The 71784-nt window shown below is 46.8% G+C and overlaps 1 protein-coding gene across 2 annotated transcripts; it reads right to left on the bottom strand.

Annotated features, from left to right (window-relative positions):
* Positions 1 to 1024: 1024 nt before the first annotated feature.
* Positions 1025 to 54505, bottom strand: RALY (RALY heterogeneous nuclear ribonucleoprotein). 2 transcript variants are annotated; one of them, XM_040981619.1, is made up of 10 exons: positions 52676 to 54498; positions 39949 to 39987; positions 8407 to 8671; positions 7448 to 7520; positions 7231 to 7278; positions 5221 to 5387; positions 4531 to 4644; positions 4143 to 4375; positions 2963 to 3011; positions 1025 to 1272 (listed from the first exon to the last, which is right to left on the bottom strand). In XM_040981619.1, exons 1-9 carry the CDS (start codon positions 52826 to 52828, stop codon positions 2967 to 2969), a joined length of 1137 nt encoding a protein of 378 aa, XP_040837553.1. In that variant the 5' UTR covers positions 52829 to 54498; the 3' UTR covers positions 1025 to 1272; positions 2963 to 2966. The 2 variants fall into 2 exon arrangements, with proteins under 2 accessions (XP_040837553.1, XP_040837554.1); XM_040981620.1 differs by lacking the exon at positions 7231 to 7278 and having other exon boundaries at positions 52676 to 54505.
* Between the last annotated feature and the right edge of the window lie 17279 nt (positions 54506 to 71784).

The following is a 71784-nucleotide window of genomic DNA, read 5'->3' on the forward strand; positions in this document are numbered from 1 at the left end:
CAGTCTCATTTGGACCAGGGTGGATACTTGACCAAAACTGTGGGAAATGAAGATCTGCTGTGGCTGTAGCAATTGATTCTCTTGGGAACTTAGGGAAAAATTCATTCGCTGTGGGGAGCCAAAGGGAGAGGGGAGAATACAATGTGCATTATGTATGTGAAGAACCAAAGTGTGAAGCATGCCGGGCAACTGGCAACCAGAGCAGTGTCCGCACGGGCAGGCCCAGCACCTGGCTGCCAGCCGCCTCATGCCTGAGGTCCCAGCAGTGGAACTCAATTCCTTCCTCCCCAAACTGCCTGGAGTGTGAAGGACTTTGGTGGATGTTCTGCAAGGCTGCGTTAGCCTGCGTGTGGAGGTGGTGTTGAGAGCCAAGAGAGCCCAGGGCAAGAAGGAACATGCACCCCTCGCCCAGGAGCTGGGTTCTGTCCCGACAAGGAAGAGGTGATCACACAGGCAGGGAAGGTTTCAGAAATAACCCCATGGTGGATGGCAGGAAAGAGAGGAGGGCAGAAGCCATAGATGAAGAGGCTAGCGAGAGGACAGCATCCAAGTCAAGGAAACATAGTGTGCTAATGCAGGTAGAGCAGGTGGAGGAAGTGGTAACTGTTAGCATTGCTTCAGAGTTGGGAAACATCACACTAAATGAGAGATAAGGCCTCGACCTACCACTGGGTGATCAGATGAGCCACAATCGCGTGGCACAGGAGCCAGCAGGGTGTGCTGGAAAACAGGAGCATATCCAATCCTCACCACAGCTCTCTGGGCCACACTGGCAAAGCCAACAGCCCATGGGTCAGTATCAGAGATCCTAGACCATGCTTCTGGTAAGAGGAACAAGGAAAAAACAGGACGGGGCAGCAGACCAGCTGTTTAAGGGGCTTGAGAGGAGAGGAGACCACCTTTAGAAAACACAAACCACCCCATGTCAGTAGGCTGGGATCCAATGTCTTTATTGTCAGGACCCCTCCCCTGGGGCTTCCCAGGAAAACCCCAGGAAAACCACATGGCTGGAATTGTCCTTGGGAGGGGAGACAGAGTGATGGAAAACTTCTGTGTTCTGCCCTCTGGCCTGAGCAATACAGACAAGGATGGGGCATGGGGAAGGCATGGGCCAGGAACTCCACCTGCAGAAGACGTAGCACTGGCTGGGATGTGTGTGGGGAGGAGGCGCCTGCTGCCTGCTCTCTTCTGGCACCCCTAGGGATGGGTGCCTGGCTTGAGGCCTGGAACAGCGATGCCCTTTTCCTGTTGGGAGCCATTGCTCCTGTCAGACTGAGAAAGAGAAAGACAAATAGACTAAGGTTGAGAGGAAAAGACTCTGCTACATTTTTATTCTCCCCCCTTAATGAACCTTATTTTTGAAAATTTCGGATTAATACATAATACACATATATTATTTTTAATGGGGCACATGGTAATACTTCAACAAATGCACACGGTACTCAAACAAACCCGCAGCCTTTTTGTTTCCTCCTTGTGTTTGGAGCCCTCCATCTCTGTCTGGGCCTTCATGCAGTACACGATGCAGAGTATGATTCGTCACTGTGAGCTCGAATCGCCCACTGTGCTGTGAATGCTAGGACTTGATCCTTTCGTGTTTGGTATCGGTTATCCAACATCCTTCCCCTGCACCCTGTATGAATCACTGTTCTAGGCTTAGATGAACTCTCTTTTAAGGTTTATCTTGTGAATGGGCAGACAGGATCTTCCATCTGCTGGCTCTTTCCCCTAAAAGCCATAACAGCCAGCCCTTGACCAGGCTAAAGCCAGTTGTCAGGAACTCTATCCTGGTCTCCCACATGGGTCTATCTTCAGCTACTTGACCAGGCACACTGGCAAGGAGCTGGATCGAAAGTGGAGCAGCTGCGACAGGAGCTGGCAGCTGGGCTGCTGCCATCACAGCAGCTTAATTTATGCAGTATCACCAGCTCCTGCAGATTTTTGGGCTCATAGCCTTTCTAGCGGGGGAAGAGGCTCCTTACTGTCATTTTGATGTGCATCTTCCTGACCCTGGTGTTCTTCTGACCACGGCAGGTAAGAAAGGGTTTAACAATGCCTGCCACGACATACCTGCACCATGGCCTCGGGCTTTTTGGGTCATGTAACCTCAGGTATGTGCTGCCCCCTCCCTGAGTGCCCACACACCTCACTTGTGAAGTAGCTCCACAGGGTTAAATTCAGCCTCACAAATAAACGGACCATTATGGTCTGAGATGCAAACCCACCTATGGAGAATTTTGCAAGATTCAGTATTCTGAAAGCCCTTGCTAGTGCAACAGCCATGCATGTGCCACAAGCTAGGATGCCCCTCTCTGCCTTGTGTTTGAGATTGTCCTCAGTCTAAGCAGGTCTTACTCTGCACGTGGTCCAGCAGTGGCCTGCCTTTTGGAAACTCTGAAGTGACCAGTGGTCACAGAGTGGGCTCCAAGGCCACTTACCACAGGATTCCAATCCAGGCTCCAACAATTACGACCCCTAGATCTAAATCCTGTACTGCACGTGGTTGTCTTCCTGCACCTCAGTACCTGGGTTCCCACAGCTGCTATAGCAACCCAGGCAGATGAAATCAGATAAAGCAGGCACAGCTCCAGCAAGCCAGGGCACTTCCCCAAATTGGACTGAGTCCTGGCACGTAGGACCCTTGTCTGTCCTACGCGAAGCTGGACCTACAGCCACAGGGGGCTGGCTGCTGACCTCCTGCACACCAGCGACTGTGGACTGTGGACTGCTAGGGCTCTCCCTCAGTAAACACTAATTCTCTTGCATCTGGGCGCAGATTCAGACATGTACCCTTCTCACCCCCTGGGTTTGCCGCCTCTGTCATCCAGCTTGCAACGGCTGCAAAGTTTTGTTTCTCTCTACTAGATTAGCAGCTCTTCAGGGTGGAGACAAGTGGTATGTAGCACTGAGATCTGTACTTCACTGCTTCCCCACCCACTGCCCATCAGGACCCACCCGGTACCTGCTTACTGCAAAGCCGCCTCTTCTGCATCTGTGTCCTGGCTGCGCTCCTAAGAAGAAAGAGACCACACATCACTCACGGGACACTCGGAGTCATGTCCTGGGCCACCTGTGTCCCAGAGCACACCTCCAAGATGCAGTCAGAGAAAAGAAGCGAAAACCAAGAGGAACGACTGTGGGATATTGAGGGGGTGGTCTGAGGGCCCCAATGCATAGAAACAGGATCACTCACGGGATTCTGAGGCTAGCTGGGGGCACATTTCTGTATATGGAAAGACTCTGAATTACAGCAGGCTAGAAAACAGTGTAGACTGACAAGTTCCCCATCTCTAGGACATCCATAACTTTCGTTAGGGCCTATTATGCCTCCACAATTAGGATGGAGTGGCAAGCTAGGTTGAGGAATGGAGAGACACGCTAGGCAGGAGGACTCTGGGCAGTCACAAGAGCCCATCATGCTCATGCTGGGGCTGGCAGGGGTGAGGAGAAGCTCTGGCACTAGAGAAGGAAAGCTCAGCTCTATATTAGTTATGAGAGCCTGACTAAGCAAGCTGCTTGGTCCCTCTGAGCCACCACTTCCTTCTAAAGTGAAATATGCAACATAAATCCTTTCTACAGAACAGGGTTGCTGCAAGGATTAAATGAGGAAAACCAGGACTACAGAATCTGCGGCTCAGCAAGAGGTCATGAAGGACATGGCAGGCCCTGATGGACACCTCACATACCTGGGCTTGGCTCCCCTCCCACTCGGGGTCAGTCCCTGTCAAACGGCTTCCCAGCAGTAAAGGACACTGCGGAGGCAACCTGTTTCCTGCTTGGGCAGCATGGCTTTCAGTGGCATGAACCCCCACCTCCCCATGACGTCTCCAGGCAGCCCTAGACTGTTCCGCAGAACTCCGCAGACCATATGCTTTCTCTGGGCCCGACTCTCCCCTTCACCAACCCACATGGCGAACAGAGGCCAAAGCAGGCCCTGAGCTTGTGTGGTCTGTCTTGGTGCCCCACGGGACTTGTGAAATACACTCCCCCTGCCTCGCGCTTCCTTTCTCACAGGTCTGGCAGTCCTGAGGAGGGAGGAGGCCAACTGGTTCACCCCTTCCCTCTGCCAGCCCCCTGTAAAGCAGAGCCCAGCCCTGGCCTGTCCCAGCCTCCCTCAGCCATGCCCTTGTCCAGGCCCTTACCAGCTCTTCCTCACTATGCGTCAGCAGTCCCTCCTCATCACGGTCGTCCCGGGCCTGGGCTTCTCCCTGGGTTGTGTCTGTCGCAGAAGTCTGGTCTTCTTGGGGGGCAGGTGGCCGGCTGCTGCTGCTGCTGCCGCTGCCATTGCCACTGCCACTTGCACCACCATTGCCACCACCACTGCCGCTGCCACTGCCACCGCCACCACTGCTGCTGTCGCCCTTCTTCTTGCCATCTTGAGGAGCAAGGGTTAGATGTGGAGATACCAGACCTCACCAGCAGCAGCCCAGCGCAGCACTTCAGTCACAGGCGGGCTGGTCCGCAGGGCTCCCACCCCCACCCATGTCCAGTCCTGCCCTTGTTCTGATCCAGCTGCCCCTCGAGGCTGACCTGCGTTGGCCTTTTGCTCCTGTGCAATCTGCTCCAAGCGGCCCAGCAGGGCATCGATGGTGGACTTGATCTGTGTCAGCTCTGCCTTGATGGTCTGTAGCTCACTGCTCTTTACTGGGAGAAGGGAGGACAAGAGTGTCACGAGCACAGAAACCATTCAGAAAGGCAATGATCTCCCAACCCCAGCCTCCTTCTGACCCTTGTAGGAGACCTCCCCTTTGTATGGCCCACCCATACATCAGAACTTAGGACTCTCTTCCCCAGTCCTCTCAGCTTCAAAGAGACTCGAGGGGCAGCAGCTCAGCGGTGAGGGTGCTCCTCAGCACGTATGCACCAGAGTAACACATGTTGTCACTTATGCCAAACAGCAAAATCTGTCTTTCAGGCTGTGTCAACGTGCCTCTCCTGTGATCAGTTCCTGGGTACTGACTGTAAATGTGGGATAGGAGCCTGTGTAGCATCTCACGGTGCTCCATGTCACAGCCCTGGACTTGGTGCCCAGCCCAAGCCCCTTCTTCTCAATCACCAGCCTTTTCCACTTAGATGTACTTGGTTGTATGAAGGCTGCAGAACTGTGGGAAATCTGTTCTTTTATTTTCCAAAGTAAAAAAAAAAAAAAAAAGTGATTCCATTATTTTGCTAAGATAAAAATATAGATCCCATACAAAGAGAATACAGTCAGTCACTCACATTTGATCTTGGCTGAGCTGGTGGTGGCACCCGTGGAGCGGGCAAAGAGCTTCACAGGTATGGTGGTTTTGACGCGCCGGACCAAAGGGACTGTCACCCGGGGTCGCTTCACTGGGACTGCCCTGGGCACGGGCACTGGTGACAGGCGGCCCCGGTAGTCGAAGAGCCTGTGAGGATAAATGGGTCAGCAGCTGTGGTGTGGCCTGTAGCCACTGAGGGACACTGCAGACAGCTCTAGCCCTCCTTGGATATGGCTGGTGAGGGGCTAGGAGTGTTATATACTTCTGTCTGCTCCCAACAACCCAGACGGTGAAAAAGAAGGGCTTTATGGCCCCTGATGGTTGCGGGGGTTCTCACTTTAAACTCTTCTTTCTACCAACCAGGCCAGTTCAGGGTAAGAGAAGCAGCAGGTGGTAAGGGTTGCATCCCCCACAACAGAGGTCTGTCTGACAGGAAGGCCTACCCCATCGCTCAGTCAGCTGCCACTTTCTTTAGACCCTGACTCTGCTCGGAGTCTGCAAATGTCCTCAGCTGACACAACAGGGAGGTGTGGGAGCAACCCGAGCCTCCCTGAGCTGTCATTTCCCCACACCAACTCGCTGTCTACTCACATCCACTGTGGGCGTCCAGCATGAGAGGGTACCTGGCGCCCATGACCTCAGACAGAGGAGGATGGGCCTGGAGACATTTCCTTATTTTTGGCCTTCTTAATCCCTTCCCAGTCCCTCCCCTGCTCTACTACAGAGCTGGAGAACAGGGGGCCCAGTAGTGTTTCAAAGCTGGCCACCTTAGTCACACCACATGCTTGCTGCCCCCAAAGGCCATCACCCACCCCTCTCCAAGAGGGGTTCTTTTCATGTTAAACGGTAGGAAGTCAGCAGGCTGAACCTGGTGTGGTGGCAACAGAGCGGGGAGGGGTCTCCCCTACCTGCTGCCACTACCTTACTGCAGGGAGCTACAGCTTCATGGGGGTGCCCTGGGACCACGTTCCCCATGACAGCCAGGAAACCTGCTATCTGCTAAGTATCTGGATACCCAGTTCCTGGGCACTCCCTTCTTCAGGGGGCCCTGCCCTGGGGGTGTGATGGCTGGAGATGGACAGTCTCTAGGAACAGATCCAACCCCAGATCCTGCATTTCTGCTCCCAAGGGGAGGGGGCGGCTCTGGCCTTGGTCAGAATCACTGAACCACAGAATCTCAGAGCTGGAGGAACCCTAAGAGACTGCTTGGTGCAAGCCCATTTTACACTAGCAAGGGGATTTGCCCAAAGTCACATAATCCATGCAGTGGAAGAGTTGGGAATAATAGTCAAGTCTCCTGCCACCCAGCCTAGGCCTCTTTCCACTAGACCACACTGTCTCCCAAGACTATGCGCAGGTGAGAAAAAGCAGGCTGAGGGGGTCTGTTCTTCCTGGGCTGCCTGAGGTGGAAAGGGGAGGAGTGCTGCTGATGCCAATGGGGTGGGAACCCATGGCCTCAAGACAGGCTCAGGGAAGGAGGTGGGGAACACAGGCCTCCAGGGACTAATGCAGACCTCCCAAAGTCTGCCTGGTCTCTTGGCTATAAGTGTAAGGCCAGAAGCTCAGAATGAGCTCTGGGGTTCTGCCAGTGAGTCAGGCATTTCACACGGATGACAAGAACAAAGAGCAGAAGTATGAGGGCTCCAGTTCCCAGCAACCAGTGCTAAGTGGTTTTATATTCCAATTGGCTAAGGTTGTTTGTTCCGTGGCTATACAGTTTCCTCTGTCTCAGGTCTAGGAGGAGGAAGTGTGGTCAGAGTGCGAGACAGTGTGCTATGGCAGTGGGGACTCTGGGCGATGCACCTACAGAACCAGAACCAAGGCCCAGCCCCGCCACTGGCTTGTGGAGCAACCTTGGGCAAATGCCTGCCCACACCACTGGGCTTTGCTTGCCATTTGGAGGAATGAGTGGGCTGTGTGGCACCAGCAATCTCTCAGGACCCTTCCAGCTTTGCTGTTCCATGCCTGGGCGCGCCCCTCCCCTGCTCACCTGTCGTAGAAGTCGTCCCGGTAGTAATCATAGTCAAAGCTGTAGCCACTGGGAAAACAAAGGGGAGAGGGCCAGCGCTTAGGGACGGCCACTCCGCCCACTCTCCGCAGGCCCTTATCTCCATTCGCATCCCCAAGTTCTAGATGTAGCACACTGTCACCAGCAGCAGAAAAAGGGGCCCATCCACTCAGACACACAGCCACACGAGGCGCCCCACCTGTAGATGGCAGATGCTGCTCTCTTTAGCCCCTTGGGTCTGTTGGGCTTGGGCTCTCCAGCCATGTTGATGTCTGTGCGGAGGGAGGAGGCAGAGTCGGAATGCCGGCCTGACAGCGGTGTGCCCACACACATCACCCGTGTGCACACAGGCAACTCACACACTCACAACAATGTACATACACGTAGGACTGATGCGACCCATTAAAGTCTTCATACATTTAATCTTGCAAACATTAGACTCAAACCCACATACTATCTTCACATATGTTCACATCAAGAAAATCACAGACACACAGATACCATGTACTGTCCAAGTACACTTGACTTGGTTCTAACATACGTGATTGCCTGAATGCAAATAAGCCAAAGTACATTTGCGTGGGCATTCTACAAACTTGGTTCTTGAGGGGATCTCAGTAAATACCCAGTGAAGCAATCTATAATTACCTATTTACATACACTCAAGTGCATTCTAACACACACACATACTTATCACGCCTACATTTAATAAGGGCACATGTTCACATGTTCAGTCACATCACATACTTCATGGTCAGTAACACATATATGGATGTCCCTTCTCAAACATACACTAACACTGCATGGTCATGTCACACATCTGGAACACCAAAGCCAAGGGTATCTGCTTTGTCCCTGTGTTTCCAGCCTATGCTCCTGGGTCTCAGAAAGAGTTCTAACCTAAGTCACCCACTGCCCAGTGTTTCTCTGGAGAATCTACATTTCAAATGGAACCATTTTACTCAGAAACAATGAAGGGACTGGAATGAAACGAAAGGCTTTTCCAAGGGCTACTAAAATTCCTCCTGTGCAGCACCAATTTTGTAATACATATCAGATATATAAAAGCTCAAAGCAGTGGTAGAGATTGAAGGACTAAACCAAAGAGCTGATAGGGAGCTGAAGAGGAAGGGTAGTAAAGAAAAGCGCTTCACTTACCCAGGGTCTGCCCAGCCAGCACCCGCCCATTCTCTCCCAGCACAGCTGCCCGGGCATGACGTTCGTTGGAATACTGGACAAAGGCATAGCCCTTGTGCACGGAGCAGCCGGCCACACGGCCATACTTGGCGAAGATGGTCTCCACATCCGACTTCGTCACCACAGTTGTGTTGAGGTTTCCAATGAAGACCCGAGAGTTGATGGACTTGGGATCATTCTTGTTGGTAACATTGCTTGTCTGGATCTTCAATGACATGGTGGCCACCTGGAGAGAGAGAAAGCCTCTAGGATGCTGGTTCCTGGGCTGGGCGCAGGCTACATCCTGGCTTACTCCTTGGACTGGGTGCCCATAGCCTGCATCCTGGCTTACTCCTTGGACTGGGTGCCCATAGCCTGCATCCTGGCTTACTCCTTGATCTTGCACAACTCATATCCCGGTAGCCATGTGACCTCCAAGTTTCTGTACCTTGTCTTCTTGCTGTATTACCTAGAGCTGCGACTTTGGAGCCGCTGACTTCACTGCCAGGACCTCACACCAGACACTGGTTTCCTCATCTGGAATTTATATGTGTGGGCAGAGCCACAGCATTTTAATGGGAAGAATCCCACATTCCCACAGGTCACAATGCTAGTCACTGACAGGGCTGGATCTGAATGCTGCTCAGCTTCACTCCAACCTTCACACACACACACCCCTTCTCTAATGCTATCTCCGATGCTATCCCATTCAGGATCTAAACTGGAAGATCTTCCACAGCTTTTCTTCTGTTGCTTCCAGGAAGAAACACAGCAAGTTCACAGGGTGACTGCATGTGATGTTTGCTCTGGAACCACACTATCGTACTAGCCATTTTTGAGCAAGTTGTGCTTCTAGAAGGCTCACTGAGGGCTCAGGATGGCATCTAACAGCAAATAACCCCAAAATCCTGTTTTACTGAAAATGGAGATGGGCAATTTCATTAACTTAGCAATAACGAGTATTTAACTTGGGATCAGTCATCTCAATCACCCTGCTTCCCAGAGTTAAAGCCAATTTAAATACCACAGTAAGCCAACATATTTATCTAAGAATTATTTTATTAAAAATTATATGGATCACTTACTTTAGCATTAAAATTTTGTTGTTCAGCCTTGAGATGAGACTGCACCCACTCTTCATTCTATACTCAGAAACATCTCTGGCCCAAGCAGCAGTGCATGTCTCTCCTGCCCCTGCCTCTTAGGATAGGTTACGCCTGGTCACAGGCCCCGGGGAAGGGAAGCGGGGCTGGCTCAGTTTCTACTCACTGGCATGGGAAGGCAAACTCCCTTTTAGAACAATGCTATTTCAATATTCATCCCAAAGATGCTAAAGGCAACAAGTAGCATATACAAAAATGCTCACATTTCGAGTAGAGGTCATTTATTTTTGGTGACTTTGAGAATATAGCTGGGAAAACTTGTTATCTGTGATTCCAGTTGATTTGTAGCTAAAATCTCCCAGCTTGGAAGTTGAAGGAGTCTCACCAGCAGGTGGCACTGTCCACTAGGAAACCATAGGTGGGCCCTAGGAATGGGACCGGAGGAGGAATTGCTCCTGGGTTTCCCCAGTAAACTCCATGGAAACACTGGGATTGAATGCACACACTAAGATAAAAAGAGAAGAGGGCGCCACCTGTCAAGGCAGAGCTGTCCAAGAGGCAGGAGGCAGGCCTCACCTCACATGGAATTTGCCAAGGCCTTGATTTTGGCCTTTGCCTCTAGAATGGTAAGAGATGCATGTCTTCTGTTAACGAGCCATTCAGTTTTAGCGCAATCTGTTACAGCAGTCTGAGCAGACTAAGATAACAGCCTTAATTCTGATATTGTTGGTATCATCTTACGGATTGAGAGAAAAAGCTGAAGATGAAGAAAGAGAAATGATGTCCACGAGGCTGGTAAGGAGTGTAGTCAGGGCTGGTCCAGGTTCCTTGTTGAACCTTCTACAAGCCACTGTCTCAGCAGCATCCCGTGCTTCTGTCCGCGCCCAATCCTATCGGACCCACCCTGGTCCTCAGTTCACCTCTCAGACCCTCTCAGTCACTCTCCTAACCTAAAAACTTTCCATAGACCTAGACCCCTTCCTCTTCACATGGCTTTTTCAAAGAAGAAGCTCTCTGGGTCTTGATAACACCAGTACCGCTTACAGCCTTGGTCTTAGCCAGACCTACTGAGCACCTCTGGCCTTCCTCTCCTGGGTGGGGATGGGGGTCTCAGCAGCTTGTGGCCAATCCTCTCCCACTAGAACAGCTGTCAGGGAGATCTGTTTCTGGAAAGTCAAAACAATTATACTGATCAGTGTCCAGCACTTCTCCCTGGTCCAGGGGCTCCAAGCTACTAGACTGCCAGGGACAACACCACATTTGTTCATCTCATTAAACCCATCAGGTTCCAGCTCATCAGCATTGCCTAAATGATCATTATTGGTCTGATAGGAATAATTTCCCCAAGAGTACTCTTTAGTTCCTGATCATTCTGAATCTCTTGAGAAACCCCAGCTCTCAGCATGCCACCCACTGGGCTCCCACACAGGCAGACTCACACCACAGGTCCAGAAGGCTTGGACGAGGCACTACATGATCTGCAACAAGGCATGGAATTACCCTGGGCTTTACCATCATCCTTGTCCCCTGAACCAGGACTCATCTACTGCACCTGAAACCACTATTTCTAACTACCCAATCCCTTTCCCTCTTTCTCACACAACACACTTCTCCTGGGTATAATCCTCTGCCCTGGCACCCTGGGACTAGCTGGAAAGCACAGACCTATTTGTTTCTCAGAAAGCCCTCTCTCCAGGAACCTGGTCACTTTTTCCTAATAACAAAAGGAAAATGCAGACAAAGTAGTAAAATCAACAAGTCTCTACAGTCAGACAGGACTTTGTTCCGGTGAGCCCTATCATTCAGGAACTATTAACGCATGAGCTTTAAGCTTGCTGGGCCTCAGGTTCCTCAACTACAAAACAGGAATTACAATGGACCGTTTTTGAAGGACTATACTGTTGTGAAAATGCAGGGTAAATTAGGGAGGGAAAGGAGTATTAGGGAGGGAGGGGAGAGGGAAAATCCCTGAATCTACAGAAATGCATCACTAAATAAATAAATGTTTTTAAAAAAAAAAAAAACTTTCGCCTTTTACTAAAAAAACAAACAAAAAACAGGAATTTTACCAGCATTAGGGAAAGGATTAAGGAGCATATGCATACAGTGCCCACTACAGTGGCACAAGGAGCTATTAAATGGAGAGTGAGTAACCCAAATTGCTCTGATAGCAGATGACTCCAGTGTGGCACTCTGGGTCTTTCCCATTCCAGCCCTACTGACTCTCACCCATGCCACGTCCCAGTGCTCTGCACCTTCCTAACGAAAAGGTAGCCAGGGCAGGAAGTCTATACATACTTTCTCCCTTCTCCCAGCATCTAGAATCAAACCAAGAAACTTTACTAAGGTGACTCCTCCCCACACCTGTCAACTACTATTGCACCAGCTGGGAGAAGGAATACTGACCTGGAAAGGCTCCAGCCTTGTGGGTCACTCTACCTCCAACTTCACCATGAGGTCTCTAGTCCTATATTTTAATACTGGTACCAGTATCCAGTAAGTCCTAAACAAATACCCAAAATGGAAAGAGGCAAGCAGGGTTGCACTCCTGTCGTTTCTCCCTACAGTGCGCTCTGGATGTATCCCTTACCTTCCCTGTAGTTCACTAAACTCTATGGTATGGCTTCAGGCTGAGGTGTGGCACCTGTGACAAGTGCTCCCTCACAGGAAATCTAACAGGGGGTGTGTAGGTGACAATTTTGGTCTATGATCTTCAAGGCTCAATTACAATTAGGAACTTACAAATGACTGTAAACTTCTTCGATCTTTTGCCAAGAAGTCACTGAGCCAACTACAAGTGCAGGTACTAACTGACAAATGACACAAGTCCTAGAATGGGGTCTAGTCTCAGAAACAACACAAAGACATCATCTGGGCGGTCAGAGAAGGAGCAGCTGAATTCCACTAGCTTCCTGGCAAGGGGTAGTACAGGAACAAGTGAAAAGTGTGTTCTTTCTCCTCTTTGGGCCAGCCTCATCTACCCTTTCACCTTCAAGTTGGGCTGGAAACACAAGTTTGAAATTGGAGAATGTCTGTACTGCTGCTTCCAGTTCCCTTGACAGATGAATAATCATTCTTGTACTGAGTAAGAACACAAGTTAATATCCAGCAACTTTATATTTAGTACTTTGTATTAGCTCAGAAGCTGAACAGACATGAATTCCCATAATTCTGATCATAACCTAATGAGGAAAGCAATATCATCTTTACAGGTGAACACACTGATGCGCAGGACCTTAAGTAACTGTTTCACAGTCAGGCCCAGCGCGATAGCTCAGTGGCTAAAGTGCTCATCTTGAATGCACCAGGATCCCATGTGGGCGCCAGTTCTAATCCCAGCGGCTCTGCTTCCCATCCAGCTCCCTGCTTGTGGCCTGGGAAAGCAGTCGAGGACGGCCCAAAGCCTTGGCACCGTGCACATGGGAGACCTGGAAGAAGCTCCTGGCTTTGAATCGGCTCAGCTCCAGTCATTGCAGCCACTTGGGGAGTGAATCAGCAGATGGAAGATCTTCCTCTCTGTCTCTCCTCCTCTGTATATCTGATTTTGTATTAAAAATATATCTTTTAAATAAATTGTTCCACAGTCACATAAAATGGCACGGTTATGAGCAAAAGACTACAAGCTTCTAAAGTCTGTGTTTTTCCCACCCCACTAACCTCGTTCTCACTGACCTTTGACTCACAGAGAAATGGCTCTCTCTGGGTCTGGTTTCTGCAACAGAAAGTACCAGCGCAACAGCCTAGTGTCTAAATGCCCACCTTGCATCTACTGAGATCCCATATGTGCACCAGTTCGTATCCCAGCTGCTCCACTTCCCATCTGGCTCTCTGGTTGTGGCCTGGGAAAGCAGTCGAGGATGACCCAAAACCTTGGGACCCTATACCTGCATGGGAGACCCAGAAGAAGCTCCTGACTCCTAGCTTTGGATCAGCTCAGCTCCAGCTGCTGCAACCACTTGGGGAGTGAAACAGGAGACAGAAGATCTTTCTGTCTCTCCTCTCTGTGTATCTGCCTTTCCAATAAAATAAGCTGCACAGAAAAAGACCTCCAAGGCTAACTGTGTGACCATGATCATCATCACCAACACGCATCAAGTACTCACCACACACCAAGAACTGAAATAGGTCTTCTGTGATGACAGGTTCTGTGACCAAGTCACCGATGAGGACACCAAAGCTTGGTGCTTGGTCCTACTCAAGGCAGGAAAATCGCAGAGCTGAGGTCAATCTGTGAGACCTGGTCCCTTACCCTTGGCCCACAAGGGCTTCGGTGCTGGACATGCCCTCTACGTACCTAGAGGTCAGCTTCTGCCTGGACCTCCTAAGACTATCTGATCTTTCAGACACAAACTTCAGGGGCCTTGCTAAGGGCATCTCTCAAGTCGATGAGCCAATCAGCACTTGCTGTGAGCCTGGGGGATGGTGTACTCCCCCTTCTCACACTTTAAGGAGCTGGCACCACACCGTGATAATACAGCAAGATTAGTCACTGCTTGCTGTTGGCTGATTATAGCTATTCTTTTCTGTAAATGAAGTTTAAAAGTCATCAGAGGGTTTGTCAGCTGTGACTTATGAGCCTCCTTCCCACAGGGAAGTCAGGCAGTGACAAATGCCCCTCTCGTTCTGCTATTCATTACAAGTTGGAAGGTGCCATGTTCCAATTACCAGAGACCCCGGTGGAGCTCATGGGAAACCCTGCTCCGGGCTGTGGCCATTACTCAGGCCTGGCAGGGGTGCCGGCAGGGCTGCCCTAGACCTGAGTGCCACTGCATAGAAAAGGAGTAAGAGTATTTTTCTGACCAAGCCAGCCTGATCCATCCCTTAACTTGCATTACTCTTGGAGATTTGTCCTAAACACACTACACAGATGGGGAAAAACCTGAGTACCATGTGACTGTGTCCAAGCACTCAGCATCAACTGTCCACACAATGGAAAAATAAGGTCCTGCAGACTAGGTGGGGAACACAATACTCAGGAGGAGAGCAGAGGATGAAGTACACAGGGTGCTCAAAGCAGACTGTCAGGACCTTTGGAGATACACTAACGCAGTTAATAGCTTCAACACTGAATACCCGTATTATGCTGAATCCTAGCTGGATGCTGCAGAAACACAGATGAAACAGCCCCCTGTCACTGAGGGTAGATGGAAAAATTAAACTCCAGAAAATGATTTGCTCAAGGTCACAAAGTTAGTCAGTGATTAAAAAAGAGCATGGTGGCTAAGTCCTTGCTTTGCATGACCCAGGATCCCATATGGGCACAGGTTCTAATCCCAGCAGCCCCGCTTCCCATCCAGCTCCCTGCTTGTGGCCTGGGAAAGCAGTCTAGGACGGCCCTAAGCCTGGGGACCCTGCACCCACATGGGAGACCAAGAAGAAGCTGCTGGCTCCTGGCTATGGATTAGGTGAGCTGCAGCCATCAGGGCCAGTTGGGGAGTGAATCAGTGGATAGAAGATCTTTCTTTCCTTCTCTCCATCAATCTGCTTTTCCAATAAAAAAATAAATCTAAAAAACAAAACAAAAAAAGACAGATCTCAGGGCAGTTATTTGGTGCAGTGATTAAGACACTGCTTGCGACTGCTCCCATTTCATATCAGAGAACCTAGATTTAAGTCCCAGGTACTTGGCTCCCTATCCAACTTGCTGAAAATGGGCATTCTGGGAGGTAGCACATGATGGCTAAATTACAGTCCTGACTACCCACACAGGAGATCTGGATTCAGTTCTACCGTAATACTAACCTAGACCTGAAGTGTGATCAATGAAAGAACAGAGACTATCTCTGAGGACACAAGTCTTTTCGTGTGCCACAAAAAATCTGGTATTTGGAAATGTATCTCCAATATAAAAGGAATCACAAGAGTGGGCAGTCATTAAATGTTGAATAAATAAATAATAAATAATCTGCTATAAGAATCTACACAGTCTTAAACATGAAGGTAACAATATGGAAAACATACTAGTATTATCTACTTTCCAGTAGCCCTTGAACCTTCTTACCCTAATTAACTATGTAAAGAATGTCAAAATAAATTTTATTAAAAAAAAAAAAAGAATCTACACAGTGCACCAAGAATACAACACGAGAAGGTGGGCAGAGATGAGGACCTAATGCCTCCTTGTACTGAAAGGCCCTGAAAGCAGACTGGGCTACCCTTCTGGGCAACGGGGTCCATGGGCTGATTTATCAAGAAAGCACCTGCTTGCTGTTCTGGGTCTCTAACAGAACTGCCATATTCTGTGGCCATTCTGTTCTGAGCAAGGCGGCAGAAGACCGGCCAAGCTAGTGCATATGTCTCTATTTCCAGCATATATTAGAGGGAAATAAAGGAATCTCTGAAGAAACACAAAGAATAGGACTTAATCCAACATTTCATTACCCCCACTTCACCATACACACTTAGGTGTATCCCTAAAGGAACATATTAGCCTTGGATATTCTTCTTGCCTGTGAAGTCCTGGGCCTTGAATCCTACCTCCACTAGCTACATGATTCTGGGAAGGCATTTCACTTCTCAGAAGTTCCAGTTTCCACATCTGTGAACTGAAAATAAAAAGCCCTGCCCTGTCCATCTGCAGCACAGGTTGTTGTAAAGGTCAAGTGAGATAACCTGTTCCCATTTCCTGAGATGTACTGCATAAATACTTCAGATGGACAGCAACAGCAGGTCTTGCTAAACAGAGGTCCCAGACAGGAAGCCAACCTGCTTGCTATACAATGTGGCACTGTGGCCAGGTGCTATACCCCTGTGATAGTGTTAACATCTTTTCATGTGGAAACAGTATTTCCTCATTGCAATCATCCATCCCCTTCAACACACTGCATGGTAACCTGCTGCTGCTCCAAGTTCCACTAAGACCTGATTCTGCAGACAGTATCCGTACTGTCCCATATTTATGGTTAATTCCTAAATCCAGACAGGAGAAGGAAGGAAAGCTGACCTCCTTCCAGGGTGGAACTCAAACATGCGCAAGTCTCCAATATCATCCCACAGTGCCGGCCCTGAGGGGACCACTGAGGGTGACACCATAGTCTTTGTCATTCTGCCTTTGTCTCTCTGGTAACAACATTTAACTCCACTAAAATCACTAAGCACCTCTCACTTGCATGACACAGCAAGTATGACCCTGTGACTTCCTGTCTGACCCCTGCAGAGACTTCCTTCCCACAACTAAGAATCCTGTCCAAACCCCTTCCTGAGTTTAAGGCCACTAAATTCATGCACAACAATCCTCTCTCATAGTTCTAAGTCACACTTTACAAATAAGTAAACCCTAGCACAGAAAGGCCCAAGGTGGCAGAATGAGCAAGTCCACATGCCATGGGTTCTTTCTGAAGGAGTGGGTTATTGTATTTCAAAGTATAGACTCAAGACCAAAATCACCACTTCTTACACTATGTGACAAGCGATGGGGCGCTGAATGGCTCCAGGGAGCTCTTAAGGGGGCTCAGCCACTGACCCCCAGCAGAGCCTGCCAACCCACACCTCACTCCTCACAACTGCAGCCGCTCATCTGCATTATTCAAACATCTAAGTTCAAGAGCTCTGCTGCTGCTAAACAAAAGTCAACTAATGAACATCAGCAAAAACAGAAAGCCCTCACGGAAACACATAACACAGTAACACACCCAATTCCCAACAGACTTCCAGCTGAATAATTCAACTGACATGACCAAAGCACATGATGCGCTATGCTTGGTCTTCTTCCTCTGCCTTTTTCTTAGAATGAACTCAATAAAATAAAATTTCCCCCAAATGCCTAACAGATATCTTCCCTTGTGAGAGAAGGAGCATGGGCTTTGACACAAAGATTTAAATCATGACATAGAATGTGTCACTAAACTCCTATAGCCAAAGTCCTCTGTGAGGTACATACTTGTCCCCTACATACTGAGTCATTCATCAAGCCCTGCTGATTTGACTTCCTGAATACTTTTAGGACGTAGTCCTCTTTCTCCATGCTAAATACCAGCCTTTAAATGAATCCTCCACAGTCACTATGGTAAACCTATCACTCCTGAATTTAAGGAGCTGGGGCAATGTCTCAACTGGCTAATCCTCCACCTGGAAGCGCCAACATCCCACAGTGCACGTCACAATTCATGTCCCGGCTATTCTACTTTCTATTTAGTTCTCAGCTTATGCCTTGGGAAAGCAGCAGACGATGGCCCAGGTCCTTGGGACCCTGCGTTCATGTGGGAAATCTAGAAGCAGCTCCTGGTTCCTGGCTTCAGACGGCTCAGCTGAGGTTGTTGCAGCCATTTGGGGAGTGAGCCAATCGATACAAGATCTTTCTCTCGGGCATGGCTCAGTAACCAAGTGCCTGAAGTCCTCACCTTGCACACGCCAGGATCCCATATGAGCACTGGTTCTAATCCCAGCAGTCCCACTTCCCATCCAGCTCCCTGCCTGTGGCCTGAGAAAGCAGTCGAGAACGGCCCAAAGCCTTGTGACCATGCATCTACATGGAAGACCCAGAAGAAGCTCCTGGCTCCTGGCTCAGGATCAGCTCAACTCCGCTGTTGCAGACATTTGGGGAGTGAATCAATGGATGGAAGATCTTCCTCTTTGTCTCTCCTTCTGTGTACTTTCCAATAAAAATAAATCTTTAACACACATACACACAAATCAATAGGACTTTTATAGACAAAAACAATGTTGAGAAAAAAAAAACAGAGGTTTGCTTTATTTTAAAATAATAAAAAACTGGTGCTGGTGTTACCTAGTAAGTAATGCTATTGCCTACAGAGCCGTCATCCCACGAGTGCCAAACTGAGTCCAGACTGCTCTGCTTCTGATCCACCTCTGTTAATGTGCCTGGGAAAGCAGCAGAAGATGGGCCAAATCCTTGCGCCCCTGTGCCCACATGGCAGACCCTCAAAGATCCTGGCTCCTGGCTTTAGACTGGCCGGATCTGGCTGCTATGGCCATTTGATGAGTGCACAGTGCATGGAAGACTATGCACTCTCTCTGTAAACTCTGCCTTCCAAAGAAACAAAATTTTTTTCCCTTCCCTGGGTAGGAAAGTAGCAGTGATCCTGCCTGTTGGTTTCTTCTTCTTCTTTTTTTTTTTTTAAATTTTTACTGGAAATGCAGATATACAGAGAGGAGGAGAGACAGAAAGATCTTCCATCTGGTGATTCTCTCCCCAAGTGACCGCAACAGCCAATGCAACGTCAATTCAAAGCCAGGAGCCAGGAACTTCCTCCAAGTCTCCCACACGGGTACAGGGTCCCAAGGCTTTGGGCCGTCCTCAACTGCTTCCTTAGGCCACAGGCAGGGAGCTGGATGGGAAGCAGGCTGGGATTAGAACAGGAGCCCATATGGGATCCTGGTGCGCTCAAGGCAAGCGAGGCTGCTGGGATTAGAACTGGTGCCCCATATGGGATCCCAGCGCATTCAAGGCAAGGATTTTAGCCACTGGGCCACCACAGTGGTCCCACAGTATCATTTTTATAGCTATCACTTAAATATCTCACAATATTCTCCAAATGGATTTATAAGTTTAGACTGGTGAATGTTTAGGTTTTCATTAAATTTTCAATATTATAAATAATAGCATCTAAGGGAAAGTTTATTCTATATATCATATTATTTCCCTAAGACAAATTCCCAGAAGTGGAATTAGTGGTCAGGAAGTATGAACCTTTTTATGGTTTTTGTGATATACTGCTGAACTGCCTTCCAAAGGTGGTATGAGTTTTCACAGCTATCTGCAGTGAATGCCCTGGAGATCAAGGCAACTTCACCAACATCATGTATTATCAGAGAGAGAGATTGTGTGTGTGTGTGTGTGTGTGTGTGTGTGTGTGTGTGTGTGTGTGTGTGTGTGTGTGTGTGTGTGTGTGTGTTGGACAGTACAGGAGATGATACCAGAGAGCCCGGAAGAGGTCAAATGAGAAAGTGCCTTAGGTCCCAAGGGCCTGAACTTGACGGCAGGCAGCAGCCAAGCCCATGTTCTCCGCAGCACACCACTCAGGGAGGAGCCCCTCATCATTCCCTCTGGCTGAACCAACTCCATTCCAGGGCACAGCATCCAGTCACATGCTGTCTGATGTATGTTTTCTCTCACCCATGAAGCAGCACAGGGTTTTTAAGGCATTTTCCATATCATCCAGCTGATTGCTAGGCACATAGCAGGAGCTCCAATACCGCTCACAGATCTGTTAACTGGAGCCACCTCATGCAGCGACACTTCCTTTTGTGAAACCCTGGCTGCCCTGGCACAGTCCTTACCAACCTGAGTCGCTAACCATGGCATCTCCTAGCAGATGTCTTGCCTTCGAAAGTTATCAGCCACTCTGCTGGCTAAAAATAGACTGAGGACAAGCTATGAGCACGTGACAAGTAAAGCAGCATGTCAGGTGGCCAGCAGACAGGCTACAGTGATGAAAGCCTTGCCCCACAGTGCACTGTCTGAGCCTCACCAGGAATCTCGGGCCTCCACCACCTCCCTTCTTCCCATCACACGTGAGCAGGCCACATGTTTCTTCTGAGGAACTGCTGACTTTCTCTGTGGTATTACTACATTAATAAGAGCTACTTTAACGCTGACAAGGGTAGTAACAGGATAATCATGGTGACAAGTAATGTAAGAGCAAGGCATTTTTGGCCTCACTACTTGGCTAGTTGTGGTCTAAGCCATGAGTAGCGGGAGGGCCTGATGAAGGAGACTGTGTTAAAACGCTCCAGTGCAATCTAAAGGTCCCTGTTTCAACCCTGGGTTTCAGTGCCATCTCTCCCAGCCCGAATGAATTCCTGGAGAGCAGCGATCACAGTCTGTTTCATCTTGGCATCCCCACTGCCTTTCACAATGGTCCCCAGCACTGAGTGAGAGCTCAGCCAAGGGTCAGCTGAACTGGACTCAAATGAGTCACTGACACGAGTCTCACCCCAGTCCTGACTTAAAAAAAAAAAAAAGATTTTATTTATTTATTGGGAAGTCAGATATACAGAGAGGAGGAGATAAAAAGAGGAAGATCTTCTGTCTGATGAGTCACTCCCCAAATGACTGCAATGGCTGGAGCTGCACCGATCCCAAGCCAGGAGCCTGGGGCTTCATCTATGTCTCCCACGTGGGTGCAGGGACCCAAGGCGTTGGGCCGTCCCCGACTGCTTTACCAGCAACAAGCAGGGAGCTGGATGGGAAGTGGAGCTGCCGGAATTAGAACCAGCACCCATTTGGGATCCCAGCATGTTTAAGGTGGGGCCTTTAGCTGCTAGGCCACTGCGTCGGACCCTCAACCCAGATTTCCCCCCCCCCCCCAGGCCAGATTTTTAAGGAACAACAACAAAAAGATTCAGATTGCAAAGATGCTAAAGTTAGGAGGGGGCTGAGGAGAGATGGGAAGGAAATGAGCCAATCCGCCCCAGAATTCAGGAAAGGCCACTTTGTACTATGACTGTTATAACATACTGATTGTTTATTGCATGGTATAGACTTATTACTAAGCATTTCACTTTTCCATTCTTATAACTCTGAAGTAATAATTGCATTAAGGCCACAATGGTCCTATTTGAGTCCTTTTAGGAGAATGACTCTGGAATCAGATCACTGGGTTCAAATCTCAGCTCTGCCTGAAACCGGCTGCCTTGTCCTGGGTAAACAATTTAACCTCTGATTTAATTTTCTCATGAGTAAAAGGGGAATGATATTACAGAACCTTCTGCATAAAGTTGTTGTAAGAATCCAATGAGATAATGTACCAGCATGTTAAACACTGAGAAAATTTCCTCAATAACAATGTTCTCATTATCATAGCCCCCACTGAACAGATGAATTCAAATATTACTGTAAAGTTTATCTGTTTGACAAACAAAGTGAGAGAGAAGTATCTTCCATCCACTGGCTCACTGCCCCAGGTGCCTAGAGGAGGCCAAATCCAAACTCTTCACTAGGTACCCCATTTGGGCTGATGTACGGGCCTGTTGCCTCCCAGGTAGACACTAGCAGGAAGCCAGATTGGAAACAGAGCTAGGACCCGAACCTAAGCACTTGGATATGGGTTGTGGGTTTCCCAAGTGGCAGCTTAGTCACCTGTACCATGTCTGCCACCGAACACCTGACTCTTAACACTGAATATGAGGAAGTGACCGCTTCACCAATAAAGCAGCAGGACTAGAACAGAATCCTGATTTGGTGATAGAGACTGCAGTTAAAAGCATGGCTCTGCTCACTTGATGCCCCTAGAGAAAATTCTTCCAAACAAATCCAAGTACACCCTCTGTGGACCTTGACATCCTCAGGCAACTCTGTCACAGTTTTATATTCACACATCTGTCACCCTCCATTACAATCTGACCTCTTCAAGGCTGAGAATGCTTTATTAATCTCTGCAATCCCAGCTGTCTAGCACTGCCCTGGCAACCAGCAGACATCCAGTGAATTTCTGCTAATAGGTGCAAAAAAAAAAAATCTCAGGCGGAATGGTTTCAATAACGGTTTCCAAGGGTTCCTGACCTGGCAATTCCTTAACAGTGAACTGTACAGCTGGTGTTCCCGAGCTGGGCACCAGCCCCTCACCCATAAATCAATACAGCAAAAGCCAAGGCAAGGCAGAGATGGAAGACAAGACAAAGGAGGGGCAAAACCAGAAGCTTGGGGTCACCCGTGTTTTTGTTCAATATACTGCAGGTGACAGACAATGCAGGTGTGTGCGGCCCTGAGACTGTTCAACCTGGGCTTTCTGTGCAAAGGTACACGAGGTCCTTACCAAGTAGACAGTGACAAGAAAATACCATCAACAAAGTGAGGGGACCCAGCCAGTCCTCTCTGCATTACCCAGTGACCCTGAAACGAGCCCAATCACTGGGGTCCACCAGTTACCCAACTGGAAAAAATACTGGGCAAAGAGTGGCGAGTTCACTCCTGACAATATGTTAACCTTTCAGCTAAGAAACACTTCTTGAGCACTGCCACATGCCAGGATATCTGTGATACAGCAAAGAACGGAGGTTCACCTGCTGTCAGTCACTTCCCCGAACCTTAGTATCCTCATCCTGCACGTGGAAAGAGAGTATCGGAAATCCTTCAGTCTAACTTCACAAACAGAAAGGTAGTATTTTGACTAGATCTGAACTAGTCGAGTCAGCAAAGCACAAGAGTCAGTCCCACCAGCTAAGAATCTAGAATAGAAGGCCAGCAGCACACACATATCCACTGAATTTCATGAAGATGATGATGGAAGAGCAGAAATCTGAAATGTTCTCTTCAAACAAAAACCACTTGCAGTCTTTTCCATAACTGTCAGAGAGGCCCGCCATCGCATTGTGAATGCAATCTAAACATCTTACACCAAGAACAGAGCTCACCTTTGTGAATCAAAGGCAACCTGAGCTAAAATTACCCAAAGACCCCTGGGTCCTCCAATTGTTTGGAAACTTTCAGTGACCATTAAACGTGTTGTTTTCTCATTTTTCCATTTACTGGAACAAACACATGAAAACAGAATACTTAGCCCTCTAACAATACTCTCTGATTAGTGGTTTGCAGAATACTATGTAATTTTAGGATTTTCTGGCAAGAACACAAAGAATGATGGATAACCATGATGTTACACCATGATGTCCAAAGGGGAACTTAGTACCCTATCTTGTCTATGCAACAGGCTGGCTCTGTAGAAGTGCTTACAATCTCATGTGCCTGACCTAGAACTGGACCAGACAGTGCTGTATGAGCTCTTCTACAGCAGACCAGTATTCCTCAGAGAAGGTGCTCCAAGGTCAAAAAATATGTGACACGAAATTCCCACCCACCTACTCCCAAGTAACAAGCAGTATAAGGCTTTAAATAATCAGAAAAGCAATATACTTATTATCATTCCTCAAGCTGATTTTTCCCCGATTAGTAACAATTCTCCATAGGGAGACAAACCAACACAGATTCTAGAAGCCCCATCATCTCTAACCTACTGTGATCTGTACCGGAAGTACGTAGCTAATGCTATATTTTTTTCCCTCTAATCCAGTTCTCCTGATCTAATGAAACACTAGAATAATAGTGTGGTTAACAGGCATTGATTGCATGGAGTTCATTTTACTGTAGCAAAAATAACAATTTTCAAACAATTGGAACATAATATACTTCAAGAATATTCAAGAGGAACTAGTAGTTACTGAGCTTTTACTAAATACTGTGTGCTAGCATTTTCCATACATTAAATCGTTTAATCCTTAGAACAACCATAGGAGGTAAAACCCAGAGCAGCTAAATAACGTGGTTCAAGGTTGCACAGCCAGAAAGTGGTGAGCACAGATGTCAAACCCAGGATCATCTTTCAAATCCTTCTGCTTTGGGTTCAGCCATCAGGATGGCAACTAACCCATCCCACACCCTTTTCAGGCCCCAGTCTCCTCAACTATCCAATGGAAACAGTCATTCTTTGTTTCTTTTTAAATAGATTATTAAAAATTTTTTTAAGATTTATTTATTTTTATTGCAAAGTCAGATATACAGAGGAGGAGAGACAGAAAGGAAAATCTTCTGTTCACTGATTCATTCCCCAAGTGACTGCAATGGCTGGAGCTGCGCCGATCCGAAGCCAGGAGCCTGGAGCTTCATCACATGGTTACTCTCTAGGCTGTTAGGAGGCATAGCCACACAGAAATTCTTTAAAAAGTCATGAAAAGGGCCCAGTGCAGTGGCCTAGTAGCTAAAGTCCTTGCCTTGAACATGCCAGGATCCCATCTGGGTGCCAGTTCTAAACCCGGCAGCTCCACTTCCCATCCAGCTTGTGACTTCCCACCCTGCTTGTGGCCTGAGAAAGCAGTCGAGGACGGCCCAAAGCCTTGGGCCCTGCACCCACATAGGAGACCTGGAAAAAGTTCCTGGCTTCAGCTTGGGATAGGCGCAGCTCCAGCCACCATGGTCACTTGGGGAGTGATCATCGGACTGAAGATCTTCCTCTCTGTCTCTCCTCCTCTCTGTATATATTTGACTTTGCAATAAAAATAAATAAATCTTTTAAAAAAAAAGTCATAAAAAAACCCCCACAACTGAGTAGGTGAAATAGCCAGAGTTATCTACATGGAGCAGATGACAGACTGGCTGAGACACAGACTCCTTAACCTCATCTTGAAACATCCCAGGGGAAACAGGCCAGAGGGATCATTTGAGACAATAAAACCCAAAGCCCTTTTCTTTAGGAGGCCTGTCCAGGAGGTCAGTAAGCACACGATATGGAGTGAGGAGGCGGGTGCAAGCAGCAATGGAACCAGGGTGGTCACCTTCACTTTGCTTTGGGATGGGAATACCTAGGCCCCGATTCAGGACGTGGGTACAGGGCTCTGCGCATGTGCTCCAGCTCTCCCGAGCTGACACTATCATCTTCCTCACTGCTTGTGGCCACCTGCCCCTTCCAGTTTGTGGCAAAGTAAGGCCGAAACAGCAGCAAAGCATTCTTGGATCCAGGCTTCAGTTGTGGACAAAGACATAAAGAACAAAAGGCACAGCCCCTAGGCTAGAGCTCTCTTGTATAGCAAAGTCTGGCATAGGAATAGTTTCAGCAACTTTTTGATCTAAAATTAATCAAAAGAATCGCCGGTCTATGGACTAAGGGCACCATCTCGGTGCAGGGAGCCATATATCCAGTCCTGGTTTGTGCATGAAAAATTCAGTGGTTCCGTGCTGCTACTGTGGACCTCAGCTTACCCCATCTGTAAAGCAGGCTCTGACTACACCTGCAGGTTGCTGAGAGAAGCCAGTAAAAAAACAGCAGAGAGAGTACAAGGGAAGCAAATGGGGCACTGAGCCTTCCACGTTCAGAGAACCACATGGCTGAGACCTGAAATAACCCATTCTCTCTCTAGTTAGCCTTGGATTCGCACACGGAATCCAGTGACTGAGAAAGGAGTGGCAGGCAATTGAAAGGTTGCCATTTTCCTACTTTTTCAGTTTATTTAGCTGTATTATAGGGCCAAATACAGCAGAGGATTTTGATTTATAATCCTTACACTTGTTCATTAAAATCTGTTAATTCAGTAGCTGCAACTTAGATTTCCCACAGCCTTATGACGATCCACCCAGTAGACATCTACCCCAAACTGCCAAGGTTTGTAAAAGAACACCAAACTGAACCTAAAACTGGACCAGCAGGGAGCAGTAGCGTGCTCCACAGCGCAGGGGCCATGACCTTCAGCCTGGAACCCTCTAAGAATGCTGAGCCTGTGTCATCCCATCATCCTGTCAGTGACTACACGTGACTGGCATCCTCTGCCTGAGTATCAGCCTTCTCTTGCCTCCTAACATCTGGTTCCTACGAGGTACGCAAGCTTGTGGATGTCAGGGTATAATTCTCATGCATGCAGTGAGCATGTCTCAAGTCTTATTTTAACTCACTAATGTGGAAACTAGAAAGAGAATAACTAAGAAACTAGAATTAGGCTGCTAGTGGAAAAGGATTGCTGAAATAAGATGTGCTAAAATAGACCTGGAATTGGTTAGCATACTAATGAATATGTAAGCTTTGGAGTTATCGTCTCTGCTTTAAAAAAGTGCACCTGTAGGTTTTTCATATATGGACCTCTAACTTTCCAGAACCATAAGATATTTGAGCCCTAATCATTCCTGAAGAATAAATCAAACAAATTCCATTCTCCAAAAATGTGAGATGATTCTAAGATGTGCAAGAAAAGATTGTAACATACTTTAACAATGGTTACTCAATCATCTTTTTGTTCTAATGTTTTACATAATTTTCCTTAGTATACATTCATTGAAAATGATCAGAACCTCTACATGACAACTGTCCAGAGCCAATCCAATACAGACTGACACCTCTCTGCTCAGGGCACAGACCCGGCACGGGCAAGGCGAGGATTTTAGCTGCTAGGGTACTGCATCAGGCTTTTTAAAAAATGTCTATTTATTGTCTATTTATTTTCACCTACTTGAAATGCAGAACAACAGGGGGAAAAAAATAAATAGTAATAATAAAATAATTCTTCTTGGGCCTGTGCAGTAGCCTAGTGGTTAAAGTCCTCACCTTGCATATACGTGGATCCCATATGGGCACGGGTTCGTGTCTCGGCTACTACACTTCACTCACAGCTCCCTGCCTGTGGCCTGGGAAAACAGAGGACAGCCCAAAGCCTTGGGACCCTGCACTTTCACGGAGACCTGGAAGAAGCCCCTGGGTCCTGGTTTCAGATTGGCTCAGCTCTGGGACAGCAGATCTTTCTGTCTCTCCTCCTCTCTAGGAGGAGTAAACCTGAGTTGTGACAAAAATAAATAAATCTTTTAAAATAGTAATAATTATTCATCCATCCATTGGTTATTTCCCATATGTCCACAACAGCCCAGGCTCGGCCAAACCAAATGCAGTAGACTCAAAGTCCATCCAGGTCTCCCACATGGTGTCGGGAACGCAAGCACCTGAGCCATCACTGTTGCCTTCAAGGCTGCAGCAGCAGAAAGCTGGAAAAGGTAGTTCAGTAGCTGACAGCAACTGCAAAAACATTTTCTCCTTTCTGTCAGCTTCTTTTACAAGCCTATCCTCAAGCTGCTACTCAAGCGGCTCCCATCAGGGGTTAGGTATATTAGGAAAACCAACTCCTGGACAGTGTGAAGGAAGAACTTCCTGATAAGTTTGGCCAGCAAGGGGTAGGAAGTAGGGTCATGTTAACATACAGTTTGGTGAGTGAGTGTGCCAGGCACAGGAGTAAGTCCTTAGGGACAAAAGGAGCTGCACACAAGGAACCCATAATCAACGGTGAAGGATGAGCAGGCACAGCATGTAGACTTCAGAGCTGATCACTATAAAGGAAGTATGAACAATGTTTTACGAGGTTAGAAAAGGGAATAACTAACTTGAGAGAGATCAAGGAAGGCTTGAAGAAGTGATAATTGAGTTGGACTTCCAAGATGAGGTATTTGGCAAAGAGATTAGAAAGAACAAAAACATAGTGCTTCCATACATGTTTCAGAGAAGGGAACACAGTGTGGTGTAGCCGGACTATGCGATGTCAGAAGGAAAGCAGAACAGGTTGGACAATTCTCCTGGCCGAGCTTTGCAGCACGTTTCTGGGCCTGTGAGTGAACTTTTGTCAACCAACAGACCTTGAAAAGATTTTCTCAACCCTGGAACTACAAAACCAGCAAATTCTTAGAACTACTAAACCACTCAAGTAACATCCTCAAAACTCTCTCTTCCCCACACTGGGGTCTCTACGTTGACATCAAATGATCGTTCCCATTCCCAGGTGCTGATGTAATTTCTCTCTCAACGATGTAAAGAATATTAAAAATAAAAATTTAAAAAGCAGTGAACAATCCTCCCAGGCTCTAACCCACCAGGCGACATGCTCTATCAAGTAGGACTGTTACACGCAGACGTAGCGAGATCGGGCAGGTAGCTGAGGCAGCAGATGAACAAAAGGCTTCTCTCTGTTCCCAATAAATTGGTCCTTGGGGATCCTAGCTTTGAATTCTAATTGACACAAGGAGGAAAAGATTCATTAGGCTGTGCACTCATTAAAATGCTCTGCTGCTCACCTCCAATTTATTCTTGGCACTTCATCAGGAGGAATTAAGTAAACCAACAGGCTGGGAGGTTGCTGACAACAGAGTGCAGCGTGCCTGATGCTGCTAGGGGTTCACAGGCAGTGGGCGTACTATATTACTACAGAACACACAGCTAGCTTCTGAAGGACCGTCCACGCTGGCAGGACCTCTGAGACACTCACAGAAGGAAGCTCACCAAAGCAGCCTGGAGAAGACCTTGGGGTTGCTCAGGACCACCACTCTAATGATAAAGCTAGAATTTTAGAATCACTCAGCCTTCCTGCTCTCTATAGCATATCAGGACTATTTACTCTGCATCACCTCTGGACTGGTAAAGACAAAGTGCTTCATTTCAATCATCCACAAACACTTTTTATACCATCTGTGTGCTAAGATTCTATGAAATATTTCAGTTAGTACTGAGAGATTAGAAAAGTCCTCAAGTCTGAAGGCTGAGTAGACATACGCTTGGCAAAGAGGTAGAGGGCTGTGAGGAACCAGCACACACGGAGCCCAGAAATGTTCCTCCACGAGTGGCAAGGTGGACCCACTAGCATGGGATGAGTGAGGAAAAGACGCGAGGTTAAAGTCATGTTGATTAGGCTTGGGGTCACTTTCTCCACGATAATAAAGAATGCTGGACCTGGAATCAGGAATCTTTGTTGTAGATGTGTTTGTACTACCAGTGTTAGTCATCATTCTGATAACATGTATTTAATATCTTTGGGGTACGGGTTACTGAATATGGGGATGCAAAAATGTGTGCAGAGTCTCCTCCTCAAATATCTGTCAGTTTAAAGAAGCAAACAAACTTTATAAACAACCCCTATAATCAATGGACATCTACCTGGAGCTGTCCCATGTCGCTCTTGAGTTGGTCAGAAGATGGAAAGACAACTTTGTAACAACTGGTTTGGCATTTTTTTTAGTTATAAACTACTTTTCACACCATTAATCCACTGAATTAGAAAAATTATCTCCAGTTTAAAAACAAGGAAACTAAGAATCAGAGCTTGTTCATGGTTTCACAGATTTTTTTAAAAAAGATTTTTTCATTTTACTTAAAAGCCAGAGTTGTAGAGAGAGAAGGAGATACAAATCTTCTACCCACTGTTTCACTCCCCAGGTGGCCACAATGGCCAGGGCTGAGTCAGGTGTCCCTTCTGAGTCCCCCATCTAGATGTCAGGGGCCCAAGCATTTGGGCCATTATCTGCTGCCCCTCCCAGGCCAACAGCAGCAAGGAGGATCAGAAGCAGGAAGCAGTGTAACACGCACAAAAGGTTCTGGTATTGCAGGCAATGGCTTCACCTACTATGCTACAATGCCAGCCCTGATCTTCACACATTTTTTAAAGATCTTATTTTTACTGGAAAGGCAGATTTATAAAGAGAAGAAAAGAGAAAGATCTTCTGTCCACTGGTTCACTCCCCATGTGACCACAATGGCCAGAGCTGAACCGATCCAAAAGCCAGGAGCTTCCTCTGGGTCTCCAATGGGGATGCAGGGTGTCCCAAGGCCTTGGGCCGTCCTCAATGCTTTCCTAGGCTCCGTTTTGCACATTTTATGTTTGCACAATGAGTATCAGTTAAAGTTTCTTCCCACTCCAATAACCTAAAATTCCGTGATTTTATGGCAAAGAATTCTATACAAAAATGTACACACACACACACACACACACACACACAAAAAGCCTCCTCTTATCCTATTGCTAAAACTACATCGCCAGAAGCTGTCTCATCAGAAGTCCCTAGTGTGAATGCGTGTGGTGAGGAGGGCAGAGAACAAGAAGTAACTGCCCCTTTATCAAGTGAAGACTGGGTGGGCTCCAACCAGAGCCTCTCAGGGAGGACTCAAACCTCACAGGAGTTACCAAGATGAAGGTTGTAGACTCCAGCCCCTGGCTCAGCCACAGAAAGGCAGATCTTCCTTCAGTTTTGCCTATAGAACGACCTCTGGAGGTAAAAATCATTTTCAAGTCAAGATTGAGTACAGACTATAGGACTTGCTCAGAGTTTTACTGCACAACTCCTACTTACGGGACATCTCCTCTCCAGCAAGGATCCTACAGAAGCCTCATCAAGCCTGTGACATACAGACCCCTTTCTCCCCTTCCCTGTCCTTCAGAGCTGCAAACACATGCAGAGGTATGCATTTGAAATACTTTATTAAACTTTAAAAATGATATGGGCTTTTCACTAAGGATTCTGCTCCACAATAAAGACAGAAGCATGGCCTCTCATTTGCTGTTTCAATTTCTGAACTCCACACCTGGGTTACAGAGAAGTTGGTCTGTGGAGGGCAGAGTGGCAACTTGGGAAAAGTAACAACCTAAAGACAAGAAGATAGTCCCCCCAGCAAACACAGGCTGCCAAAGGCCTATTCTTGAACCCTAATGAACATGTTACCCTCCTCAAAGGCCTTGGCAAGAGGCCAGGGAGGCAGGCATGGCACTCAGGAGGAAGCTCTTTACAGGGTAGGAAGAATGTGAGTTCAAACCCCAGTTCTTCCACAGCCTGGATGTGTGACCCCAGTGAATGCATGTACATTACTGGGTCTCAGCGTTCCCCACTGGAGCTATTAATAGCTCTATGAGTTACAAGGATTAAGGGAGACAGTCTATTTAAAGTACTGACTACAATATCTGGCACACAATACATGTTACTTCAACCTGAGACAGAAAAGCAAACTAGCAAATGAAGATTGAAATCACTTGGCAGGCAGGGAAAACCTGGAAACAAACCCCAGGGAACAGCTGACCATGGCAATGGGCTGATTTGGAGACTCTGTTGTGCCATTCTGAGAGTGTCTGGATCCTGTATGAGCCAAAGTAGATCAAACCTGAGTGCTTATAGAGCATCTGTGTCTAAATCAAGTACGGGCTGTGTTACTGACACCTGCCACACCTGACATCTTGCTGGCAGATGTTAAGAAAGCTGGCATGCTTTCAGCTTCTCTTTATCACTACCTGCACATGGGTACAACCGACCTTGACATAGAGACTAGATCCTGAGCAGCCTTGAACCCGAGCAGGTGGCTTCACCTCTTCAGCCTCAGTTTTTCACTCTGTCATACAAATCATTCTCAGTGTGGCCACTCTATTATTGCTCTCCCTTCTTTCAGATACCACAGTCCAGAAAAGTGAAGCTAGTACTGAAAGGTATCTGAATTCACAGTCTGCTGCCAAAGGCTTTCTACTTTGCTGCACACTCTCAATACTGAATGAGAAGACCTGATCAGACGGGCCAAGGCATTTCTGGAATCAAAAATTGGACTTTCAAGAACATCCTATATACTCTAGGCCTACACAAAGCCTGTTTTGTTGAACAGCCTTCTCTCATAAATGAAATCCTCAACACCAAGCAAAAGTTGGGATACAAACACAACTTGAGAGCCCAAACAGTGCAGAAAGTGAGTAGGCACAGCTGCTTCTTGCATTTATTTATTTATTTTAAAGATGTATGCATTTCTATTGGAAAGGTAGATTTACAGAGAAGGAGAAGCAGAGAGAAAGAACTGGTTGGTTTCCATCTATTGATTCACTCCCCAGATGGCTCCAACAACCAGAACTGAGCTGATCCCAAACCAGGAGCTTCTTCTGAGTCTCCCACTTGGGTACAGCGTCCCAAAGCTTTGGGTCACCCTCCGCTGCTTTCCTAGAAGTGGAGCAGCCAGGACACAAACTGGCACCCTTGTGGGGTGCCACCACTTATAGGTGGAAGATTAGCCAATTGAGCCATTGTGCCAGCTCTGGGACAGCTGCTTCTTACACAAGTTGCTCTGGCAGCTTTCCTTCAGATTCCCCACCCCACAAAATAATTGTCCAGAAATGATTATACAGGAAGACAAAGGGCCTCCTAATTTTCTAACCTGCCAATTTCTCTTTGGTCAGATGTTTATCCCCAAAACTTGAAGCGTAATGATAACTGTTAGTGCTCCTGGACCTTTTCAGACTCCCTCCCAAGTCCCTGTTGCTGGAATTACCAACATTAATAACTGTATTTTTATAGAGCCTAATACACTTTATATAGCACTTAATTAAGATATGCTTTTATCAAAGTAGAATGGGTAGAAATTATTATTCCCTATTTATACATGAAGATACCAGTGGCCACAAGTAAATGCCCAGCAAACGCAGGAATTATTCAGAACTGTTCCTAACTCAATGTTACATACGGATTTAAAGTCATTTCTTTAGTGGAATCACATCATCTACTTAAAAGTTGCTGTCGTAACAGGCAACAGAGAGGTTCAGCCAAGCTCCCAATAGCATCCTGAATTCTCTGAGTGGGCACCTGTATCGGGCAAAACGTTCCTCAGAAGTCTGCGGAGGTTTGGCTCACCTTGTGTCACCCGACTTCCCTCTACACCATGCAAATAAACTCCTATTTGAACATCATAAGCCTGACTATGCTCAGCCAGGGCAAGCAGGCTTGAGGCTGCCCAGTGCTCTGAGTCTAGCTGTAGTCCTCTCTGCTAAAACAAGCACACTGTAAACCATTTGCTTCCCCTACTATTTCTGAATTAGGCCTACTGAGGCTTTGGCTACTTCTCCAAAGATTACTACAACAGAAAGAGCAAGCTGACAGCCTAATGGTCTAGTTGAGCCTGAACATTTTGTTTTGTGCTGCGCGGTGACTCAATGTTCAATCCCCATAGCAGGTACCTGTCCTAACATCTCACAGCTGAGTGCCTAGGCACAAGTCCTGGCTTTGCTCCCAGTTCTAGCTTCCTGCTAACATGAGCCTTGGAGCCAGCGAGTGGTGAGTCTCTGCCATCCAAGGGAGAGACCTCTAAGCAGTCCAGTTCCTGGTTTCAGCCTGGCCCACCTTCAGCTGTTGTTAGCACTTGGGAAGTGAACTAGCAGGTGGGTCTCTTTGTAGCTCTCTTCCTGCCACTCGAATTATTTAAAAACTTAATAACCTCACTGTAAGGAACTAGAAAACATAAAGCTAAGTCCAAAGCAAGCAAAAGTTAGGAAATAGATTAATACAAGAATAAACAAAAAAGGAAAACAATGAAACCAAAAGTTGGTTCTTTGAAAAGAGCAACAAATTTTTAAATCTTTAGCAACACTAAGAAAATCAGACACAAATTAACCAAACTCAAGAATGAAAAGGAGATATCCGTACTGATACTAAAGGAAATGACAAGGATTATAAGTAAATACTATGACTTTCAGTTAACAAATGAGACAACTTGGACAACATGGCCAAATTCCTAGAAAGACGAATGAATGCAATAAAAAATGACTCAGAAATAGGAAACTTGAGTAGATTTATCATGTAACAAAAATAAATAAATAAAATAAAATAAAAAGCAAGTGAATACTACAAAAACTTTAAACAAAGCAAGCTTGGGCCCACATGCCTTCTCTGGTGAATTCTACCAAATATCTAAAGAAACAGCAGGACTTCTTCAGAGCTTTCCCAGAAAATGAAAGAACACTCATCTTTCGAGGCCACTATTACTCTAATACCAAAACCCAGACAAAAGGAAATCCCAAGACAACTACGGATCAATACACAGCAAATCAAATCCAATATACTGCAACTGAATGGGATTTAATTCTAGGAAGGTGAGGTTGGTTTAATACCGGAAAGTCAGTTAATGTAATGCCATGTTAGTAGAATAAAGGATAAAACTCATAGAATCAGCAAAATCGAACCCACACACAATAAAACCTCTCAAAACCAGGAAAAGAAGGGAACTTCCTCAGCCTGGTAAAAAAAAATCATCCACAAACAGAAAAATCCTACAGCTAATAACCATACTTAACTAACTCTAGGAATAAGGTAAGATTCCCACCTTTCAACAATTCTATTCAACATAAGAGGTCATAGCTGGTATAACTGGGCAGAGATTATTTTCCAAAAAGGTATACCAGCTTACATCATTTCTCCACTAAGAACTCCAATGGGTCCTATCTGACCCAGAATAAAGCCCCATGGGACCTGGTCCCTGTTTGCCCTTTAATTTCTCTATACTCTACTCCCACTCCTGGCTCATTTTACCTGTAGAAGCACAGAAAGCACACACCTGTTTCAGAGCCTACACATGTGCTCACCTCTAGGCCTGTAACTGTCTGCGCTCAGATCTACTTGCAGATCACCACCTCAGTCCCTGCACATTCCTCAACACATTTTTTTCCCCTCAGAGGCCTTCAGTGACAACCCAATTTCTCACTATCCCTTTATCCTGTGTTTTCTTCAGATTTACTCACTTATCTGCTTTCTTAACACTAGGACATAAACTACAGGAAGCAATTTTATTCACTATAATGTCTCAAACACTGGAAATTGTGGCTGGTATATGGCAGACACTCAATAACTATTCACTGAATGAATAATGAATGAATAGCTTCAAAAAGAAAAATTTATATAGGAGAGTAAATTAAAAAAGAAGACTACCAGCCTAAGAGGCTGAGAAGGATCAGTAGTTTTTCTGGGTCACGGGAAGAGTCAATGAGGGCCAACCGCTTAGTTCTCTGGAACCCCCCTGGCAAAAAAAATCCCACCCAGCTTCCCAACCTCAATCCAGTTCTCCAGGACCGACTCATGCTGGCCAGGTGTTCAAAGAAATTCTGTCTGGCTCAAGGGGACCTATAGCACAGTGAATTTCCCATGTGCTGGTTCTCCCCTCTGCCACCACCCCCCGGCTTTTTTTTTTTTAATCATCTATGGTCTTCTAAATTTCCCCATTCACACAGCCTTACTCCATCATCCCATCCTCACCACTCATGACCACATTTTTGCAGGATTAAGGTACAAGTTTCCTTCAAGCTAACCAATGAGTTTAAGTCACAGTAGAGATTAAAGTTGAGGGCTGTGAAATGTTTAAAAAGCTTTTGGGAGAACAGGCATAAACGTCAGGCCCCAAGAGACTCCCGATCAGACAGCAACTGGCATAAGCTAAGAAAAAGCCTACTTGGTGTTATTCACTGACCATGATGCTAGACCTCCTTGTAGCAGTTACCAAAAAAGCAATTTCAACCCTCTTTGCAGTCTTATAAGGTTCCCTGTGCTAATCTTTTAGACATGGATTACAATGACCTGTAATTTATCTGTATTAAGAGTCAAAATAATATCCAAACTAAATGTCCAGTCAAAGCTCGCCCAGTGTTTGTCTATTTGCCCCCACTCACCAGGGCTGAGTTTACTTCTTCCTTTGGGTTACCAGAATCTCCAACAGTTGCCTCTGGGAAATGGGCTCACCTATAACAGAGAGAAGCTGTCAGGGATCTTACTCAGAATTGGGCAGTATAGAAATAAACTTTGTCCTATTAACAGATAGGTTATTAAGTATACTGTTTTAAGTAATGCTTAAGTTTTGCAAAGAAAAATTAAGTACTACTGTCAACCTCTTGGTTCAGAACCACATTATCTCTTGCCCGTCCTATTGTAACATTCCTTCAAATCCATCAGCATCATTAAGGACAGATTGTTGTAGTGGTCCCTCCCCTGGTCTTACTTGCCTCTTGCACCTTCCGTGAAACACCCCTTGCTCGTAGCTTTGTTTGAACATGCCTACACCATGGGTGAGTAGCGCCACCATAGCAAAGGCCTCTTCGTGTGTTCTACAGAGTCCTTCCTATTGTCTTCAGATAACAAAAGCCTAGTACTAAACTGTTCTGATTCTGAGCCTCCGAGTGCTGCAAGATTCCTCCTGCCAATACACATATTTTGTGTAACTCAATATAATAATAAGTCAGGATGAGTGAGACAGGCGACTTTCAACTAGGTCTCTAACAGCTCTTCCTGTCAGCCCAAAAACAATCAATATATACAGGAGTCGTCCATCTACTCAGTCTAAAAATATACCCTAGGACAACCTTTTTTTTTCTTTTTTGTCTCCCCGCAAAAGCAGGAGCTGAACCAATCCAAGGTCAGGAGCCGAGAGCTTCTTCTGGGTCTCCCAAGCAAGTGTTGGGTCTCAAGGCTTTGGGCCACCCTCCACTGCTTTGCTAGGACAAAGAGGGGTGGGAGAGCAAAGATTCTCCTGTCTTGAACGAGAGACGATCTGGATTTTCTCCTGATTCCCGTTTCTTGATAATGCACTGTCGGAGCAGCTGACGGCTCACATAACTGGGTGACTCACAAGGAGACTCACACGGAATGCCCAGCTCCTAGCTTTGGCCTGGCCCAGCCCTTTGCAGAAATGCACTAGTAGATGGGAATACTCTCTGTCAGTCCCTCTTTCTCTTTGCCTCTCAATTAAAATACAAAAACAAAAATAAGTCCCTGATTCTGGCGTTGCTGCATGCAGAGCTCTGAGGGAGGCGCTGTGGAGGAACACAGGGATGGATTCAGAATATTCTTATTCTCAGCTTCCTTGAAGTTCGTGGTAGGACTATATCTACTTCCCGCAAAGGACAACTAAGACCACGAGACAGTATCTAACAAGGTCCTGTTAGAACTCTCGAGATCCTACAAACTCCACACTCTCTGGGTTTGATCTGTACACGATAGCATCTCTTACTAAGTAAGCAAAAGAACAATGGGTTCAGAGAAAACTGATGGGCCTGATGCAATAGCCTAGTAGTTAAAGCCTTGCCTTGCATGCACCAGGATCCCATGTGGGCACCAGCTTGTGCCAGCTGCTCAACTTTCCATCCACCTCCCAAAGACTTGGGACCCTGATCTCATGTGGGAGACCTGGAAGAAGCTCCTGGACTGGATCAGCTCAGCTCCAGCCGTTGTGGCCACTTAGGGAGTAAACCAGCGGATGGAAGATCTTTCTCTGTTTCTCCTTCTGTATATATATCTGCCTTTCCAATAAAAATAAATAAATTCTTTTTTAAAAAAAGTCAGAAAACCTAAAGACTAGTTCCAACTCTGACACTGATTCACTATATAACCCTGAATAAATCACTTCACCTTCCAGGATCTTTGTTTCTGAATCAAGCAAGACTGAGAAAAAAATGCTTAAATCCATGATTAGCTTAACAGGAAGCAGTAAAGAAGGCGAGAGGGAATGACCTCTAAAAAATGGCAGGGGCTGCCTTTCCAGTGGTGCCTTCTCTCTACAGAAAAGGACTCCTACAAAGGATTTCCTCCAGCAAAGAGAGACAGAGACGGAAGGTGGGGAAGAGAAGGAGAGGGAGTGAGAGCAAGGAGGGAGAGAGGGAAGAAAGGAGGGAGGAAGGAAACAAACGGTGGGCTGGGGAGAGCTGTGTGGCAGCGAGCCGAGCTGCTTGGGACTCCGGCTTCCCCCATGGAGTGCCTGGGATCAGGCTCAGTTCACTTCAGGTCCAGCTGGATCTGTCAGGCAGCACATGGTAGCCCAAAGTGCTTGGATTCCTGCCATGGTCCGATACTCCTAGCTACGGCCTGGTCCAGCCCGGAACCAGATATCGTGAACATTTGTAAAACTCCAGTGAATCCGCTGATGGGAGCTCTTCCTCCCTCCCGTTGTCATGTCGCCTTTCAAATAAATACATTTTTGTAAGTAGGCTGTACAACCTTTTCAGTGAAAGGAATCTGTCCTAAGTGAAAGAACAGGGAAGAGCTGTGGTAGACACATCATCACTGTGTGCCTCCATCAGGACTGTCGGGCACCAACTGAGGCTAGAAAGAGCTCCAAAATTACACGGGCACAAATCCCAACAGTGCCAAGCAGAGAGGAACTAGGAACTATTGTAAGTCACACACTGATCAGTGAAAATAGCAGAAAGGCAGAATTGACCAACTTAGCTCTGGCTCTAGAATCAGAAACACCAGTGTTTGAATCCCAGCTCTCACCACCAGCTCTCATTAGCTTCAGCAAGGTCCTTATCCTCTGTCTTGACTTCCTACATTTCCTTAAAAACTCCCTTCTGGGGCCCGGAGTGGTAGCCTAATGGCCTGAAGTCCTTGCCTTGAACATGCTGGGATCCCATATGGGCACCGGTTCTAATCCTGGCAGCCTTGCTTCCCATCCAGCTCCCTGCTCGTAGCCTGGGAAAGCAGCTGACGGCAGCCCAAAGCCTTGGGACCCTGCACCTGCAAGGGAGATCCAGAAGAGGCTCTGGGCTTCTGGCTTCAGATCGGTGCAGCTCTGGCCATTGTGACCACTTGGGGAGTGAATCAACAAATGAAAGATCTTCCTCTCTGTCTCTCCTTCTCTCTGTATATCTGACTTTCCAATAAATGTAAAATAAACCTTAAAAAGAGAAGAAAAAAAAAAAAAGAATTGGGACTACACTCTCCTGTTTTATACTTGGTTTTGTATGCCAGGAGCAAAGATGGGCAGAGCTGAGATCCAAGTCCACTGTATCAAGCACTGCCAGGATGCTATCACCCTGCTGTTAAATCAACAGCATAAACACCAAGAGGGGGGCTTCCATCAAAATGGCTGTCACACCCTGAAGGTTGAGAGGTTACTAAGCTAACAGACAAGAAGTCAGAAGAGGTGCCTGCACTGAATTGAAACACTTGATCAAAACACCTTACAGGAAATATAATTATGTGGACAATTTTTAATTATTATTATTTGATATAGTCAGAATTGCTCTATCCAATGGTGCACTCTTCAAATGCCCCAAAGCCAGAAGTGGGCCAGGCTGAAGTACTTCTACATGCGTGGCAGGAAGTACTGGAGCCACCACCTCCCAGGATGCAGGCTGTCAGCGAGCGGACATTGGAGCCCAGGCACTGTGGCACACCCCCTTTGCGAGACACAGTATGTACTGTGTCCTGTGTGCACATATTCTTTATTTCGAGAAGCACTTTTACTACAGCCCAGATGATCCAAGTTAGTCTAGAGATGTGATTCTCCCCTTGGGTTAAAAAATTTGGGGGCATTCCATCTGAAAAATAACAGATCAACGTTGTAGAAGAATATGGAAATCAGGAACCTATGACAAGAGAAACAAAGATTTCAGACAAAAGAAATCATTTCCTACATGCGTAAAACACATAAAAAGAAAAAGCGTCTCCCTATAGTCACTGCTCTTTAGCCTCAACAGTCTCCAGAGCCCGCAAGAAGGCTGCTTGAAAGGAGACACCTTGTGGGTGATAAATCTGGGTTCTGTAAGGTCTCTGGGGTGGCAACCAAAACAGGAGCCACAGGAGATAAAACAGCATAACAGCTCGGGGCTCTCCCAGGCAGGACTGACTCACCAGCGGGCTTCACTAGAACTCACTTCTGCTACAGTCAGCACTCAGCTCTCTAATGCCACATGCAGTAACACACAGCACACGCCTGCCAACAGATTTACTAGCTCAATCCGGCTGTCCCTGACCTCTCGGCCATGATCTTACAGTGAGGCCCTCCTTTTCCTGGCCCGCACCAAACACCTTGGTCTTGTAATCCCATCAGATTTTTCCCACTCACAAGGATAAGTGATCTTGTCTCTTATGACTACAGTAATAAACCAAGTGGATATTTTGCTGTAGGGGTTAAAAAGATGACCCCATAGCAATAAAAAGGCAATCAAGTCACAAAACGGCTTAGTAAAACTTTCTCCTGTTCCTTAAAAAAGACCAGCACATCTCAGAAGGTAGCCTTGGAGAGCAGCTGTTTACAAACAGGACAGAACAGGACAGGACGGGAGCCTAATCCATGTCCATGTATATGATAACACAATGTATGTCACGCCTGGAGGAGGGTCCACAGAATACCACACACACACAAGACAACAATTCTTGCATCTGCATTTTTTGGGCAGCTAACGGTATTCCTCCTTTCTCAGCTGAAGCCATCTCCAATCTTCCCCTCCTCTTTCCTTAGAACCCAGCAGGAATTATCAAGGGAGGCACAAGTAATTACTGTTTTCTTTTCTCCATGCTAATGAGACAGTTGCATGGTTCCCCTCCCCCATCCAAACTGCAAGTGAGAATCTAAGGCTTTAGAAAGGGTAAACAAAACGCTTAAGCCAAGCAGAGACTCTATGGAAGATGACTTTCCGACTCTAGTGAGACCAGAACTAGAAAGAGCCTTACCGTTTTACAGAAATGGAGCTCCAGAGCAGGCAGTAGAATCTACAAAATGAAGACACACATCAGTGGCAGGGCCAGAATCAGTTTCCTTACTCCCAGCTCAGCATTTCCAACATCATCCAGAGCTCCCACAGTACAGAATTGGAGGTATCCTCAATGCAGAGGCAGAAATTGCAACTTGTAAGTTCACAAACCAGTTCTTTGAACTCCCTCCCTCCCTCCCTCCTTTCTTTCTTTCTTTCTTTTAAAAGAACATGGTGGGGCTCCACTTCCCTTCCAGCTCCCTGCTTGTGGCCTGGGAAAGCAGCTGACAATGGCCCAAAGCTTTGGGACCCTGCACCCCTGTGGGAGACCTGGAAGAAGTTCCTGGATCCTGGCTTCGGATCAGCGCAGCTCCAGCCATTGTGACCACTTGGGGAGTGAATCATCGGACGGAAGATCTTCCTCTCCGTCTCTCCTCCTCTCTGTATATCTGACTTTGTAGTAAAAATAAATAAATCTTTAAAAACAAAACAGATACTGTCTATGTGGGTGCTGGTCTGAGCCCCCGCTGCTCCATTTGCAACTCAGCTCCCTGTTAATGCACCTGGTAAAGCAGCAGAGGATGACCCCCATCTTTGCGCGCCTCTGCCAGGTGGGAGACCAGGAAAAAGCTCCTGGCTCCCGGCTTTAAATATACATTTAAAAAATACTTATTTATTTCTATTGGAAAGGCAGATTTACAAAGGAGAAAGATCTTCCATGTGCTGGTTCCCTCCCCAAATGATTGCAAAGGCCAGAACTGAGCTGATCTGATCCAGAGCCAGAAGCTTCTTCCAGGTCTCCCATGCAAGTGTAGGTCCCAAAGCTTTGGGCCATCCTCTACTACCTTCCTAGGCCACAAGATGGAAATGGAGCAGTTGGGACATGAACTGACACTCATGTAGGATACTGGCACTTCTAAGAGGAGAATTAGCCAATTGAGCCATAGTGCCGGGCCCCTAGTTTTAAATTTTCATTTAGAGAGAAACAAAAAGAAAAACAGCTTTCTGTGGATGTAGACTCAGCTCAAGAACACAGTTCTTGGGCAAAAGAACCTGAAACACAATGCCAACTTTACCTCAATATCAACATCACATGTGATTTTAATTTGATTGGGTGAAAAGAACAACCCGTGGATTTTAGTTGAGATTCATCTAAAACACTAGATACAATGGTGAACTGTGGAGTCAACCTAAGACTGGCTCCTGTTAGTCTTCAAAGTCTAAGGTTTTGTCTAGCCTATTCTACATTTCGGGAAGGATCGAGAAATTCAAATGCAGCTCTCAAAACTAATTCTCACGCTAGGCAGGAATGATTTAAAACAGTCATAGCCCTAATCCCATCCTTTATTCATAAGGCCCAGCAACTCCCGTTCCTGTACCACACCGTGGGGCTTTCACGGCACCCTAGGATCTGGTCAGTACAGAGTAGGCCTCACCTTCTACAGAGCACAAATCCCAAAGCTCTCCTGTACAAATGGGGCCCAGGCCTATGTAACAGCATCTGGCTTTGTCATCTGCTTAAGACATCAAGGCCCTTCTAGAACGCTATCTGGGTTTAAGGAATATTTTGCAAACTCTATTAAACTAGATTGTCACCTCCTCTCCCCGCCCTGCCCTTCCCATCCTCCACCACCCCCAGCAATACCACACCTCCTTCAGCTTCCACAGTCATACTCTGGTATAAACACATCCACTGCCAATTCCTAGAACCCTATCAATAAAAATACCAAGTGAGATACCTACTCTGTTCCCAGTTAAAAAGCACTTTCACAGTCCCTATCTGGTCTAGCAATTAAGATGCTGGTTAGACATCCACATCCTCTACTGGGGTACCTGAATTTAACTCCTAGCTACGGCTCCTGATTCCAGCTTTCTGCTCCTGTAGATCCTGGGAGGCAGCAGGTTGGTGCCCCAAGCACTTGGATGGAACTCGGCCTCCAGACTTCAGTCCAGCCCAGCCCCAGCTGTCTCACGCACGTGGGGAGTGAGCCAGCAGTCCTCTCTCATTCACCTCACTGTTTTTCAAATAAAATAAATTAAGCAAAACAAAAACAAAACCATTGCTCACTCATCCTCCTCATCAAGCTGATCCAACTCTTCCACTAGAGGGCCCTCACACATACAAAGCGCAGGGAAAGAGCTGTGTCCCAGAATCACATGGCTTTGTCTTCTGTTTTACTCATCCTATTCACCTCAACTGGGAAGTTAACTGGCCCAAGGGCACACAGATAATAAAAGCAAATCAAGACTTGCCTACAAATCAAATAACTTTCAATGACCATGATGGTTTCCAATAAATTTGACCTTTACAAAGTTCTGAGAGATGGGTAAGACAGCTGTTCTTCACTAAATCACGTTGTCACTTCTGAAGTCTCACTTGACACCTCCAATCCATCTTAGAACCTTCTCGTTCAGAGGTCAGCTAACTTTTGTACAGGGTCAGTGAGTCGGTATTTTAGGTTTTGTGGGCCATGGTTATCTCTGCACTATTCAACTCTGCCACTCCAGTAGAGAAGCAATCACCAATAATAAAGTACGGCTGTGTTCCAGTCAAACTCCAGAGGGACAGTGGTTGGATTCAGAGCACAGGCCAGTCTGCTCATATCTATTCCAACAATCTACATGTCTAGTGACTGAGCGGACTTCTGGGGTGAGTAGGTGAAAATACTGGACCTTTGAGTCCAGCAGAAACCATGAGATAACGCCCACCATCAGATGCTTTCGTATGCTTCAAGGGCCTGCTCTCACCCAGCTACTCCAGCCGATCATGTATTTGGCTTTTTTTTTTTTTCCTTGCCATTCCTCCTTGCTTCTGACCTCCAATCATATCCTTAACATCAGGTCTAAACTGGCCTCACATCCAGATTTAGCCCTTGACCAGCAATGTTTTAATAACCACAAATGCTTGGTTCCCCAAAGCAGGGTTGTCAGTGACAGAAAACATCAGAGCCTGAACCCAACTGATGAGAAACTCAAAGGTATGTATTAAGAGTCATCAGGAATACCATGTTGAAATACAAAGGAACCTCTACAGAGATTGGAATCTTGGAAAAGCCTGCAGCCCCAAAGTACTGCTTACTTTCACTTGGAAAATCTGGAGGGCCAGAGACTATAAATGCCTATGAAGAAAACAAAACGAACACACAAAAGAATCTTTCCCCAAACCCAGAACGGAACTACATTCCATCTGGGTGAGCTTGTCACAGGCACAAGGTACTTTGCATATCTGCCATTCCAGAATTATGGCTGTCAAGTTTTAATTAGGGTAATTAGAGTTAAAAATGTAATTTCATTTCAGGGGTATTCTGAACAGATCCCATTAATTTCTTTAAAAAAAAAAAAAAAACAGGAAGGAGGGGCAGACTGCATGTAGCAAACAGGATTTTGCCACCAGGAAAGCCGAGCCACTTGACCCGCACCCAGAGGACAAAGGCTAAAAGCCCTTCAGCTTTCCTCCCTTCTCCCCTGGGGCTCCGGAAGTAAGTTTCAGTCAGCACCTGCTGCTCCCCAGGACCACCATCCAAAAGCTGCTGCTTCAGCCCTTAAGCCAGCAAAGGGCTAGTGCTGCAGAGTCCATCCAAGTTGCTACATGGTACAGACTGCCAACACGGCTACTTTTTTTCAAGAGTTCCTGAAAGTAGCTTTATGTTTCTGTTTGTGCTAGGTCCCCGGCTCTGAGCAGCTAGCTTCCTTGCCTCTTTTTCTTCAAACCACAAAGTTACACCCCCAGGGAAGCCCAACTTTCATGTCTCTGTAATCCAGAGTCCTCTTATTACAGCACACATGTTATACTATTGTTCACATCCTTATCTATAACCTGGAAGTCAGCCAGGAATCCTTTCTTTGTACTAGCAAGAGTTGACACAGGGCAGAGACACTCACCAAACATTTGCTGAATGGCTGCTAAACATTTTAGGCCCTCAGGTACTCCGAGCACTACCCAATCATGAATCCCTTCCCCCTCTGCGCATAAAGCCAGTTCTGAAACCTGAGTCTGCACTCCATGCAGAAGAAAAGCCCTCCCACTGATCCCAAATGATGATTGATCTCTCCCATTAGAGCCTGTTCATTCCTTAAGGACTGTGGAAAAATGAGAAAGCAAAAGCAAATAGAGCATCTCTTCCCAGCTCCTAACCCCCATTCACCTCACTACCAGTCTTAAAGAAAATCTCCAGTTTCTGAAAGGCTCCAGGGAAAGGGCCTGAACCCCAGTTAAGTATGTTAAGAGGCAAAAAGGAAGACTGGTAGAACACAATTTGGCAGCTTGGAACTGGTGTTGTAAATGTTGTAGAGTGTAGTACAATAGAGAACACACAAAGTTACTTCCCTGGGACTTTTCTCAGCTTCAGTTTCCAACTATTTTAGAAGTCATTAGAATAAACAAACACACAAAGTGTTGGGACCCAGCATTTAACCCTTAGAATGTATTAGTGATTCCCCACCCCCCCCGCCGTGTGCCTAGCTAACATCATATCATGTGTGAGCTTATAAAGGTTGAAGAAACAAGTTAACCATCCCGCCATTTGCTCAGGGCAACCCTGCTCGATGGTCCCAGGGAGAAGGACTACACCAGAAGACCTGTTGACAAGCGTAACCAGATCCATTTCATGGTAATCAAATTCTCCCAAGCTAGCAGCAGTCCTCCAACACCTCCAAGGCTCCAGAGGTCCCACTGATCCACTTCTTTGTTGCTGCTGCAGCTGACAGAAGTGCAGGCGTAGGTTACATCTGTTGGGCTCTGGCCAAACGTCCCAGCAGACAGAAAAAGAACCCAAATTTCTCATAAAAAATACCACACAGGAGGGGGGCTGACACCATGAGTAGCAGACTAAGCCTCCCACATGAGCACCAGTGAAGTTCCTGCTGCCTTACTTTTGATCCAGCTCCCTACTAACGTGATTGGGAAAGCAGTGGAAAATAGCCCAAGTGTTGGGACCCAGAATCCAATGTGGATACCATGGGAGAATAGGAAGAAGCTTCAGACATTTGGTTTCAGATCAGCCCAACTCTTGTCACTGTGGCCATTTGGGAAGTGAACAGGCAGATGAAGATTTAGCTTTCCTTCTCTAGCTGTAAATTAAGTCTTAAACAAAAAGAAAAAAAAAAGCAAACACAAAAGAATAAATAGGGGATAGCTTCTTAAATCAGTGGTTTAAACCACCATTTATGACACTGTTAGATGATGGCCACTGACCGCCCGCCTGCTGGTGGAATAATATCAGCAAGTTGTTCATAGTTGAGATGGAAGCTTTATTGGAAAATCCGCTCCTGGGCCCCCTTTGCACAGAGAAGGAAGAGGGAAGCGAAAAGGGCGTCTGAGGTACATGTGGAGGAGTTTTATACTCCTCTAGACACGTGGGAAGGCAAAGGGGCTGTCTGTGCCCCAACTATGCAAGGAATGTCCATTCAGGTGTGCCATTGGTCAACTGGAATTCTGCCAGGTAGGTGATGTAACTGGCTCCTGTGGCCCCTCCTCCTGTTCCACAATGCCCTGGGCAGCCATCAGACACAAGCACTACAATAGTGGAACACTGGTTTCAGTCCCAGATGCTCTGCTTCTCATCCAGGTCCCTGCTAACAGATCTGTGAACGTGCAACATGGTCCAACTGACTGGGCCCCAGACACCCAGATGGAGTTTCAGGCTCTGGGCTTTGGGTTGGCCCAATGCTGCTCAATGCAGGCATTTGGGGAGTGAACCAAAAGATACAAGATGGACCTCTGTCACTTTGCCTTTCAAATACAAAAATTTGAATAAAATAAAGCAATCTTAAAATTTAAAGATAATAAAAAAATTAAAAAAATAACAGGACATTTTAGAATCCAAAAGCTTCTTAATAAGCACAGTTGTTGTTACATTACAATTGAGAAAGTTGAGGTTCAGAAGATACTGTTCAGGGTTGGTGTGATGGCTCAATCCACTAATCTTCTGCCTGCCAGCGCCCACATCCTTTACAGGTGTGGCCAGTTCATGTCTCAGCTGCTCCACTTCTGGTCCAGCTCCCTGCTTATGGCCTAAGAAAGCAGCCCACAATGCATTGGGACTCTGTACCCACATGAGAGATTTGGAGGAGGCTCCTAGCTCCTGGCTTCATACCAGCACAGCTCTAGTTGCCGCAGCTATTTGGTGAGTAAACCAGCAGATGGAGCAGTAAATGGAGGATCCTGCTCTGTCTATCCGTAAATCTACCTTTCCAATATGAAAAAACTAACAATAATAAAGATACTTGTCTAAGATGGTGCAGCAAGATAACACATTGTTTTAAAATTCTAGCTTTCTTCTATAAATACATAAGTATTTTTCAATCTGACTACACAGCACAAAACCTCAAGGAACTTGTTCAAAATTCCAGTTTCCAGGGCTTGGCATTGTGGCCTAGTAGCTAAAGTCCTCGCCTAGAATGCTACGGGATCCCATATAGGCTCTGGTTCTAATCCTGGCAGCCTCGCATCCCTTCCAGCTCCCTGATTGTAGCCTGGGAAAGCAGGCCAGGACAGTCCAAAGCCTTAGGACCCTGCACCCATGTGGGAAACTTGGAAAAGCTCCTGGCTCCTGGCTTTGAATTGGCGCAGCACCAGCCATTGCAGTCACTTGGGGAATGAATCATCAGATGAAGATCTTTCTCTCTGTCCTTCCTCCTCTCTTTATATCTGACTTTGCAATTTAAAAAAAAAAAATCATCTTTTAAAAAAATTCCAGTTTCCAGAACTCACCCAAGATTCTGATTTGGAACATATCCAGTGACTCTGGTTTTATTTTATACTTGATTTTAGCCAAAAGCCCAAGAAGCAATTTGGTTTTAATTTACTGTGTTTGATCATCCTCCCAAGAGACAAATACTGAAATCATGGGATCCAGTTTGCATCAAGGTTGAAATTTACCCTGGGTCACAACAATGCCAATTAGAAGCAACCGATCATTGTTTGATCCAACATTCTCCCACCCCACCATAAGAGGGCTATTCTAGGAGTCTGACCACAAAGAATCTGTCCTAAAGGGTTCAGACTTCCTAAGTCTACTAATTTTTTTTTAAGATTTATTTAAATTTTATTGGAAAGGCAGCTATACAGAGAGGAAAGGAGATAGAGAGGAAGATCTTCCATCCATTGATTCGCTCCCCAAGTGGTCATAATGGCCGGAGCTGAGCCATCCAAAGCCAGGAGCCCAGAGCCTCTTCCAGGTCTCCCATGTGTGAGCAGGGTCCCAAGGCTTTGGGCCGTCCTCAACTGTTTTCCCAGGCCACAAACAGGGAGCTGGATGGAAAGTGGAACTGCCGGGATTAGAACCTTCACCCATACGGTATACCCATCCTGGTATATGCAAGGTGAGCACTTTAGCCACTAGGCTACCAACCCAAGGGAAGGGGGAACTTTTTTAGTTTAGGAGTTATTTATTTAGTTGAAATGCAGAGTTTAAAGAGGAAGGGAAGAAAGAGAAATGACTAGAGACAGAAACAGAGAGGGATCTTTCACCCACTGGTTCACTCCCCAAATGACATCATCAGAAAGGTGGGCCATCTGAAGCCAGGTGCCAGGAACTTCTTTCCAGGAGTCTCCATGTCATACAAAGGCCCAAGAACTTCAGCCAACCTGCACTGCCTTCCTAAGCACTTTAGCAGAGCTAGGCTGGAGTGGAGCAGCTGGGACTCAAACATGCATTGATACAAAATGCTGGCTCTGCAGATGGCATCTTTTAAAGGAAAAAAAAATTTATCTAGTTTATTGGAAAGGCAGATTTACAGAGAGAAGGAAAGACAGAAGTATCTTCCATCTGCTAGTTCATTCCCCAAGTGGCCACAATGGTCAGAGCTGAGTTGATCCGAAGCCAGGAGCTTCTTCTGGGTCTCCCACGAAGGTGCAGGGTCCCAAGGCTTTGGACCATCTTCTGCTGCTTTCTCAGGACACAAGCAGGGAACTAGAAGAGAAATGGAGCATTCGGGATACAAATCAGCACTCACATGGGATCTCAGTGCGTATAAGGTGAGTATTTCACTATTCAGCCATCATCCCATGTCCACAGACGGATAAAGTACTTCACAGGTGTGGAGGAGTATGTAAGTGCCACTGAGTGTGTGGGATCTGATCGTTTGGGCAGAGATGCCAGTGGAAGCACAGGTATTTGTGGACGGAGGATTTATGTATATATGTAAGGGAGTATAAAGTATAGGCAGTCTGTCCGACAGGCTTGTTCAAATCTATGTGTACACACAACGCCAGGTATTTGGGTAGAAAACATCACAACTGAGCATGTAAGAGAGTAAATACAGACATATAAGAGGAGAGAAAAAGACTTGAAAGCTTATCGGAGATCACACCTCCAGGTCTGAAAGAGAAGAAAAATGACACAGTTGTGCATCTGCGCATGTGCCGGAAGTCCTGTAAGAGAAGAGGTGTGTGTATGTGTGGCCCACACACCTGTTTGCATGAGAAAACACATCCAAGAGCCTGGATGACTCATCCAGCCTTGGGTTTGCCTGAAGGCTCTTACCACTCAAGGGTAGGCCTGACTGCAGAAATTTCTCATTAAAACTGACATTCTGACAACCACCGAAAAATAAAATGATAATGACACCCTCAGCATTGTAGGAGGTTAAAAAAAAGTCAATGCCAATAAAACCCAAGACACAGATGAGAAGCAATTATGCCACGATTACTTCTCAGCTTCACAAGTGTTATTTGGAGTTAAATATTGTACAGCTGATTCACATCTCCACCCTAAAACCTGGAATGCCTGTTACCTGGGAAGAGGGCAAGAAAGCATGCAGGAAAGCAAAGGCAGTGTTTTTGTTGCTGTTTTTTCAGATCAGGAAGGGAAACCATTGAGAAGAAACCACATATAAAAAGGCAAGAGGATAACAGAAGGAAAGGAGAAGAGACGGAAGGAAGAGGTGGAACAGGTAGAAAAGGGGTAGAAAAAGAAAAGCTAGCCCAGACTGCATGCACACTCCCACAGGAATTCCGGGATGAGGGAGGAACCAGCAGGTAGGGCCTGACCTTTGTACTTCCTTGTTACTTTCACTGAAAACATTCCCTCCATGGGCCAATGTTCTTTCCAACATTTCTGTCAAACTTGAACCAATTCTGAATCTTCAAGGACACATTCAAATTCCACCAGCCTCTAGAAGCTTCCAAGACTTCTTCCAGAGAGAAGTTCTCTCTCAAGAACTCCTGCAAACTCTCAAGAATGCAGTCATCATTTCACCTGCAGCACTCTGCGTTCAACTTCAGACGGAGGCTATTGGAATACCTAATTCTGTCATTCATTCTGCAAGCATTATTCTGCCAGATTTATTACAGAGACACAAAGAAAAACAGAAGTAAACAGTACACTGTACCCTGAACAGAGGATGAGTGCGACATATACAATAGATTTATTTATGTATGTATTTATTTTTAGTGGAAAAGCAGGTCAGATTTATGTAGAGAAGGAGAGAAAGATCTTGCATCCACTGGTTCACTCCCCAAATGGCTGCAAAGCCGGAGCTCAGCCAATCAGAAGCCAGGAGCTTCAACTGAGTCTCCCATATGGGTGCAGGGTCCCAAGGCTTTGGACCATCCTCCTTTTTTCCCAAGCCAGAAGCAGGGAGCTGGATGGGAAGTAAAGCAGCAGGGATACAAACTGATACCCATATGGGATCCTGGCACTTGCAAGGTGAGAATTTAGCCATTGAGCCATTGCACTGGGCCTGACATAGTACTACAGTGTAACTACAGAAGCAGAAGCCAATTGTACAAAGGATGGGGATTAAATCTGCTTAGGTAGCAATTGAGGGAAGTGTCACTAAACAGGTGGCACCAGAAGTAGTATAAAAAGACACAAATGAGAGGCAGTACCATGGTGTAGGAGGTCAAGCCTCCACCTAAAGCACCAGCATCCCATAGGAGTGCTGGGTTCAAAACCCAGATGCTCCACTTCCCAGGCAGCTCCCTACTAATTTGTCTGGGAAAGCAGCAGAGGACGGCACCCTCACGGAAGAGTCAGATGAAGTTCAAAGCTCCAGGCTCCTGGCTTCAGACAAGACCAGCTCCAGCTATTGCAGCCATCGGGGAGTAAACCAGTAGATAGGAAGATCTCTCTCTCCATCTCCTTCTCTCTGTGTTAACTGTCTTTCAAATTAAAATAATCATTATTTAAAAAAAAAAAGATAAATAGAAGCCTGTCAAACAGAGGCAGCAGGGAGGTGAAAGGGTTTTCTACTTAGAGGAAAAAATGAAAATAAAATCATGATAAATTAGCCATGCAAGGACCCTTCTATTGAGATGAAGCACAGGGGCACAATGAATGTTAAATATATTGTTACTGACAAAACACCAGACTTCAGATTCTACCCTTTACAACTTATGGTGATACTAGACAAGAGGGGCAGTTTAAAGATTTAATCTTTAAAGTAGGGAAATCCTGTTGAATTCCAGGCTCTGCCTACTGCAGTGATCTTACCAACATTTCACAAGCAGAAGGACAATTGTGAAGGGAGGTAAAAAAAAGGATACAGCAGCAAAAGGGCCATGCAGAAATGTAAGGTGGTAGGGTCAGAAAGGAACGCGGGAGGGTGGGCATTTAACCTGATGTCTAAGTCACCAATTAGGACACCCTTTTTCTATATCACAGTGCCTGGGATTCAAGTCTTGTCTCCCCATTCCAACTTCCTGTGAATGCAGACTCTGGCCCTGTGATAGCTCAAGTAACTGGGTTCCTGCCATCTATTTAGGAGATGACCTGGACCGAGTTCCTGACTTTGACCCAGCCCGAGCCATTGTAAGCATTTGGAAAATGAAAAAGCACATGTCTGCCTCTCAAAAGAATGAAAATCAAAAGGAGGGAGGCAAAGGGAACAAAATAGAACAAAAGAGTCAGAAAAATTAATCTGTCTCAGTAACTGAGGCTCCCTATTGCTGAGCTAGCCTCTATGTTTTTCTAGGTATAAAAGGAAAATGGCCAGCACTGTGGCTCAACAAGCTAATTCTCCACCTTCAAGTACCAGCATCCCATATGGGTGCCAGTTCATGCCCTGGCTGCTCCAATTCCCATGCAGCTCACTGCTTATGGCCTGGGAAAGCAACAAAGGATGGTCCAGCTCCTTGGGACCTTGCACACACACGGGAGACCTAGAGGCGGCTCCTGGTTCCTGGTTTCAGATCAGTTCAGCTTGGGCCATTGCAACCATTTGGGGAGTGAAGCAGAGGATGGATCATCTCTGTCTCCTCTTCGTAAATGTCTTTCAAATCCAAATAATTTTTTAAAAAGAAAAATAAATAAGGTCACTCTCATGCTATGGCCAGTGATAGAAATACTCTGTACCAAGAAGAGTCTGGCACCTTCCCAAATGCTCCCTCAATCCCTCCTCTTCCCGGGATGACAGGATTTCACCAGAAAGCCTACTGAGCCAAGTCCGCCAGCCATCAGCTCCACCAGGGCCCATGTCCTAACAGTATGTAAAGCAGAAACATCAACACAAGGCCTAGTGTTGGAAATGGGCCTGCCTGGGACCTGCGACTGCTCAGGGTCCTAGAGGCAAGTGCCCACTGCTCTGGACCTTAATTTCATCTGCAAAACAAGGGAACAAAATGAGAAACACTGAGCTGTCCTGGAAGATCATAGGACAATGTTCAGCGTGGAAACCTGTCCTACCAAGTACCTTCATACTTTCCACGCTGAGCTAAAGCCAAGAAACCAGGCTCCAAAAAGAGAGAACCAACCCTGACCCAACAATCTGGCTCCATCTAAAATCCAGTTCCTGCCCAGACATGTAATAATGTATTTCTAACTCCTCTTTATAAAATGTCAGGGATTTGGCAACACTAGCCTCTTTGGGGTAGAGGTCAGTCAGTCAGTTATATTCTCATAATTTATTTGATGCATTCTCATCTCAAAAATTCATACTAACTTTTTATCTGCTCTATCATGTGATTGTGATTCACCAATTATAATACTTAACTAATCCAGCCCTGCCCCAACCCCACCAATCTTAGTATACAATTTAACTTCTTTTTTAAGAGACTGATGGAAATCCCCACCACAGTTAGGGCTGAGCCAGGTTAATAAACTAGGAGCCAGGATCTCAATCCAGATCTCCTACAGGACTGACAGGGACCCAGTTACCTGTTACCACCTGTGGCTTCCCACAGTGATCACTAATGGGAATCTAGAACCCAGGTAGGGCCAGGACTCAAACCCAGCACCCCAATATGGAGGGTGGGTGTCCCAACCAATGACTTAATCTCTAGGTGAAACACCCAGCCCAAATCTGAGTATGCTGACACTTCAGAGACAAGTTTTTTCCAGTCTCATATCATCCCACATGCAGCAATTTGTCCCAGTTTGAGAAGCGCTAACTTTATTAATTCACTCAAAAACCACTTAACTCCTATGGCAAGCACTGGAAAACATTCATCAACAAAACAGATGTGATTCTTGACTTCATGAAACACATACAGCCCAGCAGACACAATGGGAGGCAACAGACACTGAGGATGTTGAGTTTATTGCACAATCCACCAACTCCTTAGGCAAGTTGCTTGCCCTCTCTGGACCTCTTTTCCCATCTACAAAGGAAAAGGCTTAATTAGCCAATTGATTCTGAAAAGTCCTTTTTGCTCAAGACTTTACTAGCATCACAACAATTTGATACCAATATCCTTTTTGAGTTCCTAGCACATATAGCTTCTTCTTATTCTCTGGGAAATAACAATCAGTTGTCATGGAAATTACCATGGTGCTCCACACACGAGATGACCATGTCAGAGTAATTACAGGAAGTCGAAGCAGGCAGGCACTGAGAAAAGTATCAGACTTAGAAATCCATCTACTTTCAACCCACAGGAATTGTTGCTTACTGCAGTTGGTCTGAGGGGAAGGGAGCATAGCAGGTCTTAATTTATAAGTCTAAAAGTTTTGCTTTTAATTAGATGTTATTTCTTTAGCTAAAGATGAAAGCACTTTCCCACAGCTTGCAAATATTAGGAGCTGCAAAAAAAAAAAGTCAATCTGACAAAGACAAGGCCCATTAAACATTTACTAGTTTGTTGTCCTTGTGAAGTCTTAAGACAGGCCAGGAGATAGACACAGTAGTAAAACAGGCACAGCTTCCTAATAAAGTGAAGGTAATACAGTTAATTCTAGCAGAATGACCAGCATCATAGCTGGGTGAAGTCCCTTTACTATTGCAGCTGAGTTGGCTAGAGTCAAGTAGGCAATTGGCATGAACTTTAATAAACTTCAGAACAAAAATGCTCTGCCAATAATAAAGTACTAGAGTGGCGCAGTGGTTAAGCTGCCAGTGAGACACTAGTATCCTGTATCAAGGTGTCTAGGTTTGAATCCCCAGTCTGGTACTATTCCAGCTTGCCGTTAGTGCATACCTTGGGAGGCAGCAGGTGATCGCCCAAGCAGCGGGTTCCCGCCACCCACACGGAGAGCTGGACTGTTTCCAGCTCCTGAACATTTGGAGTGTAAACATAGAACAGCACTCTGTCTGATCATCTCTCTCAAAAAAATTGTTTTAAAAACTCTAAGATCAATATGGGAAAGGGTTTAAAAAATAAAAAGGAAGTAAAATGGAGAGACATGAAGAATATAGCATAAAGAATTCCACCAAATGGGCAGCTACTCCAAAGGACTTGCCCTCAGATCACAGCTCTATGGCTTCTTGCCTCAGAGTTCCCAAAAAGCCAGACCGAGCCAATATCCAAGGAATCATAACGCGGGGAGGCCTGGCAGGGAACTTAGAGTGAAGCTTCCACACAACAGCTGGGGCTTATCCTACTCCTGAGATGAAGCAAACTGCTCATGATCCTTTGTCTTCCAGGCACCTTCATTGCACACATACTGGGGTTGTCGCCCCTGAGACAGTTCTGATCTCCCCAGGCTGGGTTCCAAAATAGGAGATACTGCACACCCAACAAAATAAATGCACAAACCAGACAACCCAACCAGATATGCCAATCTGCAGCCTCTGACTTAGGGGGTGAGATTCTCTTGGGACTGGCACCGTGGCACAGCTAAGCTGCAGCCTGCAACACGAGCATCCCATAGGAGCATCGGTTCAGGTCCCGCACTGCTCTACTTCTGTCTCCGCTGACAAACACCCCAGGGCCTGCCACGGGATCAGGAGTGACGACCATGAAACATAAAAGTGCTGCTCTCTGGGAGCAGGCAGGGCAACCTCTTTATTCCCAACTAGATAATGTAAGGTACATTTTCTAATATTTGCTGACAGAACAAAGAGGAAAGGCTCCAGGACATGATCAATGCTCATACCAGCCTTCAAAGTGATTTGGCAAAACTACAGAAAACAAACACCCAGCTAGGGTCCACCCGCAGGATAAAAGCTGACAAAGAAATGGCAATTTTTCCCTGAGCAGAAACACAAGCAATGGAGGAGCTTTGAGAGAACAGGCAGGCTCTCTTTGTTTTGGTGTCCCTCTTACTCCCCGCCCATTCTAATAGCAGACAAACTTTCAACATTCTTCAAGCATGAATGTTTGTTGAATTATTTTTTTTCCCTAAAATGATGTCATTATAGGCAAAGAGGTCGTTCTCAGCTTATATGTGGTTTAAACACAAACTGGCTTTACAACTGTGATGACCTTTTCCACCTGTTCCACCAAACATCACCAAAGAACACCCTTCCTTCTCTGCTCATTAGCACATACACGGACACTATTGTATCTCTCATCAAGTTGTGCCGGTGCACAGCATGTCCTCTTTCTCTGCAGCCTTTCTGTGGCAGGACAAGGAGAGGTAGGGTAGAAAGCGTATCATCCAGGGGTTGATTCTGGGGATCTGGGAAATACAGCATAGACACAGAACTATTGGCATTCCATTGTTTATAAGCACAGCCAGAGAAATGAGATCAGAAATTGGTCCTGGACAACATATGGTCACCGAAAAGACCCACCCAACACACATATTCCATAAATTTCACTGGGCACCACACCCCTCCACAGACACACACAGGATACAATCTCTCCCTCTGAACTTCCCAAACACCCCTTTCATGGCTATCTGAGAGTTCATATCATAGTTCTTTAACTTCACATCTATAACTGACTTCAAATGAAAAAGATAATTTCAAGTGCTGACAAGGAGATGGAGCAACAGGAATTCTCTCACATATTGCTGATGACAATGACCTGTTTGAAAACTGGCAGTAACTACGAACATTGGACATATGACTACTTCATGACTCGAGTATGAAAAGGTGTAAGGCCCTTTCCACTTGCACTAATAGAACAAGTATTATTTGCCCCAAAGAACATCTGTAATCTAGTCTACACAATTTTGGTAGTTTCTTGCTTTATCATTCCCCTGTCTAAATGCTTCCATCAGTCGGATCACTTTTCCTTATCACTACAGCCTGGAGAAATCCCCTCCTATAGAAAAACCCTACCAAAATACCTATTACCTCTGACAAATGATTCACGGGTTCCTCACATATAAATTGGCTCGTCATCTGGCTCTATATTTTCAGTAACATTATCTAATTTTCCCCTTACAATGTTACTGTGATGAAGACAAGATAAAGGGTAATAACTCCATTTTACAAATGAAAAATTGGAAGTAGATAAAATGACCCCTTCAACTTATTTGGCACTATCAAAGCCAGGGAACTACGAGAGTAGACCTTAATCTTTGAGCCAAGTTCTATACAGCAAACTGCCTTTTTATCAGCTATGTCTTCATGATTTCATGTTATGCCTCCCAAAAGACCATAAAATCCCTGCAGATCAAATGTTCTTAACACACTCACATTCCTCCCAACCTCCCAGTTGAAGTCTAACCCAGCACTGGCTGTTGCAGGCATCTGGGGGGTAAACCAGAAGATGGAAGACCCCTCTGTCTCTCCCTCCCTCTTTGTATTTCTAACCTTTAAAATAAACAAGTAATAAAAAATTATTTGAGAAAAATAGAAATCTATCTTCTACTCTGCTGTTCATTTCCTAAAAGCCTGTCACAGCTAAGGCTTGGCCAGGTAGAAGCCAGGAGCTAGGAACTCAATCTGTGTCTCTAATGTGGGTAGCAGGGATACAACCACTTGAGCCATCACCTGCTACCTCCTCAGGAACCATTAGTAGGAAGCTGGGCCAATACGTAAATCCAAGCCCTCCAATATCGAAAGTGAGTGCCCAGAGTGATAGCTCAACCACTGTGCCAAACACCCAGGTCTGACTCTCTTAATACTTTTAAATTTACATACTGGACACTGAAGATCTCAGCAATGAAGGAGAAATTCCTGAAAAACAGGCAGAAGGAGAAAGGGAAAGAAAATGACAAAAATAAGTCTACACTCTGGATGCCAGAGAACAAATAGTTCATCTTGACAGTAATCACTCAAGTTCTTTCTAGTCTGAATTCACCAAATCTGAATCAGAACTGCAGGGGTAAGAAAGGACCAGAATTTGTTTTATTTTCCTCAAGAATAAAGGTAATCATGGGTCAACACCATGGTGTAGTAGGCTAAGCTGGCCCTGTGATGATGGCAACCAATATGGGCACCGGTTCCTGTTTGGCTACTCCACTTCTGATCCAGCTCCGTTTATGGCCTAGAAAAGCAGTGAGGATGGCCCAAGATCCTGGGACCTTGTACACAGGTGGGAAACCAGGAAGAGACTCCTGCCTTCGGATCAGCTCAGTTCCAGCCACTGCAGCCAACTGGAGAGTTAACCAGAGGGTGGAAGATCTCTCTCTGTCTTTTCTTCCCTCCATATCTCTTTCAAATAAAAATAAAATAAAGGGCCTGGAGTGATTGTTCAGTGGCTAAGTCCTTGCCAGAATCCCATATGGACACTGCTTTGTGTCCTTGTTGCCTAATTCCCATCAAGCTCCCTCCTTGTGGCCTGGGAAAGCAGTGGAGGACGGCCCAAAGCCTTGGGACTTTACACCCATGTGGGAGCCTGAAAAAAGCTCCTGTCTCCTGGCTTTGGATTAACTCACCTCTGGTCGCTGCGGCCACCTGGGGATGTGAACCAGCAGAAAGATCTCTCTGTCTCTCCTCTCTGTAAATCTGACTTTCCAATAAAAATAAATAAATCTTTTAAAAATATTTAAATGAGCAAATAAAATAGAATAAAAGTAATTTAAGGATAGGAATCATGTCCTTCCTGGCCTCTATTTTTGCCATAAAGACAACATACAGAAGGGGACTCCACATCTCTGTAATGAATGGTTACCCTTAGAGAAGGTTATTGGGCTTTCAAGCAAAATCTTATCACAGCAGTTTGGTAACCTATTCAACATAGTACCTAAGACCCTCATTTTCACAAGAGTGGATTTTAATTGGTGGAAAAATCAATTTGGGGTGAATCTTTAAAGAGAAGTTATTCTTACATTCAACAGATTCATGCACAGTCGTCATTATGATATTGACAGCATCAGCTCTCCACGTCAGCTTACGGCTATCTGCAATAACAAAGTCCAAAGCCTTGAAATGGTCTGTGCAAGGCAGGAAGACCGTTTGACTTTTCTAAATAATGTGGTCACAGCCTACACAAAGGAAATCCAGACCTAGAGAAAAATAATGAGTTTCAGAACTGACCCCTTCAATCCTACTGCTGGGCTTGCTTTCACCAGCAGAAAGAATCAAAAAGAAAATCAGACAAATACATCAACAAATACCAATGCAAATAGTGCCTTTAAGCTTACCAAAATCCTTAGTGAAACAGGGAACCACTAAATACCAGATAAATGCCTCCGGAATGAAGAAAATCTAAGCAACATTTAAACCTGTACCTTGGCCTTCTAAAAGAAAATGTTTACTTGCAATAAAACAATGATTCTTAGGTTGGCAAATAAACAGAACTATTTAGTCTTTTAAAATGGCATTTCAAGGCCCAAGTAACCTCAGGAGGCTAGAGCTATCAGGAAACAGGCTTTTTGTCCTACTACTATGGAGAAATCTCATAGTGGGTTTTCCCCCCTTAGTTTCCCTCTTATTGTGTGATTTTTAAGTAGTCTGCTACATATTTAAATATTTCTGCATGGTACTGGACAACCAAGTTTGTCCCTAGAGATTAAAGCTCCATATTTATAATGGAACTCAGCAGACAATTTGACAAATTCATCTCAAGGAATCATTTAGCAACCTGTCCCCTTTAAAAAAGTATCTACCTGGGCCCAGCGCCATGGCCTAACTGCTAAAGTCCTCACCTTGAACACGCAGGTTCTCATCCCATTTGGGCACCAGTACTAATCCCGGCAGCCCCACTTCCCATCCAGCTCCCCACTTGTGGCCTGAGAAAGCAGTCGAGGACAGCCCAGAGCTTTGGGACCCTGCTCACACATGGAGGAAGTTTCTGGCTCCTGGCTTCAGATCAGCACAGCACCAGATGTTGTAATCACTTGGGGAGTGAACTAGTGGACGGAAGATGTTCCTCTCTGTCTCTCCTCCTCTCTGTATATCTGCCTTTCCAATAAAAATAAATGAATCTTAAAAAAAAAAATTTTTTTTAAAGTATGTACCTATATATATTGAAAGGTATTTTTTCCTGAACTCAGAAATGTAACCCTCCAAGAAATTTTCAGTGTTCTAGCAGAGTCCTTTTTCCTTCCAGAGATGACGACAAGAGGCACTTCCACAAAACTTTCAGACCATTAGAAAAATTAGAGCCAGCAGTAGGGTGCTACAGCCTACGAGGCAAGCATCTTCCACTGGAGGGTTCAACTCTCAGCTGTTCTACTTCCAAATTCATTCCCAGCAAATGCATCCAGGAAGGCACAGGGATGTGGCCCAAGTGCTTGGGCCCCTGCCAACCACACGGGAGATCCAGATGGGGCTCCTCTCAGCCGGCTTCAACCTGGCCCAGCTCTGGTCATGGCAGCCATTCGGAGAGTGAACCAGCAGATGGAAATTGGTTCTTCCTTCTCTCTGTGACTCTGCATTTCAAATAAATAAATCTTTAAAAATAAATTAATTAATAATAAAGTTGCCAGCCTTACAAGGACAAAGAGAATAACAAAAAATGACAATGACAGATGAATGGCTAAGCTTCTTCTTAAGTGAAAAAAAAAAAAAAAAAAGCACTTAGGATTATCAGGTCTAACTTCTTTGTTTTTGACACAGGAAGGCTGAGATCTCAGAGTATTAGATAATTATAATTGCCCTGAATTTAGCAGGCATCAAAAGGCTTGCTGAGTGCTATTTCCCCCATGGAACTCACTGGGCATGCTGGGAGAGCAGCCAGGTTTGCAATTCAGTTGGTCAAACACCCTCAACACATGTGCCATGCAGGAAAGCCTCAAGCCCCCACCCCTGCGCCAGCAAACAGCTAGAAGCAATGGACGGCCTGAACGGCTTGTGGAGATGGGGACCAGAGCCCAGGGACAGTCTCCCCACCGCCTCTCTTCTTCCCAGGAGGTGCAGCACATTTCTATTTCTGCCACTATGAAACGAAAGGAGAAAAGACCAAGGAAAAAGGAATGGGCTGTGAAAAACACCGAGGATAACTAATCCTAGCAGGGCAGATTCCCGTTCCCATCTATTCCTTTGCAGGGAAGAGGAGGTGGGTGGAGACAGATCTCAGAATTCTTTTTCTGTTCCCACTTCCCAGTGACTCCGTGGGTCTTTACGGAATTTCAGGAACCTCCTCAATTGTTTTCTGAGGGAAAAGGCCAAGGGAAGAAAGGGGTTTGGCCAAGCTAACAGACTGGGCTGGCAGCAGGGACCACATTAGATGGTCTTCAGGGTAGTGACTGTGGACACTGAGTTTCTCCCAGGGGCCCCTCTCTTCAAACGTCTTGTGAGCTAACTCTGAGCAAGAGACTGACCCCTTCCTTCCACTGCCCAGGGGAAAGCAGGCAAGCGTTACTGCTGTTCTGTGTCTCACACGTGAAGCTGAAAACCGATAAAACCAGGTCTTATTTATAATCATGTGAAAACTGCTCTTGCTGTCTCCATGCTACCACTGCCAAAGGGAGGGGCTGTGGGGCACAGGGTGAAACGCTTCTCCTGTATTGTATGAGACGTCACTGTGAGGAGGGATCTTGCGGGCAACTGGTCATTATTTGAATACATCTGTATGACTGCCACCTGATGAACACTGCAGCACACAGGGAATTTCTTAACTTCCATCCTTAACAGAGACACCCCATCCTTCCCCACCATGCCCTGACGCACCTCACCCTCAGCCCACACTCCGGGGCTGCTTCGAAGCTCACCTGGGCCCCTCGGGGTGTGTCTTAACGGCGTTTGTTCTCCCACAGCCTAGCTGAGAGCAGGGAGGTGACCCCAGACCTAGGGACATTCTGGTACATGCAAAGAATGCTGCCAAAGGACACTGTCTAGAGAAAACGTAAGCTAGGGTGGGGAGTGTCTGGCCCACAGGCCGCAGGAGCACCACAGAAACACTCGGTCTGGCCCTGCCAGAGACCGACTCAAATGTTAGGCAAGACTCAAAATTCAATAAATCCACATCAGATTAATTTCAAGTGGATAATTTTGCATGGTCTGCAAATGATGTTGTAAATAGCCATTCGGCCTTATCATTAAATGTTTAAATAAATAAATCTAAAAAAATTTATCCATTTTAGCCAGATAGATTTTTTTAAAGATTTATTTTACTTTTATTGCAAAGTCAGATATACTAGAGGAGGAGAGACTGAGAGGAAGATCTTCCATCTGATGATTCACTCCCCAAGTGCACCAATCCAAAGCCAGGAGCCAGAAACTTTTTTCTGGGTCTCCTGAGTGGTTGCAGGGTCAAGGCTTTGGGCTGTCCTCTGCTGCTTTCCCAGGCCACAAATAGGAAGCTGGATGGGAAGTGGGGTTGCCGGGATCAGATCTGGCACCCTTATGGGATCTCGGCGCATTCAAGGCGAGGACTTAAGCAACTAGGCCACGCTACCGAACCCCAAGATAGATTTTTGTGTATGTGCCATACTCTTCCTCACTCCTCCCCTCTACGACCTGACCTGGAGAAATGGGATCTTCGTGGTAAATGAAAGCCAACCCAAGGAGATGCTGCATGAGAAGACCTCCCGCTTCCCCACGTGCTCCCTCTTGTGCCCCCACCTCATTAAACAGCACCTCCATCGAAACAATCCGAACAGGCAGACACCCAGACATCAGCACAACTGATTCTTTTTCCTCTTCGCCAACAGCCTAATTATTCAGTTCCGCTTTTTCCACCCTACACACACACACACACACACACACACCCCCACACACACCCCCACCTCCTGCCTGCATTACAACACCAGCTTCCCAGCTAGCCTTGTCACCCGCTGTGCTCCAGCTTCCAGTCCATTCTCCCACCTGGTAGCCAGAGAAACCTCTAAAATATAGGTAACCCAGGAGCTCTCTCCTCAGGGTTACACACAAATTCAGCACAGGCCCATTAGTGATCTGACCTGCACTCTGTCTACATTGCCAATGCCCTCTTGCCAAAGCTACCCACTCATGCCTTAGGCCCACCTGGGAACCTTGAAGAATTTGTTTAATACTATTTATTATTCCCACTTCTACGTGATGTGAGAATAATAAATAGTGATGTGACACTCACACATGACAAACTCGCCCTGAGTAACTGGCCTGGCCCAACTCTGGCTGTTACTAGTTTTAGAGGAATGAAAAAAGTGGATGGAAGCTCGCACTGTGTGTTTCTCTCTCTGCCTTCTAAGTAAAACCAAAGAAACTTCTTTATTTAAAATAAGGGAGGAGGAGACCATGCTGGGTTAGATACAATTTATCTGTTTTCCTGTGGTTGGACCTTGTTACACTTTTCATATTGCCTGTTTTCTTACCTGTCACTCCCACTAGGCTACAGGCACCCAAAGCCCAGTCTTAAGTGTCATGAGGCATCCAATGAAACAGTATCTCAACAAGCAACCAATGCAAATGCTGGCCAAGTTATTTAGGGTCAAGTGTTGCAGTAACAGATTAAGCTGTTACACGGAAGATCCACACCCCACAAGCACACCAGGGATGGAGTTCCTCTCTGAGAACCAGCAGATGAAAGCTTAAGTTCCTGGGTTTCTGCCACTCATCTAACAGACTTGTATGGAATTTTGTGGTTGCTGGTTTCAACTTGGCACAGCTTTGGCTCATCTTAGGCATCTGGGGAGTCAATCAGTTGCCAGATGACGCCTGTTTGCCTTTCAAATAAATACATTTAAATTGAATTTAAACGCCTCTCAACAATCTACAAGCTTCTCTAATAAACAATCCAACATACACTGACTGATCTCAGTGGTCACACTGGCTGAGACTTATTATGCAGGCAATGTCAGGCCACCAGCTTTTTAAGGAAAACACAACATCACGAGACATGCAATCATGTGTCTTCTATCCCATTACGTCTCTGGTCCATCCCATCCCAACCTTCTGCTGCTACTAAGGCAAAACTTCACCCACCTTTTGTAAATACTTCTCTTCCCCCAATACAGACACTGAAATGAGCAAACCAAAGCAAATTTTAGAGGGTAAATGTAGCTTCTAACTCTACCTTAACCACCTGCAAGCAGTGAGGAGCCACTAAAGACCCAAAAGTTAATCCTCCTGTGTGTCTTTACAGCCCAAGAGAGTGCACTCCATAAAGATAACACATTTATTATCTGCACACATTCAGTCGGAGTTGCTGTCACAGCACTGAAGCCCCACATACCCAAATCCCATGTGGGAGGCCTGGAGGAAGCTCCGGGCTCCTGGCTTTGGATCTGCTCAACTCTGCCCACTGTGGCCACCTGGGGCATGAACCAGCAGATAGAAGATCTTTCTGTCTCTCCTTCTTTCTGTATAATCTGCCTTTCCAATAAAAATAAATCTTAAAAGAAAAAAAGGGGGAAAATGGAAACTGTGGATCCAACAAAGGTAAGTATTTGACCTTGACAGCCATAGGAGTGGAATATGACCTTAACAGGGCCTTTCTATTTGGGTGTAAGGGGTGAGGGACGTGCTGAGGGTGAGCAGTAGAGGACTAGGTCTCCGGGTTGTAGAGAATAAAGGGGTTGAAAAGAAAGAAGTTTGTCTGCATGTAGCTAGAAGAGATGTACATAATTTAAAAGTAGGGTGGGGAGAAATGGGTTGATAGAGGCATGGCAGGTAATAAAAGGGGTAGAGCTGGGCAGCTGTACTTAAGTTAAAAACAAGAGATAAGTAACGGTTTTTTAGGAAGAGTTCATAGCTGTAATAAAGCAAGGGGAAATAAGGTTACCCAATCTAAATAGAGTTCTGTCTCTCTGCTCAACCTTTCTGGAGGATTTAGGATGATATGGGATATGAAAATGCCACGGAATGCTTAAGGTGTGGCAAATGAACTGGGTGACTCAGAGAATAAACAGGACCACTGTTGGACTGGATAGAATAGGGCAGGCCAAAGCAAAGTATGATTTCCTTTAACAGGATAGCTGCCAGTCGGTGTTCTTTCATTGACAGTAGGGAAAGCCTCTACCCATCCTAAGAAAGTATCAATTAGCACTAAAAGGTATTTAAAGGCCGGGAAGATGAAAGCTGGAGGCAGGGTTAGTTTTTTTTGGCTAGTGGCCGCATGTTGCTCAGAGGAAGGTCTTCAGGCGAAAGTGATAAAAAGGTCTGTAGGCAGTGATTAGGGCAGAACCATGGAGATGAGATTGTGTAAATGTGTAAGAATCTGGTGGGTGATGGGAGCATGTGGGAGCATCGCTAGGCCAGAAATGAAGCGAGAAGAATGAGCCAGGAGTAAGTGGGAACGGGAGAATGGGTATTGGATATAATTGATACGACGGTAATTTCTAGAATCGCCTAGAATAAGCTGACCACCGCAGTGTCGGTCAAATTATTCCCTGTTGAGACCAACGAAGCTTCCTTTTGGTGGGGTCTGCAGGGACTAATACCTATAGCTTGGGGGAGGCAGAAAGCCTGAGTTAAGATCAGAAATAAAGGAGGCATTGGTGATTGAGGTCCCTCTTGTGAGGAACCCCTCTTTCTTTCCAGGTGGAAAAGATGTGGAAAGTCTATCTGGAGTGGGTATAGACAGCAAGAGTTTTTCCTTGGGCTAGGCAGAAGGCCCTGGTTAGGGCAATTAGTTTGGCTTGTTGGTTTGTGGTATTTAATAGCAAGGGGCAATGGCCTCAACTATGGTATTAGTGGTGGTAATGGCATAGCCAGTCTTTCATACACCTTCATGAATAAGGGAGCTTCCATCAGTGAATCAGATATGCAGGAGAGGTCCCTCACGCATGTAGCATGAGGCGTTAATTCTCCTAGGGATTTTATACATGAATGACAGGGATGTTGAGAATCAGCCTGAGTGTGTAGGGGCAGCAGTTAAGGGGGAAGACAGCTCTGAAAACTTAATGTGGGCTTCAGCCACTGCAGCCAACTGGGGAGTGAACCAGAGGGTGGAAGATCTCTTTTCTTCCCTCTGTAACTTTTCCAAATAAAAGTAACATAGAAGGCCCAGGGTAATGATTCAGTGGCTAAGTCTTGCCTTGCATTCCATAAGGACACCAGTTCACGCCCTGGCTGCTCCACTTCTATTCCAGCTTCTTGCTGATGGCCTGGGAAAGCAAGCAGCCTTTGAACTCTACACGTATATGGGAGACTTCTAAGCACCTGGCTCCTGGTTTTGGTCTTTGCAAGCATTTGGTGAGCAGGCCATTGGATGCAAGATTTTCAGTCTCTACTCTCTCTCTGTATAATCCTGCCTGTTAAATAAATCTAACGAAAAAAAAATGAGCGAGCAAGAAAGTATAAAACAGGTGCACCTGTGTACCAAAACGAGCCTCCTGTTACTGTTAAACATGAAGCATAAAAGTGGCTGGGACAACACAAAGTCCTTGAGATTTCCTATTCCTCAGGACCCTATCTTAGAGACTGATTTCAGTGCTCTGTAAAGGAGTGACATGAAATGAAGAAATAGAAATATTACTGGACTGGAGGAAGAAAAGAGCATATTATTTATTTATCTGAAAGGCAGATTTAGAAAGACATCTTCCACTTATCTGTTGGTTCACGCCCCAAGTGGGGCTACAGGAAGGGGTGGGCCAACCTAAAGCCAAGGACTTCATCTTGGTCGCCCAGATGTGTACAGAAGCTCCAGCTACTTGTGCCATCTTCCACATTAGCAGGGAGCTGGACTGGAAGCAGAGCTGAGGGACCCAGATGGAATGCCAGTGTTGGAGATGGCACCTTAGTGCACTATACCACAACGTGGGCACAGAGAATTCTAGTTCTAAGGCAGTCTGAATTCAGACAACTTACCTCCGCTTTCCATAGGTCTGTTCATAAAAGGAAAGCGAAACATAAAAGATAGACTGGCATTTGTAAGATCTCTTCCAGCACCTACATACAATTCCTAAAATCAGAATTGGGGGTGGGGATAGAGCAAAAACCCGCCAGACTCCAAAGAACCAACGAAAATACCAGGAAGCTCCTCAAGGCCTGGTTTCGCATGATTTTTACATACTCTCCACAACCAGGATCAAACACACTGGAAAACTGGAACAGTTGCCAAAGTTAATTTTAGTACACTTTAACCCCTCTGGGCCTTACATGAAAATAGGGAAAAATAAGTTCCTATTTGAAGGGCGTTGAGTTGAAGCAGAGAATTTTATCTAAATTTGCACATGGAAACAGCACAGAGATCGCCGAGGTGTTAAAAGCAGGCATCAGGGTGCATGGCCACGCGAATTCCTTAAGCCATAGGCCACAAAGGTTGGACTGAGATCTGCAGTCCTTTGAATCCACAACCTCCAGGAGCACACCAGCTAGATATCCAATCTCCCCTGACCCAGTCCAGGGGACAATGGAACATCAGGGAGAACCTGGAGTAGTTCCCAACGACGACTAAGGGTTGGTCAAAATTCCCAGTGCGCTAAGAGGTAACACGTGACGACTCCAGGCACCTAATAACAGGTGCCAGCACCTCAGCTTTACACTTCACGGTGGCTTGCAGCAAATTCTTTAACCTCTATGCACCTCCATTTCCATGCTTAGAAGTGAGAATTAACCCCCCGGAGGCGCCTCCAACGCAGTCTAGAAGACTCAGGAAGTTTGAGTCAAGTCTCATCAAACCTGTTGGTGTTACCCACTCCTCTCGCCTGTTCGCTCCCACAATGCACCAACACCATCAGGAATTGAGTTTCTCTCTTTCCCTCTTTTTACAGATGGGCAAACTGCGGCTCGGCCGCGAGGGGACTGGGAGCATGGACTCCAGACCCCCCCCTCACTTTCCAGGGCCAGTTGTTGTGCTCCAAAACCCCGAGGTGTGCAAAGATAAACCCAATTCCGGCAGCGACCCCCCGCTGAAAGAGCGAGGCGCCACCAGTTGTGCGTCGCCTCCGGGAACCGATAGACCCTACCCCGGGCGCGAGAGCCGGAAAAAGCCCCGAGGCCGGGGCCCTGCCCGCGCGCGGCCTCCCCGGTGCGGCCTCCAGTCCCGGCTCTCCTCCCCTCGCTGGGCGGGGCGGGACACCAGCACAAAGCCTCCAACTTCCTAGCGGGCACCGGCCCACCGCGCCAACTCTCGGGGCCTCGTGGAGAACCAAGCGCTCAAGGAAAGCCGAGGCGCCCTGGCGTCGGATCCGCCAAGGGGGGGAAAGAGGTGGGCGAAGCCAGGGCGGCGGGCGCGGGAAGAGGTGCGGAGGAGAGAGGAAGAAAGGGGGGGGCGCGCCGGCGTGACTCCTGCTCTTCCAACTCCCCGAAGGGCTGAGAAAAGAGTTTCTAAAAATAGGCAGCGGCCAGCCCGCAGAGGTGGACGGCCGAAAAGGTACAAGGAACGCCTCCCCGCACGTCCTGAGAAGCCGCCCGCGACCCCTCACTCACCCGCGCCGAGAGGTCCGGAGGAAGCCGCGCGGCGCAGGAGGAGGCGGTGCCGCCGCTCTGGGCGGGCGGAAGGGAGCGAGGGCGGGAGGGAGGCGGCGGCCTTGGCCGCGGCCGGAGGGGGGAGCCTGAGCGCGCTCCCCGGGGTCGCCACGGGCGCGGCGGCCGCCCCCTCAGCTTCCTCTCGGCTCCGCCGCCCGAGCACCCCGCGCACCTCGCGCACCCCGCCGCACTGACAGCGGCGAGAGCCCCGCAGCTGCGAGCCCTTCCCTCGGCTGGCACCACTCCGGCGCGCGGGGGTGGGGGGACGCGGAAAGGCTTTCCCCCAGCTCGGGCCTCCCGCCGCTCCCGCGCTGCTCCGGGGCTGTCGGCGTCCTCCGGCCCGAGCCTCCCGGGAAGGGCAGGGTGACACGACCCCGGGCGGCGTGCAGCCCCGCCTCGCCACAGCCGGGCCTCCCTCAGGCGCTTGGCCTCTCCCCACCCCCTCAGCCCGCCTTTGGAAAGGTCCAGAGCCTCGGCGGGGAGAGGAGCCGGGGCGGAGCCTGGACGGGGAGGAGGGCCGGAGGCGGGAGCGGCGGGCGGGAAGGGAGCGCGCCGGGACTCCGGGAAGGAGGCGAAGCTGGGACGTGTGGGAGCGAGCGGCGGAGCCTCGCCAAGAGGGGCACGGAGTGGAATCCGCCGAGAGTGGGGGAGCCCCGGCAGTGCTTGAGAGAGGAGTGGCCGTGGGCGGAACTGGAACGGAGCCGCTGCTCAAGAGGAGGAAACCCGCGTGGCGGGAGGCGGGACTGAGGAGGAGCGGCGAGCGGGTTTAGACGCAGGGGGATCGCTTCTCGGCCTTTTGGCCAAGATCAAGTGAAGACTGAGTGGGGCCCTAGAGGCCCCTGGCAGGGAGGGTCGGGGTGGCCCCTCGGCAGCAGGCCAGAGGGCTGCCTTCTGAAAGGGGGCCCGGTGAGCGGTGCTTTGAGGTTGGCGGGGCTGCTGTTGGGGTTCACGCGGGCCGGGGGAATGGGGGAAGAAGCATAGTGCCTGCTTAATGTGACTTTGCTCCTCAGTACCCGAGCTAGGACTGTTCTTAGAGGCTGCGGTGAAGACGATCTGAGGAGCAGCTGCTACTTTCTCCCCGGAAAGGAGACAGAAGATGTATGATGTTTGATGCTGATCATAAATATTTCTCCCAGGAGGAATCTCACAGGAACTCATGTTCCACGGACAAACCAGAGGAGTCTTGGAATAGCAGGAAAAAACGGCTGTCCCATTAGATTTCCCTGAAGGCTGGGAACTGCTCTCGTGACTCCAGCAGGTGGTTTTGTAACTGTGTTTGCCGCACATCTACCCCCAGAGTCTCCCTAAAAAAGAAAAACTGGGCTCCTGAGAGCTGGTGCAGTGGCTCAACAAGTTAATCCTACACCTACAAGCACGAACATCCCATATAGTCATCGGTTCGTGTCCCAGTTGCTTCACTTCTCATCCAGCTCCCTGCTTGTGGCTTAGGAGAGCAGTAGAGGATGGCCCAAAGCCTTGGAATCCTACATCCGCATGAGAGACCCAGAGGAGGCTCACAGCTCCTGACTTCAGATTAGCTCAGCTTTGGCTGTTCTGGCCATTTGGGGAGCAAGCCAGCAAATGGAACCTATTTCTGTCTCCTTCTCTCTGTAAATCTGCCTTTCTAATGAAAATAGATAAATTTTAAAAAGAAAAGCTGGACTCCTGAGAATGTAGCAGAGCTTTCGTGGAATCTGGTTCTGCCAGATCAGCAATTAACGGCTGGCCTTGTTATTTCATGAGCTTCATGCTCCCCGCTGCAAAAGGGAGAAAGTGGACCCGGTGTGATGGCCTAGCGGCTAAAGTCCTTGCCTTGAGCGCACCAGGATCCCATATGGGCTCCTGTTCTAATCCCAGCCTGCTTCCCATCCAGCTCCCTGCTTGAGGCCTGGGAAAGCAATCGAGGACAGCCCAAAGCCTTGGGACCCTGCACCTGTGTGGAAGATCTGGAAGAGGATCTGATCCAAGCTCCTGGCTTTGGGTCTGCTCAGCTCCAGATATTCCGGCCGATTGTGGAGTGAAGATCTTCCTTTCTGTCTCTGCCCTTATCTGTATATCTGCCTTTCCAATAAAAATAAATGTTTAAAGAAAGAAAAGGGGAGAAAGCAAAGTAGACAGAGGCAGGACCCAGAGCAAGAACTGGAAGTCGGTCTCCAAATGGTTGCACTATGGCCTCCCCAGAGAAGTCCTCTCAACATGAGACGGTGTTTCCTAGCTTGGTCTCTGTCATTTACGGGTCTGCTTAGGTCTTTTTGTCTATCTGCTACTAGAACGTAAGGTCCATGAGACCAGGAATGTTTGGCTGTACATGATTTGGTTCCCAGACCTAGTGCACACATCTAGATCACAGGAGATACTTGAAGGATTCCAGCAACCAGTGAATTCAGTCTGTCAACCTCCTCTGTTATTCTGTTTCTGGCCATTCCTGGTTCCCTCCCCTCACCCCAACAGCCTTAGCGCTGTATTTGACTACTAAAGTGTCTCAAATGCACTTGCTGTAGCATTTTTTATTTTTATTGGAAAGGCAGATTTACAGAGAGGAAGATCTTCTGTCCACTGGTTCACTCCCCAAGTGGCCATAATGCCTGAAACTGAACCCATTCAAAGCCAGGAGCCAGGAACTTCTTCCTGGTCTCCCACATACAGGGTCCCTAGGCTTTGGGCGGTCCTTGACTGCTTTCCCAGGCCGCAAGCAGGGAACTGGACAGGAAGTAGTACAGCTGGGACATGAAGGGGTGCCCATGGGATCCTGGCCCATGCAAGGCAGATTGCTAGCCAGTCAAAGCCATTACACTGGACCCTGTTACATTTTCATTTTTTTACTGCTCCTCCCCCTTTCTTCCAGTTCCTCTTTCAACAGTCAGCTCAAGAGCCACCACGTCTGAGAACTCTGGTCTCCCTTCAGAGGGCGTACCACCTGGCAGGTGGAATCTCCATGCTCCAGTCATGAGAGCATCTGTTTGTAAAACTTGTTTACCTGGGGCTGGTGCAGTAGTTCATCAGGCTAATCCTCTGCCTACAAGCCGCAGCATCCCATATGGACACCGGTTTGTGCCTCAACTGCTCCATTTCCCATCCAGCTCCCTGCTTCTGGCTGTCGAAAGCAGTCAAGGACACCCCAAAGCCTTGGGACTCTGCACCCATGTGGGAGACCCTGAAAAAACTCCTGGCTTCTAGTCGGCTTAGCTCCAGTTGTTGCAGCCACTTGTGGAGTGAACCAGCAGATGTAAGATCTTTTTCTCTGTTTCTCCTTTTCTCTGTAAGTCTACTTTCTAATAAAAATAAATTTTCCAAAACAAAATGTGTTTTTCCTGTGGCTGCTTCCCTCCCTCTGATCTCCTCCACTGTTAGTCTCCTCACTGCACCAAACACTTGGGCCTGCTCCTGTGTTCTCCCAACCAACATGGCAGGCCGGCTGCAACCTCAGGGCCTTGGCACCTGCTGTGGTGTACCTGGGACGTTGTTTTTTCACATGCCGTATGACTCACTTCTTAGCTTTTTCAGGTTCCCACTCAGATGTCATTTCCTCAGAGAGGCCCTTGCATACATGACTTTCAAAAGGTACCATAAATGAGCTGAGTGAGTCAGGTGTAACATAATAGGGAGTCGAATGCCTGGCGAGCTGAGAGTTCCCACCCCTTATAGAGGAGGCAGCTGGTATTTCTGTGGGAATACAGGCCGCAGTGTTGCCAGTTGCCAGATCTAAAAGAAGGAAGAGAAAAAGATGTAGCTCCTATTTTGGATTTTAAGTGCTGGAAACTAATGCAAAATTTTAAAGAAAAAAAAGTGCTGTGTAAAACCTAAAGGCGCAGGCCTGGTGCAGTAGCCTAGTGGCTCAAGTTGTCACCTTGCATGCACCAGGATCCTGTATGGGTGCTGATTCATGTCCTGGATGCTCCACCTCTCTTCCAGCTGCCTGCTTATGGCCTGGGACAGCAGTCGAGGACAGCCTAAGGCCCTGGGGACTCTGCACCAGCATGGAAGACCCAGATGAAGGAAGAAGCCCCTGGCTCCTAGCTTGGCTCAGCTCCTGCCTTTGCGGCCACTTGGGGAATGAACTGGCAGAAGGACTATCTGTCCCACTTTCTCTCTGTAAATCTGACTTTCCAATGAAAAATAAATCATTTAAAAAAAAAAAAACTAAAGGCACACATTCTGAGTATGGTCCAACACTGCCACCCAGGCCTTCTTGTGAATTTGGGTTCAAACCCCGTTGTCCTACTTGCTAGCTGTGTGATCTTAGGCAAATTACTTTACCTCACAATCACCAGCTTCTTGAAATGGAGATAAGCAATTCCCTACATCCTAGCTTGCTTGTTGCAAGCCTGTTTAAAAAGAACAGAAATGTAAGGGAAGCATTCAGCCCAGTGCCCAAGAGCAAACACTCCAAATAGTTTCATTATCAGTGTGAAAGTCGTTATTCTGTCTCTCCTAACACAAAATCAAGAACTGTTTGTTAGAGCTAGAAAGGCTTTCAAAGACACCCCACCACAGAGCTTTTTTATTATTTTTTTCAAACTAAGCTAGAGGCCTCTTAAGGGTTGCTTCAAACATTTTCAAACAACCCTGTACAAACCTGCGGTTTCTATCTATGGCTGTAAAGTAAACCACATCGAATCTTAATGGCTGAAAACAACAACTTGTTTCTTCTTACAGTTTTATGGATTGACCTGGGTCTTCTGTCCCTGTATGTTAAGCGGGAAAAGCTTCCTGCCTTCTCTCCCTCTGCTTTGTTCTTTTCAAGACCAAGTGCTCCACAGCTCCAGCCTCATCTGCCCTGCCACACACATTGTCACAGACCAGGAATAAATGAAGCTGTTTCACCTTCCCAAAGCCTTGTTCATCGTTATTCACAACCATGCACGTGTCTGTGCAGATCCCCTAAGACCAAGTTCTGTCTTTGTACCCTACCAGCAGGGTCACCCAGGAATGTGCCATTATCAGATTGGATGGCACTGAACTGACTCTTGGAGATACCTGGTCCCACTTTTCCGTTTTGTGGATAGAGAAGTGAGGCCTCAAAAGAGCAATTCATACATCCTAT

This window comes from Ochotona curzoniae, unplaced genomic scaffold (assembly GCF_017591425.1).
Source record: "Ochotona curzoniae isolate NIBS_2020 unplaced genomic scaffold, NIBS_Ocur_1.0 contig_3520, whole genome shotgun sequence".
Taxonomy (NCBI): Eukaryota; Metazoa; Chordata; class Mammalia; order Lagomorpha; family Ochotonidae; genus Ochotona; species Ochotona curzoniae.

What these genes read in the sequence shown, in the direction of transcription:
- RALY (XM_040981619.1), bottom strand. Translation starts at nt 52,828, where the DNA reads ATGCTCCCTTCCCCTCAGACCAACTGCAGTAAGCAACAATTCCTGTGG. An exon ending in AGCTCCATTTCTGTAAAACG is followed by an intron (nt 8,672 to 39,948) that starts GTAAGGCTCTTT and finishes CTCTCTCTCCAG; the next exon opens with GTGGCCACCATGTCATTGAA. An exon ending in GGAGCAAAAGGCCAACGCAG is followed by an intron (nt 4,376 to 4,530) that starts GTCAGCCTCGAG and finishes TTGCTCCTCAAG; the next exon opens with ATGGCAAGAAGAAGGGCGAC.